Source organism: Amblyomma maculatum, chromosome 5, assembly GCF_055883805.1.
Source record: "Amblyomma maculatum isolate TAMU_Amacu chromosome 5, ASM5588380v1, whole genome shotgun sequence".
Lineage (NCBI taxonomy): Eukaryota > Metazoa > Arthropoda > Arachnida > Ixodida > Ixodidae > Amblyomma > Amblyomma maculatum.
The window spans coordinates 74,065,322-74,137,410 of NC_139348.1; the positions used below are offsets into that span (position 1 = coordinate 74,065,322).

The 72,089-nt window shown below is 45.9% G+C and overlaps 1 long non-coding RNA gene across 1 annotated transcript; it reads left to right on the forward strand.

Annotated features, from left to right (window-relative positions):
- Window positions 1-13,811: 13,811 nt before the first annotated feature.
- LOC146188513 (uncharacterized) lies at window positions 13,812-43,432 on the forward strand. Its single transcript, XR_014707217.1, has 5 exons — window positions 13,812-13,935; window positions 19,184-19,427; window positions 33,068-33,213; window positions 42,132-42,232; window positions 43,321-43,432. It is a non-coding gene; the product is annotated as an uncharacterized LOC146188513 (long non-coding RNA).
- Window positions 43,433-72,089: the final 28,657 nt, after the last annotated feature.

Genomic DNA, 72,089 nt, shown 5'->3' on the forward strand with positions numbered 1-72,089 from the left:
CAGGCGAAAGAAAATGTTTTATTACACCCGAAGGTGCCATGTCAAGTACAGCAGTACAAAACAGACCCGTCAACACCATGGCACGGGATTAATACAATTATGTGAAAACATGACAGGATGCTGGATGACAACAAGAGGACGACACCCTCCAAAAAAATGACAGTAAGCATGAATGTTGTTAACAAATGACAATCAAAAGAGCATATGATCACTTTGCATATACCCAAAAGTTACAACGGACAACAATAGAGACCTAACCATATAGGTTACACAGCTGGTAGTGTAGGTCCGAGCTGGCCGCTATTTTACATCACAGACCCTCAAACAATTAAAAACACTCTGCTTTTAGATACAAGAAAATATCGTGTTGACCATTGACGGAGGAACTCTTGTTCCCCCAAAACAAACAGTCGTTCCTCCAAATGAGCATGTAGGATTGTACGCAATGTGCGCAACCTAGGAAACTTTGCTCTGTTTCGTCTTCTCGACCTCTCGGACACATTACGGAAGTGCCACAGTACATACATCACTGTATAGTACACCAAGTATTCAAATGTATTTCGCTGTCTCGGGGCATGTGTAGGAAACACACCGAAAACTTTCCCAACAAGCTTTCACATAGTACACGCGACTACAATTCTTTTATAGGATGATTATTGGTCTCTACTTGAGCACAGTTTATGCATTTATTATTTGGCACCATGCCCCATCTATTCAGCCTGTCCCTGGTTGGCAAGATGCCCCACGAGTACTGCCAGTAGACATCTCTGACAGTCGATGGCAAGTCACGCGAAGAAACAGGCTTCCAATTGTGTGTCGGACTTGGCAAAGAGTTCAAAGGCGAGGCCGACATACACATGGTTTCACACAGCCTGGATACTAGTGCTGAGCGCCACAACACATTCGGAAGCGCTTCAAGTTGTGCATACATACGTGCTGCTGCAGCATACTGGGGCGCTGGCACAACAGCTGTTGGTGCTAAATTACCTAGACCTCGAGGCACTTAGAGTGCGCTTGTAATGACCTAACCAGTACAATAATAATACTCTTCCTTGGTAAGATTCGTCTTCTAGAAGATCACAAGTGCACTTTGTACAGAGAACTCTAATGAAAGTGACGACACAAGGTAGGCTCCTGCCTCCCTTTGCCTTAGGAAGACGGAGGGATGTTTGTGTTACGTACTGCGATTTCCCAAGTCAGAACCAAGAGAAGATAAGTGTTCACTGTGCGTACCGTTGATGACGGTGGTAGGAAAACAGGCAATGCAGCTGAAGATGCACATACAATTACCGAACGCATCCGATCTACGTAACTGCTCAGCACTCTCTTTCCAACCCTGCATTCTTGCATATCGTAACCAACCACACCGACATTTTAAACATTTCTTACTCTACCTCCTGAAATCCCCATAGGCAATACACGACCTCTTACAACACCGCTCGCACATTGCCTTTATTATACCGAGACCAAGCATTCCCTCACACAACGGGAAAATGCACGGTTGCTTTCCTATACGGTTACTCGTCCTAAGCCAACCATTTTCAGCGCAGGCGTCATGGAGACGGCCCTGCTCTTCAAAACATGTACGGGTATATCACCTGATGGGGCTGGTACGCGTGGGTCGCCGCAGCTTGCGGCGGGGGCTAGCCTGGCACCAAATTTTTATCTGTTGTAGGCCGTCATTGCACACGCCACCGCTGGTGGTGGACGACGGCTGTTGTTGCGGCGCGCGTCTTTCTCTCCCTTTTCTTTTTCTTTTTTTATACTCTCTTCTGTCTGAACGAGGCAGCGGAGATGGCTCAGCTACAGAGCCAGTAGCAGGCCCGTGAATTTTCTTTTCCTTCTTCCTACAGCCACAACAACAACAACAATAGCAGCTTCAAAACATCACCCACGGAAAGGCTTCGGTACCTTACTGTGATGACTGATTGCTAATCTTGGCCTTAATGCTTCTACAAGAACCGTATAAGTCGGCAAGGTCTCCCGTAAAACTGGAGATTACCGACTTTGGTTTAAGACAGTGACAGCTGTAGCTGAATGCAACAAGCCTTACAGCAATGCTGCATGTTTTGGCTCTCTCACTGGGACCCTCACGAGAAGCAGCCATTCTGCCTGCCACGTTGATATCAGTGCCTGGAAACTCATGCACCAATACGCTTCGCTCGCTATTGAGCCCGGCATTCCTTTCCGGCAAGGCACGTTGGCACGTGTCGCATGGCCTGATACCTTTTAATGTCAGCCAATAGAACTTGCTGGGCACATTAGCTGTAGTTCTATGAATCCTCTTATGGCCTAAAGGCGAACTCTCGTGTGCCAGCATGAGGATCCCTAGAATGTAAGCACTTTGGTACCACTACCTGTTTAACTATTCGGTCGGGACACATTTCGTACAAGATGAAAAAGAATCCCGTCCTAAAGATGAAAAGTATGGATGCTCTGGCTCTTGCAAAAACATGTTTTTCTAGATTTTTCTGACAGCCCTTTATGTCATCTTCTTTTCCAGCTGAAGACGTAACACCGAAAGTGGAGCATTGCGCATTGTGGGCGAAAAGGTGTTGCCCTCCGAAACGCGCGTCACTATAGAAGACGAGGATATATTCAGTATTACTACCATGGAGAGGGCAGGAGGCAGGAGGTGATGAAGGTTGGCAGTTCCTGGCCCTGCGGGGCTGGGACGGTAGGTCACCACTGCTTGCGGTAGGCTTATCTGTTGTAGGCCATCACTGCTCCCCCCACCGCTTAGGTGATTCAACGCACTAAAGATGGCGCAATGAACGCATCTGGCATGGTCAGAGAGAGAGAGAGAGAGAGAGAGAGAGAGAGAGTAAACTTTAATTGTTTAACGGAATAGCGTGGGTGGTTTCTTCAGTCCAGGATACCATTGGCCTGGGCTGTCTCCCGGGCCCTGGTGACCAGGCTGCGCTGCTCAGAGAGACCCGTGTGGGCCAGCTCTGCCTCCCACTCCGCATGGCTGAGCGCTCGAGCTTTACATTTCTCTAATTGCTCTTTGCAGTTCCATATCATGTGAAGCATGTCCGAGACTTCACCGCATGCAGTGCATGTGTTATTTTTGAAATTATCGGGCCAGATTTTGTGGTGCTTTGCTAGATTTGGGAACGTCTTAGCCTGTATGTTGCTACAGGTTGCTGCCTCCTTCTGCTGAGGTCTTTGTGCGGTTCTGCGTATCGTTTTCTTTCTAATTTGAAGTATTGTATTAGTTCCCCGTATGGTCAGAGGATTACTGCAAGCAATTTTAAACCAGCAAACTAATTTGTTGCGTATGCATTTTAGTTTATGCACTGCAGTGTATCTAAAAAAACATATAGCTTTATTGAGTTCCTTTTTGTTGTGTTTTATTTTTTAGTGACGCCACCCGGCACTTCCGTTGCTGCAGTTTTCAGGGAATGGCAATACGCACTTCCACTTGTCCTATGACTCAGGTGATCAAAGCTTGGTGTGGACGACTTCTGTAGGGGTTCTGAAGGACGTAGCAAGCACGCACGCTCGGCATCGTGCTAGCTGCGCTGGATCGACGCACCAGGAAATCCTGCGCCTCTGCCGAGTGAGGGCAACCTGAATCCTCACTTCTCGGCCGAGCGTCTCCCGCCGCTAATTCACCTGAAGGCGTGACCCAAGCGTCTGTGGACACCAGGCGTTCCTTGCACTCCGAGCCCACTCAACCGGGAGCGTCCACATGGACTTCATTCTTCTGGCGTCTGGTGAATTTTGCTAGTATTTGTTTGTCTTCGGCCTGTTTATTAAGAAAGTTATTTGTGATCTGTTATGGTGTCGAGTCCTAGGTTTATGTATAAAATATGTGTTCTTAGTTTGACAGGTCCTGTGTTTGGTTGATCGCACAAAATCAGCCCTTTGATTAGTGGGTTTTAAGCAACCTCCTCATATATATGCACTTCTCTTCTATTGCGACTCTAAACCTCGCGCTCGCAATGATCGAGCATGATCTTCATCTCTAGACAAAGCAGAAGTCTCACAAATGTGTTCATTCCTGTTGCGAAAATTCCTTTCAGGCGTTGCACTCTGTCGCTTCTCAGAACGAAGACGAAAGAATGCTTCAAGCGTAATCCTTACTGCACGTCATTTGCTGAACCCGTGACATTAAGGAATGTTGTTATTGTTGTGCCCTTGGATAACTGCACGTACACACGAGGGGTTTGCCACATACGAATACAGCAGAATGTGCGGCGTACGACGATGCCTTTCCTGTTCATCTTTTCTCTAAATTTAGATGTATACTTGTGCGGCTACACCAACATTTGTTCGTGGACACTGATACCGAAATGATAAAAGAATAATCAGGAAGGCTGCTACTTTGTGCAACGTATGGTGCGCACATTATACACACGGCCGATTGCTGAAGGAGCAAGGCACATGTCATTTGTGACTGTTCAAAAAACGCCCTGCAGGGCAAGGCGCGCAAGGTATTTCTCACTTATCGTACCAATTATTTCGTTGATTTCCTGATAGAGAACCTAAAAAGAATGTAGGAATGTGACTGCAAGTCTGCTTTTCTTTTGTCTATGCCTGAAATAAAAAATAGGTTGTGCTATATTCTCACATCGGTGATAATTGTATTTAAAGGATCACCACCATAAATTAGGGACGCGCGATCGTCGCTAAATATTATAGTGCCTTAGGGATGTGAACTTAAAATATTCATCACTCTTCAAAACCATTTTCTTCTCATTAAGAATTTAAGAATTCTGAAGATAAGTTCGCCTAAATGGCCTGCACATTCCTCATTCTATACCGCAAGTATAAACTACCAGAATTAGGGTCTACAGTAGGAATGCTATTACAATTTTTCTATGCCCTTCTGAAATTCACGGCCCGAGGACAAGCATGAAACAAATAAATTTCTACAGAAAGCAGATGGCAGTAGCTCCCTCAGCCTTGGGTGGAAGCCTGATCCGATGATCGAGAAAACCTCAAGGGAGCAAAATGAACGGATAGGGAATGTAATATGACATATCTCAGCTTTCATGGCTAATATACAGTATACGCAGCCGACTGCTCTTGCCTTCCGATCATTTACCATTTTCACACAGTGCACAGTTGCCTTTTGTGTTTTCTAAACATTGCGAAGGGTGGTGATTAGGATTTAGTGCATTTTTTCAGATTGGATATCTTAAAGCAGCAATCACGTATTCATGTCCGCCGATTAGAAACTAGTCGTTCCTAGACTATCTAGCCTATGAAGTGTAACTGTAGTTTTTCAGAATGCTTAAAATATGCGAATAGCAGTAACCCTCCATAAGATTCCAGCCTTGACTTCTGACTTGTCCAAACACAAATAATACAGCCGATACTACTGTATCAAAAGATAGCTTTCAAAGCTAATTGGGCTCTGGAGGCTACCACTGAAAGAGAATAAGAGCTAATATATACTTATTTTTCTCAAACACAAGTCCTTTCCATGTCCTCTCTGCCGTTTCTTTTTCTCCTGCGTGCACCGTAAGGGGACAAAAGTTCTGTTATGGCTCAATGACAAATAGTTGCTCGGAGACTTGCACGTTCGCACGCCTTATCACATGGGCCGGTACAAACGATGCAAGTTCATTCATAAGTCGTCTGTTTCTTCTCAGGACATCAGCGGTAATGCAGTAGCCAAATCAGGCAGGTTCGAACAGGACATGTGCTGAGTACCAACACCTCTCATGTTGGCCTGTCTCGAAGTGATCTTGCAAATCCATTTTCTCTAGCCGCGAAGCAGATGGGCTGCTTCACGCAACAACCGAATCACCGCAACCCATGGGGCATCATTGGCATGAAGAGGCCATTTGGTATCTAGGTTTTAACGGCGCTCACGAGTAGAGGAAAAACAAAACTTTCTCTTCGCTTAGTCAGTTTCAGTGTTGGAAGCTTAGATGGTAGTAGGCACTATGGTATCCGAGATAGTTTGACATGAATGCTGCTTACTGCCATGGTTCGCTGTTTCGCAAGTGCACACTGAGGCATGAATTCATTAGAAGTCCTTGCGCATGTGCACAGGACCCCTTTGATGAAATACGAAGTGAAGGGACGTTCTGTCACAATATACTCTCGAAAGGTGAAATGGACGTAGTCGTCTCTATTCGAGCACGAATGGTGAACAGGGTGCAGCTAGAGTGTGTCTTGTCACCCAGTGGTTGACGGACTGAAACTATGAATCCTCTCACTTGGTTTCAAGAGAACTGCGGCTTTTCCGTACGGTGAGATCCTTAATGGATATTCTGTCGCATGACTTCAATTGGTCGTCTAATGGTTTCTGGTTCGGACTGTAACGACAAATCCCATGGATCCATGCTTGATGTCGACCTGGGCGTGAATAACCACTCATGATGACTGCTCTTAAGCTGTATTGACATGGCTGACATGGGCGCCCTGTATATGCGTGATGCTGGATGTGCGACACGGGGCGTTTGTGAAGGTTGAAGCTTTTCACTTGTGGATGGGCAATACTGTAATTAGTTAAAGATTCCACCTTGCCTATAGGAGTAACGGTGCGGCAATTAATTGAAGGGGCCAAAATATGAGACCATTTTATGTCTCGGTCGTAGGGCAGACGGGTGCAGATGTGCTGTACATGGTCAAGGCAAAAATGTGGAGAAAAAAGCCAGGACACAGAAAATGAATGTAACCAGAGTCATACAGAGACAATTTCAACAATGAATACATCAAACTATATCTGCGAACAGTGCTGACCTGCTAACTGTTCGGACGGATTGAAGACAGAGCTGTCTGGCATAGTATAAGAAAATACAGGTATCGACAAACATAGCATGCTGTGAACTATATGTTTCGACGCACAAGGAAGTTGAATCGTCCATTGAAGCGCCGCTGCATAAGAGAAGGTCGAGATGGGACCAAGGGCCGATCTCATCTTCATGGTTCAAAATTCGCACCAATATTTATCAAATGCCAATGAAGATAGATGAGAAAACATGTCAAGGGCGTAATAGTATGAACTACGCATCGACAGTAAAGTTGTCTGTGAAGCGTAATGTGCTTTACATCAGGAGACATTTTATAAAATTGTAGCAGATGTGCTTGCTGTGCTTACGTAAGGGCACAGTCGACTATAAGCTGTCCTATACGGGGCAGAGTAAGAAAAAGGAGAAACTATTAATGATTAAGGACCAGGAATATTAGGAGTTTAAATGAGATATGCGTAAATTTGTGTACGAAAGAGAACGCCAAGGGAGACATTGCATCATATGCTGTTTCTGGCACAGTTCCTTAACTGCAGATTGAGGCCCTGCATTGAAACTGAGAAAAATATGTACAGCAACCTTGTACAGCAAATATGTACAGCAAATATGTACCTTGCAGTCAATGGGATCGCTGCTGCAGGGTATGCATATGCAGTGTGCGTCTGGACGGTCGGACGGACAGTACCGCTGATATGCTCAAATATTGAGTATCTACTCTCTCCATTTCTTACCTAGACTTTCCCCACAATGAACTGTGATATATAACCGAGGTTTAAATTATAAATCATCCTGTTCTGTTTCTCTACCCTTCTTCAGATTATATAGGGTTGTCCCCTTTATATATCTTCTTCACGCCTACCGTCGACACCCAAACTGCATGGTGGTGCATTTAAAAGCGCCTAACTGGCGTGGCACAGCAGACAAAGCCAATATAAAAGGATAAAAAGCCATTTTACTCTTACGACCTGAGGCTACGTATCCGTCGGCGGTTCTGTCTATTCCCTGTGGCCAGTGGTCCCTAGCAGTTTGTTTCCGAATACTTCGCTTTCTCTAAACGATATTGTTACTCAATGGCTTGACAAGAGATGGAACACGGCGACATAACAGAAACAGAACGACGTGATAACACTACGATCAAAGATGCTTTCGTGGCCAGCGCGCCTAGCACGAGTACTCCGCCCCGCAGCCACTGGCCGCTTCGCCGTCTTCGTAGCATGACCCAGGGCCACCGAACGATCGTCCTGATCGATTGATTGTAATCCCATGCATGATGTGACAAATGAACACGGAGAACTCGGAGATGAAATGTTTGCCACCACAAAGAAGGCGAGATGGGATGAATGCTTGCCTCGGAGAATCAGGTCCTATGTTCACCGCTTGCTGAAGGCTAAGGACCCTGGACACGCCGGAAGGCTTGGGCGGGGGCGCTGGCTTCGCTCGAGTGGTCGTGAGGTCGCTTCGTCGTGGGATCACTCGGGTCCGCTTTGGGCTGTGCCTGGTTATCGTGGGTTGCGGTCAGGGCTGGGGACGGGGCTAGGGAGAGCGGCTGGTCGGGTCTGAGCAGAAAGGGCTGGGGCGAAGCTGTGCGGCGATCTCCACGGGTGTTCGGCTGACGGTCCCGGTTTACAGATGGCGTCAATGCTCCAACGCGAGGTTGGGGATGACCCGCACCTAAACCCAAATGTTACGTGGTGGCACGACAATCGATGGAACACGGCGACGCAACAGAAACAGAACGACGTAATGACATGACGATCCCAAGTAGCACACATTATGTGGCCCACCTGGGGCCCGTATGGGCAAGTTGGGCTTGGGCAACCACGATAACACCCATAAGGGCCCCCTTTAGATATCAAGTAGGCAAGCCCAATTTGGGCTTGCCCCTGCTTTTTTCATCTGAGCATTACATAGGGGTGGAAAGGGCTAACTGATTACATATTCCCACATCTGGCCCTCAAGGGTCCCGCTCGGAGAAGTTAGGGCCGATGCAAAGAAAATTTGGGCTTTGTGTAGGAAAAGCCTGGGCTAATCTAATTGGGGCTGCCCACTCAAAAGCGCACTAGGTCCCACATGGGCCGCGGCGGGGCTAAATACGGGTATGACCCGCGCATTGCCTACATGGGACTCTTGAAGGGTTCTTGAGGGAAGGTCAAACGGAAATGTAGGCTTCATGCAGAAAAATCCTGGGCTGCCCCAAATGGGGCTGCCCACCAAAAACCTCGATCATTTCCGCATGGCCTGTAGCGGGGCAGGAAATGGCTCCTACCCGCTTCTGCCCGCATCGGTCTCTTGTGGGGCACTTTAGGGCACATCCGATGCAAATATGGGCCTAAAGCGAATTCTAGTAGACGGGCTAGCCAAATGGGGCTGCCCCCTCAAATACTGAATAGGTCCCTCGTGGTTTGCATCCGGCATGAAAAGCGGGCATGCCTCCACGCCACCCACATGGGTATTTCGTGGGTTAATTGCGGGCAAATGCAACTACATATATTCCTACTACATGCAGTAAAAATAAGATAAGCCCACTTGAGGCTGCCCATGAAAGGCAGCAGTGGGCCCCAAATTGGCCGTAGGCGGGCTTACAGTATTGGCAGAAAATATGCAGCAGTAACTGTTCAGCTTTACGAGTATGTACTAAACTACCTCAAAAGTTTTTCTGCGCCAATATTATTCTACATACACCACCAAAATAAATATTCAGACCAAATATTCAGACACCATCCTCTCCACTATGGAGCCTGCATAAACCACACGTGCTTCTTTCAATACCCGGGATCAGGAAGAAGGTCGAGCTATTGACGACAGAACTGAAACAAATCACTCTTGAATACTTCCATGATTACCATGCAAATCGTTTACACGTCTACACCGATGGTTCAGTGAATGCCTTGAGTTCTTCAGGCTCCATGGTCATACCCTCAATTAATACAGAAATTAGCGTTAGGTCAATTCACCACACTTCTTCAAGAGCCGCAGAGTTCATCGCTCTTCGTGTCGCAATTAGGCATATCAGTCAGCAGAGCCTCCAGTGGTGGTCTATTTTCACAGACTCAAAAGCAGCCCTGCAAGCATTAAAAGCAGCTCTTCACCGTGGGGCTGATGTACAACTCGCTGCGGAAATACGACAAATTCATCACTGTGCAATTAATGGAGGACATAATATCATCTTTTAGTGGCTTCCAGGACACAGCGGCATAGCGGGCAATCTTCAGGCGGACGAAGTCGCACGAACCGCCCACCAAGACGGCATTGTGTGTTGATTCCCTTTTCCAGGGCAGACGCAGCGGGCAGGCTTCGCGCACTTGCGCGAGAACACACACTCTCCTTGTGGAATTCTGGCCAGTTTGCGAACTGTCGCCTAATATCCCTGGACCCTGACCTGAAGCTTCGCCTTCCACCTGGCCTACTCTGACGCGAAAAAACGTTGCTGTGCCGCCTGTGGGTTGGTGGAGCATTCACAAACCCGTATTTTTTATGATAGACATGGCAAACAGCCCTACATGTACAAACTGTGGATGCGATGAGGCTATAGGCCACATTCTTTGTGAGTGCCCGATATACAGTGAGAAAGGCAGTGTATGTACCGTACGCTGAAAAATCTAGATGGACGCCCATTGACTGAAATTAGAATTTTAGGTCCCTGGCCAAGGCGATCGTCTGCGGTGAAGGCCTCCCAGGCACTGCTCCGCTTTATGAGAAGCACAGGCCTAATCAAAAGACTATACGTTTGCTATGACATGACTGTAATGTGATGTGATGTGGCGTGTCTGTTATGTGACTGTAATAACTTCAATTATCCCTTTCTCAAAACTTTTATATCCTCTCATCCCTTTCCCCCAGTGCAAGATATCAAACCGGTTGCTTTTACGGGCTAACCTCCCTGCCTTTTCTCCTCATCTTCCTCCTCCTCTTCCTCCGGACCAACATTTGGGGGGTGATGCGGGCCAGCCCACATAGTTGTAGTCAATTGGGAATAAAGTTCTCTGAAGCTACTGTGTGTCGAATACAAGATAAATAAATGGTGCTCAATGTTTCACACTTCATGATTAATAGATTTTGGCCAGCCCCGAAAATACCAGATTCAACCCATGAGGGCAGCACGTGGGCGAGCCCGCAACGGAATGGCATCCGCAAAGCCCGCGCCGGAACAGTTCAGGTATTGGAGGGATTAATCGACATACAAATTATAACCTTGATCAATAGGGCGGCACTGTCTTCATAAATGTATAGGACCCATTAATGATTCTTGTATGATGCCCATATTCAGCTATCTGGGCTAAATGCCGGCAGTCCTATGGACTGCCCACACGGATACAGATTGGGACCAATCGCGGCAAAATTGGGCAGCCCACGCGGGCCCCCTCTGGGTACGTATTGCAAATCCCGCATGGGGCCCGTATGGGCTGCCGCCACTGGCCCAACGCGGGCCCCCACGTCATAGTCCATTTTGTGCTACCTGGGGAGGAAATATGCTTCAATGGCCAGCGGGCCTAGAGCGAGCACTCCGCCCCGCGCCACTGCCCGCTTCGTCGTCTTCGTAGCAATTTGCTGAATTATGTAGCCAGACTCACTGCTCCATTCCCTGCCTTTCCTCCTCATCTTCCTCCTCCTCCTGATCCATTTTGCTGACCATCTCCTTATAGTGTTTGCAGCTTTATGATTCATACAAGACTGTTGCTTTTTTATAATTGTCCCCAGTACCGAACTGCTCGTGATAATAACGGTTCACGGGAAGAGACGTTTTTGTCTTGTGACACCTTTGATCGACTAGTTTCTGGTGGCCATACAAAACGTCCGTATCCTTTTTTTTCGGCGTGGTGCTCAGCAAAACGGGAGTAAGTGTATTAATCTCCCGTTCAGACCATCTTGAGAACGAAGAAGAGCGCTTGCCTTGCTAAAGTCAAGTATAAAACAATGCCATAGAAAATAAATCTGGAAGCCCCTTCTTGGCACATACCAACGGACCTACACAACATCTGAAAAAAATTTCAAACATGCTTGCAATATACAGGATCGGTCACTTCTAGCCATGTCACGAAGTCTGCTTTTATTTCAGGATTTCATGCGACCAGGGCATGCTGCAATCGTTAGTGGCAGGCCATACGAAGTACCACAACCTTGTGCTTCTGTGCGTGTACCGTTAGCTTCGATATGCGCCTGTGTCGGACGCAATGTTGCTTTGAAAACTGGGATCGTGTAATATCCAGAAGAGGATGACCCTGTGCGTTGACGCCAAAAAGACATGAGATTTTATCCTGCCATACGTGATACTCGCTATAATATTGCCATGCGGCCCAGTAACAAGCAAGGCGACTCTAGAAGATAACCACTGCGACTCCGTTGCAACTTGTGTATGGCAGTGAGCCGATGACCACACTAAGCGTAATTCTCGCTCACATCACAGCTGAGGACTACATCTATGTCGCGGCCTACCTCCAGCCCGCAAAGGAAGCCCGTCGTCTTTTCCGGCACGTGCATGAAATAGCAAGAACGCATCGGCTACAGGCGCTACAAGGTGCCGCGACGCGACGTATATTACAATCCGGGAGACCGGCTCTGGGTTTAGACGCCAATAAGACGTCGTACAATAAGTGCGTTACTACATTGAACTACCCATACCCTGGAAGCTTGGTCGCGTTAGAGAAATTTCATCGCAGCTATACAAAAAGCCAGCAATTGTTCCATTTTGGTCATTTAGGACCTGAATAAAGAAGCTTTGCTATGTGCCTCTAGGTGTTTCAGTGATCACATGACGACGACAATGAACTGTTTTCGTAACGTGCCCATGTTCTAGTACTAGCTACGCACTTGTGTGTGACAGACCATCTGCGATTCCGGAAGCAAGAGTCTTTATTTCTCACTGCTTCTTCCTCCGTACAGCATTCGCTGCGTTGGCGTGACGGAGATTTGAAATACTTTTTTATGATTTACGCAAAGCTAACAGCAGAGTCACTGCTCCAAACAGAAAAGATGAGAGCTCAGCAGCATTAGCGAGACATTCAGGGCAAGTTTTGGTACTGGGTCATTCCTGCTAACTTGTCAGACTTGCAGTCACTACTGCCACAAAATTAATATTCCCTCCACCTGGAGGTTTGGCCCATGCTAAATATTTTCATTGCTGCAGTGCGAAAACGAAGCCTATGTGCTATTTTATTCATTTAATCCCAGAATGAAGAAGCCTTTAGCTGCGCTTCCGTTATACTGAAATGGACGGGAGCGTGGAAAACTCCTCCCGTTTGTAACATCAACTCAGTTTTTGTGCTTTTCTAAGAAATATCCAGGGCAGGAGTTTCCTCGTGTCATAGCGCAAGCGCATGACAATTATGGCTACAACAAAAAAATATATGCGAAGTGAAGCAGAGGGAAGCAGAAACAGGTTTAAAATGCATTACCCGCTTTTAAAATTGCGGAAGAAACTGCACAGGAACACACTCAGTTGCAAGTTACAAAAAAGAAAGCGTATTTGTAGATATGTGCTCAGACACGTTCTTGTGAAGCTTTGTTATGCTTTTCTTTCTGCTCGTATGCAACTGGAGTTCCTCACCTCTGAGCACGCCCGCTTTGGCAATAATTCATTGTGTCATGAAAACCCTATACAGTTGAATGTTTCGCATACCTCATACCACTCTCTTCAACGTCTATTTTCTCATCGCTTTTTTTTTAAACCAGGCACCAACTCACCACGCATTATGTAAAACCTAAAGTTTAATTTTGGGATTTTAATAAAGGTCAAAACTTACATCATTTCATCCTCAAGAAAACATCTACAATACCCCGGGGTGCATTTCACGAAGAAATGGAAGCAATGCTTTTTATGAGAACATTCCTGGTACATTAGAGTTATGCGACCGGTAGAATTGCACTGCTCTCCATCTTACATAACTGAAGCTCTCAGAGATTAAAGAGCTTGGCTAGTCATGTTCACATGCATTTGTCAACTCTTCTCTACTCTGAATACTTTTCCGAATGCTTATTTCGGATTCTTCGCATGCATTACACGTGATAACAAGATACATCGGCAAACATTCCTAAGGGAGGTGAGAGAAGGGCAGCCGATAAAAACATACCGCGTCGAGTAAACCGCAACAGATGCCGCCGTTTCTGCCGTCCAAGGCCTCAGCCAAAGCAGCACATGATGCACAGTTGCTAACAAGGTGCACCTAGGTGATAAGGAAATGACAAAAATGACAATAACAAACTTGTTTATTTCTACGGATTGATGCAGGTAAGAGGCGATGCGATGATTTTGCAAGAACTTAATATTATATGGTCTGTTGATTATTTGCCATTGAAAATTTAGGTTGGTTCATTCGATATCTCAGCAGCATCGATGACTGAATCTAGATAGAGTTAACATATTGTGAGCGATGTATGGCGCCTAATCTTTCACACGGGTGCACGTGCTGCTTCATCTTTATCCTTCTATTTTGAAGAGATTCATTGTCATCACTCAGTGTGATTCGCCTCGGTGTGCGACCCAGTCTTCAGGTTTCTAATAAACCTGATCCATCCAGCTCGTGCTTACAAGTGGTGGATGTGCGTCTTAATTTCCCCGCTGCCTCGTCACCTGCATCTACGTAGAGCTTTGTTCCGGTCGCCGCTGGACTGCAACCACCATCGTCATAACCCAAAAGGAGACCGCCGATGTTTTGTGTTCTTCCCACTGCACCCCAGCGCCCTTTACTATTTCGACTGCGAACAGCCGTCAGCGCGACCCCAGACGTTTGCCGGTCTACGCGGCGGCGACGCTGATTACTGGCTTGACAACTACGACTACGTCAGGGCCTTCAACATGTGGGACGACTCCCTCAAACATATAAACGCGCCATTTTACTTGACCGATTGGCCACAACTTGGTTTTTGAACCACGAGTCGACAATTCTCGACAGGGTCACATTCAAGAAAGAGTTACGCGAGATGTTCTGCTCTCCTGCTATTCGAACGGAATCCGCTAAGAAGCTGGATGCTCGATTTCAGCGATCCGGTAAGACTTATACTTTATCCTCGCGCTTTGAAGGCGTGTAAATGACACCATGACAGAGGTCAAGTGGGTCCAGCACGTCATCAAGGGCAGTGACTTACTCGCCTTCGACGCCATGGCCGCGCGGAACTGTGCCACCGTCGAAGCAGTCATCTCGACCTGTCAACAACTGGATGAGCTTCAGTCCATCCGCCTCCAGCCTGATCAGTCTTCCTTCAATTATACCAAAGCCTTCGACCTCCTTGTGTTTATACACGGACGTATTCATGAAAATCTTCTAGCTCAACATGATTGGTGCCGCTCCGCACCTGAGCCACATCCTCCGAGTGCCGGCCTGCGCAGCATTATAAAATAAGAGTTTGCCTGCATTACGTCTTCCCCCCACCGCCGGCCGCCCATACGACTTGCTTGTGCCTACGTACGCCCGGATCGCATCCTTTCCGCCTGCATTTGAAGCGCCTAAACCACCGGTGCCTCCCAGTGCTCAATGTCGCCGCACAGGCCCACCTGCAACGGCGCCGTCATATTATCCCATCAGGCGCCAAGCCCATCCTTTTTGCTATTACTGCGGCTATACCGGGACCGTATTTCCTGTTTCTGTCATCGCAGACTCCAAACTGAACGTCCCGGCGGCGACTCGCTGGAAAAAATTATTCTAACCACTTATCAAACTATAACCACCGTTCATGCCCTGAGCATCACCGACGTTCATCACCCCCTCCAGAAAGTTCCGTAGCGTCTCATGGTTACCGGCCTTCCAGACGTCGTTCTTCATTGCCTTTTCGTGGCTGAACCTCGTCGTTTCGCCAGGCTTCTCTGATGCCCCCCTCCTATCGAAAAACTAACCACTGTTCTTTTACCGGGGAAAACTCAGTTCTTCGGCCATAAAAAAGCTCCTTCGGAACGTTCCTCCAATGATTTTAGTTTAGATTGAAGCTTTACATGTTGAGGCTTTGATCGACACTGGCGCCGCTGTTTCTTTGATATTTACTAAGTTGTGTTAACGCTTGAGAAAAGTGAAAACGCCTTACGATGGACTTGAACTTCGTGGAGCTAATGGTGAAATCATTCGGCCTTCTGCTAAGTGTTGGTGCGAATTTTTGTTGACTATTTCCGCCACCAAGAACAATTTGCCGTGATGTCTCCTTGCGCTCACTCTATTATTTTGACTGGGATTTTCTGTCTGCCGCATCAGCCAGCATTTCGTATCGTGGCAAGGTCCTCCATTTTCTGATGAGCCCGTGCCCCGACATTGCCTGCCTGTCGCTAGTGGATCAATTTTGCTTCCTGGATGCGAACAGCTTATCGCGCTTACTTATAACACTATTGATAACTGGAATGTGCTCATCGCACCTGTGCTCGCCCTCTCACCCGCGGAATCGCCTTACCACCAAGTCTTGTTCGGTTTGTAGACGCGTAGCGCTTGTCGCTGCTTTTAACAATTCCCCTGACACTGTAGTGCTGACCAAAGGGACCTGTTTTTCTTGTGCCTTGGACATTCAGCCGGTGCCCATCACCGCCCTTACCGCTCCCTCTTCTCACCAGCACCTTCTTCCGATGCTTCGTTGTCTGTTATCTTCAGCACCATCAATCCGGCCTTCCCTGCTTCTTAGCGCCATGCATTGAAGAGATTACTTCGCAAATACCAAGCGTCCTTTGACGTCACTTCTGAGGCCTTGGGCCGAGATTCTGCTGAAAAGCACCGCATCTTTACCCCAGGTAGTTCTATTATTGGCTGTCTTCCTTACCGTGTTTATGAGAGCGTAAAATCATCGAAGATAATGTGAATGATATGCTCTGACGAGACATTATTCTCGGCCTTCAGCCAGCCCCTGGCCATTACCGGTCGTCTTGGTTAAAAAGAAAAAGGACGGGTCAGTGCGTTTTTGTGTTGATTACCATGGGCTTAACAAATCACTCGCAAAGACGCTTATCCTATGCCACAGATTGAGACTCCCTCGACTGCCTTCAGGGCGTCGAATAGTTCTCCACCTTGGATCTGCATTGCGGTTGCTAGCAGATTCCAGTGCATGAAGCCGACAAGGAAAATCTGCATTCGCTACTCCCGATGCACTTTACGAATTTAATGCCGTGCCTTTTGGACATTCCAATGTCACCGCTACGTTTGAGCGTATCATTGACACTGTTCTTCAAGGGCTTAAGTGGAAAATCCACTTGTGCTACCTGCACAACATAACTGTCTTCTCTGAGACGTTTTCTGATCATTTATGCCGCCTTCATCAAGCATTACCGTGCTTGGCATCCGGCGGTCTCCAAGTGAGCAAAAACAAGTGTAATATCGCAAAAAAAAAAGAAGCCATAATTCTAGGCCGCCTCGTAGCAGCGACTGCATTCGTCGCGACCCTGACAAGCTTGCCGCAGTTTTGAGCTTTGCGCGCCCTCAGCGACTAAACAGCTTCGTAGTTTCCTCGGCCTATCCTCATCCTTTCGGCGTTTTATTCGCAATTTCGCTCTAATTGCTGCACCTAAACATCAGCTTCTTACAGACCGCATTGGTTTTATTTGGTTCGAATAATGCGAGGAAGCTTTGCAAACCCTCAAGAATGCTCTCACTTCAAACCCTGTCTTCGCTCACTTCGATGACAATGCTGCCTCCATTCTCCACACCGATGTCGGCGGCATTGGTATCGCCGGCGTCCTTCCGCAGCGTGATATCGCTTATCAGAAGAGAATTGTGTTTACCAGTTGCACTCTGACATCAGAGACACTCAACTGCAGCATCATTGAGCAGGAGTGTCTTGGCGTCGTTTGGGCAAGAAACTTCCGTACTGGCTATAAAACCGAGACAATGTAGCTCGTGAGCTAAAGAAGCCTTCGTCATAAAAAAGAAAGGTCTAGATTGCGTTAACGAACCGTCGAAAGTGTTGTATCAGAGTGAGTTCTCTTTTTTAGAAGGGCGCAGTTGAATTTTCGCGCAAAAAAGTTAGAATCCCAATAAGATGCGTATGCCTGATGAGTTGGATAACTAATATCTTCATTACTAGGGCGCTCGAAATATTTTCCTCTTAGTCGATTGTCTGAAATGTTTTTGTGATTTTAAATTTTTTGTTCATTTTTTTTGCGATTGTCTTCATGTTCCATCTGGCCCTACATACCACGTGTCATAGATCAGTTTGTTTTTTGAGAACCATCGTTTTTTAGCCTATCCATCCGATCATAACAGTTTTTATCACTTTTATGCCAGTTGTCTTTTATTGGGTTTATGGTCCTTTCACCTTTTGATGTTTGCTGCCTCTGATTAGTGCCGCCATCTTGTGCCTATATAATGAGTGTTTTCCTTCAACAAAAGTCTGTTGTCAGTGAGCGCTTGTCCATGTCTTCTTCCATGTGAATGTGTTGTTAGCGCTTGGACCATTTTTGAAAAATGCTGCACCAACTGGCCCAACAAAAAGTGCTTCTTGAATTCCCTGAATCGCACTCTGGGAACCATTACATTTTAATGACATCGACATTGTCGGTTTTGTTAGGAAGGAATAGGAACTCCTGAAGGGCGCTTTTAGCATTTAGCTGTATACGGTTGGAAGATGGTGCGAATGTCATGCAGCTGGCTCCAGATACACGCTCGGCATGTTATAACAAACTAGTGACTTTTTACTATTTTGATGGCCTGTGATGGTGGCTATTTTCGCTTGCTCATATATTGTAGCGACAACGTGGCAGTATGATGCGAATATAAATATTTTGTTTCTTGTGAGGCGAAAACCTTGAACGATAAGTCAAGTTGTCAATGAACACTTACTTTTACACAGATGATCCATTTTATATCAGTTTGTTCGTAAACCATGGGTATAGGTAATATGTCAATGTAAAAGTCACTGAAATAATTTTTTTTTTGAAATGGTATTCAGATTTTATCTCCCGTATGCCATAGAACATGCTCTAACAGTGCAGACATGTGGCAGCAACGCTATCTGAAATAATTATTAGGAACGCGAAACTAGATAACAAAAATTATCGCCTCTCCAAAATAGATAATAAAAATTATCGCCTCTGCAAAATATGACAATCATTTAGGGAATAATTAAAGCCAAATTCGCGTCACGTTCTCTTTAATGATGTGTGCTCGTTGATGTTTGCTACAAAATATCAGCATGATATTAGGTAGATCCAGATAAGCAATCATATTATAAATACAGTCTTTGTACTCAACAAGCAATATGACTTCGCTTGGTGCTGAAAGTATTTCAACTGACAGCGCGTAAGTTGTGCACTCTCTACATGCTTGATCCTAGAAAATGTGCGGAATGATACTGCTTCGTTAGCACGTCAGTATATGTAGACGCACGTAACATGAATCTGATTTCATGCTAACTGCAACAGAATTCCCGTTACATACACGAGCACTAACTAGAAAATACCTAGTCAGATATACTTGAAATTGCCTACAGCGGCGCTGCAGCGTGTCTTTAAATTTAAGATAAGACCAATAAAGATGTGCACAAAATAGTGATGAATTCTTTCTCTCTCACAGAGTCAAATTATCGAACCTTGGAAACCTCGTCACTACACCAGCAGCATGTCATACCTACGCCGGGTTGCCTAAAGTCTGCCTAAGTATTACGAACCAGAAGAACAGAATGAAGGCAGCAGTTCGAACGATTTTCTTGGCAGCGATCTACTTTATTGACGTTCAAGCTTACTACTCACAGTCAGTCCGTAAAGTCACAGATACATCAGATGCATTCATTGATATCCGATACCGAAATCTTTCAAAGGTAAATCTTCTATTATTACATGCGATGTCATTACGTTTTTTTCTGCAATGATTTATACAGTTTTTCTTTTATGATAGTTTTGATATAAACATGTAAAGTGAAAGAAAAAGGAGAGCAAATCTGTATGTCTTTTCATTGTGTCCCCGCAACGTATGCCTTACTTTGAAGAACGTTACACTCTTGTAAGGTGTGCTCCCACTTTTTATCGGCAGCTGTCACTTTAATCCTTTGCTTCTAAAGAAGCAGCAAATACTAACATACCAAATATATTTCGCACGTATACTCCAGGCCAGCAACCATTATGAACCAACCTATGACCGATACCACATTTTTGTTTATATTTGCATTATGGTAAAATGCCACGAACAGATTTATTTATAATTATGTGCGAGCCTAACAAGGTGGGGCCTGATAGGGATGTTAATTTGGTCACAAATCAGAAAGCAATATTTGATTGGATTCTTGCAGTTGGGATGTTTGTGCTTCTGGTCATGAAACAAAATTTAAGGAGGGCTACTCTACTCCATAATGCGCGAATTTTGAGCACGCTCATTGCAGCTTTTTTGCGGCAGATTGGGGTAAATAATTTGAGGGATGCTGGAGTTACAAAGAATTCTTGTTTGCTCACAAGCCAAAGATAATCGCTCAGGCGAGTCGGAAACAGAGCCACGAACAAGCGATGCAAGCAGCCATGCGCAAACTACGTGCTATGTCCGCCACGGGAGAAAATAACAAAGCTCTGCAAAACCTTCAAAACTGTACATTCTGTGAAAGACTTGCTCAACAACACTAGAAGGCAGGTACTCTTCCCTGGAATGTACATACGCAAGAGGCACCTTCATTCCCAGACCAGAGAAACCACTAGACGTAACCCACCTCCCACAAATCTTTCTAACATCAGGCATGGGCAAGCTTCTCGAGCATGCAATCCTTAACAAATTACAAAACCTCATGTATACGCACAATCTCTTCCCACTCACAATGCTGGGATTCCAAAGCCACTTATTCACACAGGACATCATGATTCAAACTTCCGAACACATTCTACATCCCTAATATCGAAACCACACGAGAGCCTTACTGGCTCTGGGTCACAGGAAATCATTTGACAATCTACAACATGACTCATTCCTTGACGCTCTCTCCAGCCTAGGAGCAGAGAACGAATCCACTCATATATCACAGCGTTTCTCCGCGACCTCACCGCAAAACTAAAAATCTCTCCTGTAGAATTCCCTACCTTTTCGCTAGGCAATCGCGGAACACCCCAGAGATAAGTCCTCTCCCCCTTGCTATTTACCCTATTTACCCTCATACTGGTGGCCCAAAAACTAACCCAAGTCCCCAATCTCTCCTGCACTCTCTATGTGGACGAAATTATCCATTGGGCAGCCACGGGAAATGTAGGAAACATAGAAGAAATTGACATAGAAGCTAACGTAGTGACAACGCCTGCAGCATACACTGGTCAGCGTGCTCCTCCACCAAATCCGAACTCCTGTTCTTCCACCCATACCCCCGTCTTATCAAACAAAAAAGGCCTCCATACACATCATCATAGATGAGCTCCCAGTACACGAGGTCAGCCAAGTTCGAGTTCAGTGAATGTTCCTATAACACAATGGGCTCAACAAAGGAACTATTCTCAAAACTGACTGTCACCAGACCTCAAACTATCAGCCTCATCAAACGAATAGTGAACAAGCACACAGGCATGCGACAGCACAGCCTCCGGCGCCTTGTGCAAGCGTTCGTCATCAGCCTAAAGGTCTAATTCCTTCTATATGTCTATTTTACAAAGGCCGGAACTTAAAATGTGGACGCAATCATTTTTAGGGCGTACAAAAGCAGCACTTCACCTCCCAAAACATGCTCCTATGATACGTCTCCTAAACATGGGAGTATAAAACACAATCCAAGAACTAGTGAAAGCTCGTCGTACCGCTCATATCAGCATACATTCCTCCACAGAGACGGGCAGGTACATCCTCGCCTCGATAATACTCCAAAAATTGAACCACCCTCCGAAATAGCCACCTAGCACCGCAACACATCCAGGACAACCTTACCATGCAACCACTACCTGAGAATATGCACCCTGCTCACCACAAGACACGACGAGAACTTCGAGCTAAGGCGTTACATAAAGCCTAGGTGAATGACACCGAAGCGTCCAATACAATCACCACACGGCATATGCCATCAGTGTACTTTCGCGTAACTTCCATCACACAGTTTCCTCCCCTGCTAAAGCAAAAACATCGGAAGAGGCTGAAGAGGCAGCCATAGCGCTAGTGATCTGCTCTTCCACTCCCATACTTATTTTCAGCAATTCTAAACAGGCGATTCAAAATTTAACTAGAGGCCAAATACACCCAGTCGCCCATGAAAACTTAATCTTTGTCTCCACAGCTCCCCGACCCATTCACATCATCTGGGTACCAGGCTATGCAGGTAACCTCAGTAACGAGGCAGCCCAGTCAACTGCTCGAGCGCACGTCAGCCGAGCGGGGCATACCGAAGACTGGCGAAGCACGTAGAATATACTGCCCACCTACCATGATATATAACCCTTCACTACAGAGAATATTGACTCTTCTATCCCTCATCTCACACCTCTCTCTCAATACTCCATTAAATAATCTGGCGACAGCTACAAGCCAACATCTTTCCCACACCAGCTTGGTTGGCCTTGGCATGCCAGGGACGATATGACCCCACATGCGCATTATATAGCGCATCTAGAGCCACATTCGATCGCATAATATTTATATGCAAATAATTCAAGCCTCAGCCACATTCGGGCCTCATGTACCGAGAAGGTTGGGAGATCACGATCTCCAGATCGGACCCAGCCACGCAGCAGATGCTGGTTCACTGGTCTGAAGCTGTCGCTGCCAGGGACGACCTGACGGACACCAGCCGGAATCAGGAACCAGCCCAATCCTTGTAAATACCCAGTGGCCCCCAATAAATGTTTTTAACACCACTTTCTCCTCATTTTTCTTTAAGCTTAGAAATTTTCTTTGCCTCGTGACTCTCTTGACCCTTGTGGCTCGTGGCTCCCCTTCCCTATATTACACCAGAAACAGCACCAACGCTGACGCTGCTCTAACACCGAACGGGCGTATGAGGGCTGCGCTCTGATATCTGATTAATTGTATAAAGCGCGGACTATTTATTTTCTGCTGTGCCGGACTACCCGCATTTGGTACCGATCACCGGCGGCTGCGTTTCGACGGAGGCGAAACGAGGAGGCGTACGTGTACTGTGTGATGTCAGCGCACATTAAAGATCCCCAGGTGGTCGAAATTACTCCGCAGCCCTCCACTGCAGCTCCTGTTTTTTTCTCTTTACACTTTCTCTCTCACCCTCCTCCCTTCCGTTACGACGCGGTTCCGGCATTCATCGAAACAAGTGTGACAGATGCCTCGCCTTTCTATTCCTGTAAACGAATCCTCTCTCACCCTCCTCCCTTCCGTTACGACGCGGTTCCGGCATTCATCGAAACAAGTGTGACAGATACCTCGCCTTTCTATTCCTGTAAACGAATTATTATTATCGTTTATTTTCCCTCTGAAACATACACAGCTTCTAAAATTGTCGCATTCCAATGTTTACCTCGAGGAAATGTCTGACCCCAGTTACCTTGTTAGGCGCGAAACTTTCCCGTGGAACTGTAACAGAGGCTTTAGTGGACGGGTCGCGTATCATTTCATTTTAAAATAAAGCGAGTGATTTCAGGTTTCGGTTTCTAGTTTGTATATCACATCAGCAGTTTCTACATTTAAAATGGAGAATGCTGTTAGATTGTTTGTGTTGAGTACGTTTTTTTGGTTTGTAAAAACCTTAAAGATAAGATAGTTCTTATTCATTTGGCTCTGTGCTACCTGCAGAGCAATAAAATGGATTCTAACACGTATTAATAAGAACAAAAGCAACCTCAACCTGCATGGCCTTGTGGGAACCTCAGCTGCAATAATTATTCCTGTGGAGAACTAACCTTGTGACCCGAAATATAATGAATGACGCAATTGCATAGTGATTTTCCACATTTGGAAACTCATAGACTGTTGATACGATAAGACAGGAATCTGATCATGATGGCGTTGAAGCAGAACGTCCTTGTCGAGTGGAAAAGAACCTTGGTTTACGGACCACTTCAGTGGTAAAACAAATATATTCCTGACACAGAACAATCGGCTTCAAGTGATGTTAGACCACCATGCGTTGTTCCATCAACGCCTCAATTATCAAAACAGGATTTCGAAATCTTGGAATGGTACTTCCTCCTCCTGTATGAAAGCACAGCTTACTCTTGGCCTCGCTTTCCTTCGCCATTGAAGAAAATGACCACACTAGTGTGGAGGGCTGTCACACATTGGATGGTGCATAGCATCTATAGAGAAACTCCACCATTTGAAAATTTATGTTGTATATTTTACTCTACTTACTCACTATGACTACTCAAGAAGTGCTACTATTCAAGTATGCACTAGTTACTAACTGCCATTCCCGGGACCCCCTGAAATTAGCAAAAAAATGTCGCGCGCTTTGTTAAACGGCGCTCACGCACCATGGAATCCTGGCTCGGCAGACATGTAATTTATAGAAATAAAGTTATATTAATGTACGAATATTTGTTTCACTAGTGAGGCTCGGAAATGACGTGAAAAACGTGTTGCCGATTTTTCTAATTTCGCCAAATGGGAAATAGATTTCTAAAGAATGTAATATTTTATTTTGTTCTGGGCTCTGAACTAGGAATTCAGGTCATGGGTTCAGGCACATACGTATTTGAAAAATCGGTAACTTGGCACCTCAGAGGTGGCGCACTTAAATGTTTTCAGACCGTATAATGTACAGGGTCATCCACGTCTGTCTCTAACACGCTCACTGCTTTCAAAGCAACATTACATCCAAGCCAAGTGCATATCGATGCAAAGCGATGCAAGCATAGAGAGACCCGGAAGTGCGGCTTCACATAGACTGCAGTTAGCTTTACTGTGCGGACAGGTCTGACGTAATGGCGCTTTGAAAGCAGTGACCATGCTATAGCTAGAAGTGGACGAGGCTGTACCTCAGAGGCCAATGCGATAGCCATGCGTTTAGATTCATTACGCACGGATTGAAAGCTGATGACGACGATGACAGGCAATGCAAGGGGCTAAAGAGTGGCAGAAAATATCGCGGATCAATCTGCTGCGGCCACACTCGGCAAATTCCATACGTCCGATCTCCGATAAAGATTACTGGATTCAAATGCGCGCCTGCAGGCCTTTTTTCTTGAGGTCAAAACTTATTGCTATGAATAATTCATGTTGAAGTGCGTTCGAACTACTAGTTATTGTTTGGGTTACACTATATATGTAGTGCACTGGCCCTAAAAGATAACAGTATAGTTGGGCTAGTGGCCAGATCCGACAGCACAATATGCCGCAAATATATTTTTGCCGTCGTAACGTACACAAAGACACACTGATAACGTCAGGGTTATTTTCTATCAGAAATGAGAAGTATTCGTTATAGATATAAAGAAACTATAAAGTTCACCAAAGCATTCCACTTGAAACACCTACACATTTTAAAAACTTCAGAATTGCAACAGTAGCCTATGGTAACGTGATTGAAAATGTAACAAGTTGAGGATTACGAACCCTAAGTTGTTACTAATCTCAGTGGCGTGTATTCAGCAAACAAGAAATAGCTAAAGTGCCCACACCTGCGGCAAAACGTTGACAAACACGTAGATAGAAACCCAAGACAGGCGCACGCTACCAACTCGCCCTTCAAGCTGTTATTTTAAGCAATAATCATGCAAGTCAATCATATGAGAGAAATTCTGCGACAGGGAATCAATTCTCAGTTCAAATTTTGAGAATAATGTTACGCCAATTACGCTGCGCCGCGTGGTGTGGTGCATGTGAAAAAAAAAAAAGAACGAGGTGGATGCTGGAGGAATGGTTCTGGGATAAACCTTACTGTGACTGTATCTAGTTGTCATGCATTCCTCGCATATTTTGCAAGCGTTACACTCATTCTTCGTAACAACTTGGTGGAGCGTCCGGAATAGTCCTGGAACGTGCCAAACATCCCCGAAGCAGACGGTTGGCCGGACTCCCCGGAGCCAAACCTAACTGCATATGGTAAGCCACGGCGGAGAAGGCCACCCTTCGCGCTCAACTGGAGCTGCTTCCAACTCAGGCCACGGGCATCAAATACCGGTCAGTTCCTGGTCGCATCAGCGTGAGCCCAGAACATTTTCTGGTTTGGCCTATGAGGACGTATAGGACTGATTTACACACTACAAACGTGTAAGCGAATACAACCGCTCGGACTCGGCCATGGAACTCGCGAATGTGGTCTTCTGCTCGGCACAGGTCTTCTCTGGTTCGAGAACCACGAAAACAACCTGTCTACATGGGAGAAGCTTTCGGAAGAGATAACAAACTGTTAATGAGACTACACATCAAAAAGACGAAAGGCCGATCAGACCCTTTCCCAACGAGCACAGTTACCTGGAGAGATCTATATACATCACAGATGCCCTGAAGCTTTACGGCATCGTGAACAGATGCGTGTACTATGGAGTTGTAAGGTTGGTCGTAGTGAATTGCATTTACTGGTATTGAAAATATAACAACAAGTATAGATAGGATATAGATGAGGCTAAATACAGCACAAACGATGACTTGCTGCAAGCATTTCAACCTGCAGTTCATAAATCAAATGTTTATCTGTTGTAGGCCGTCATTGCACCCGCTACAGCTTAGGTAGTAGACCACGGCTCTTTTAAAGGGGCTCGCCGAAAATGTTCATAATTTTCTTATCACAAAAACCCTAGCCAGTACCGCGGAGGTTATCCAGTACTGTCGTACATTTGAAGCTCTAAAAATGTGGTGTATTTTACCTCAAATTTGGACACTTCACCAACGTCTCAACAGTGGCCAGCGTTGACCACACTGTCCATGATGATCTCGCCTTTCTGATGAGTGAAGAGCTGGCCAAGCACATTCAAGGCTTCAACAGGCGACCTGTGCACACGGAATTCGCAGTTCAGCCGCAGCAGGCTGACCACTCAGCCTCGTGGGGGTGGCAGCCAGTACTTCCGCACTACCCCTACGGCAATGAGTGCTCCTTTGCACCTTTTAGCACTCGGGTTTAGCACATTGGCAGGGGCGTCGTGCAGCTCCCACCATATATCAATCACCGTCAAATTCATGCGGCTCCAACGCATACGCTTTTCGCGAGTCGCACGTTTGCTACAACTGCGGCCGCCACGGGCACATCGCGCGGTTTCATTAGCGCCGATGACAGCAGGCCTCACGTTCTTGGACCCGCCTTTGGGCAGTTTTCCGGGACAAAAAACATCAGTGAGTGTACTCAAGGTCGCCAGCAACCACCTCGCTCCGGTGCCATTCGCAGTGACTCCCCAGCTTCTGACGGCAGCTTTACACCACCACCCGCCCCAAACGTTTCGAGTTGAATTTTTAGTTTTAGCACGAGACACACAAGATGCCATTCTCAGCATTGATTTTCTGCACGATTGTGGAGCAACTGTCGAGTGCGCAGCACGCGAAATTTCTCTACGCCACAACATTCTGTCTGCTTTTGTAGAGTTCACACGCAAGCGCATTGACGGCGCATTTTATGCATCCAACGATATAGTGTTGACTTCTATGACTGCACTGTTTGTGCCGGTTCACAGCTCTGCCAAGCGAGCAGGCAGAGCTCTGTGGTTCTAGAAGCTGACATGAACAATGCCTCGAAGAAACATTTATGGTGCCCCGTGCCGTCGTGGAGGTCGTAGATGGTTGTGCTCACTTGTGGACTGAGAATAATAATAATAATAATAATAATAATAATAATAATAATAATAATAATAATAATAATAATAATAATAATAATAATAATAATAATAATAATAATAATAATAATAATAATAATAATAATATTGTTTACTTGCATGAAGTAGAATACACAAGATGCAGGAGGCCTGCAGAAAAAGCTGTCAAACACAGCTTGACGAGGCCACAGGCCCCCTTGTACACTGGTCATTTCACAGCGTCGCCAAAAACAGAAGGCCACAGAAGAAATCTAAAGTCATATTGATAAGCACTGAAGCATGAATAATATCAAGCATGAAGCATAATAAACATGAAGCATGAGAAAAAAAAAACTTATCAAAACAGTAATAAACTGCATAGCACATCAATCAATATACAAAATTAAAGCCACGCATCAACAATAACAAAAACACTACGCAAAACTACACAAGACCTGATACAAAAATGAAATCAACGAGTAAGAAAAAAAAAACGTTATACACTGCCATCACTTGGGCACGAAGCAAGTAGGAAACAGAAAACACTAAGAAAATAATTGTGAGATCCTAAAATGTGCATTTAAGTCTTTGAAAGAGATTTTTCGAGGGAGAATTGGTCATGTTGCAATTCATTCAGTATCCTAGGTAGCTTGTTATGAAGTGTCTGCATTCCATAGATTGATCTGTATGTATTTACTTTCCATTCTTCGTTATGGCGCAGGTTATGTGCTTTAACATTTTTTTTCCAGGTTTGTTAGAGATCCCATAAAGGAAGTTTCCCTTTTTAATTCTTGTTTAAAGGTTCTACACAACCTGTAGTCATAAATCCTTTGTACTGGCATTACATTGTATTTTTTAAACAGCTCATGAGTGTGGTAACGACTGTGCACATTCTCTGCGGCTCGGAGGAACTTTTTCTGTAAGACATGCAGGTTTTGTAAATTTTCTTTTGTCGTAGATCCCCATACCAAAAGGCAATAATTAGGTCGGGAGAGGAAAAAAAGCATTATAAACTAACATCATTATTTTGCAAGGTAGCACATTGCGATGCCGGTATATTAATCCTACAACAGAGGATAGCTTTGCTCTCAAGTAATTAATATGTGCATCCCAATAAAGATTCTCTTAAAAAATTACGCCAAGTGTCTTAAATGAGGGAACTATTTCAACCGGGGTAGAATGTAAGGTTAATTCACTATGTGCTTTGATGATTTTGCCCTTGTCTCGGGACAGGATGTACTTATCTTTGGGTACGTTGATGCTTAGAAAGGTATTTGTAGTCCATTCTTCGAGCGCAGCCATTATTACACTCGCTGTGTCAAATAGGTTTTCAGAATTTAGTCCATTCTTCGAGCGCAGCCATTATTACACTCGCTGTGTCAAATAGGTGTTCAGAGTTATTCCCTGTTTTATCATCCTGTTTTAACATATTATCATAACCTGTTTGTTTATCATCCGGCCTCAGATTGATTACATTTGACGGCTACGAGGTCCCTACTATTCGATTTGTGTCGCCTCAACCGCACCAGCTTGTGAATCCTAACTACAACGGGAACATATCCCAGGTGATAAACAAATTCCTTTTATGTGTTATGTCAAGTTCTGGAACCCTAAGCCTCTGTGTCTGACTTTGCTCAAGAAGCAGATTTTTCTGTTCCGCCACATTCACGCATGCCACATAAGATCAACACTGGTAATGCGGTCACGATCAGACAGAAACCCTACCGAGTATTGCCAGCCGAGTGCAGAGCAATTAACGAACAGGCCCATGGCATGTTGAAGAAAGGAGTTATACGGGCGCCCTCTAGTCTTTGGGCAGCCCCGGTCATCTTGGTGAAGGACAACTCTTGAAAATTGCATGTTGACTATCGTCAGTTAAACGCAGTTACAAATAAGGACGTGCACCCTCTTCCACTTATCACGATAGCTTAGATTGCCTTCAATATGCGCTTCCCATTTATCGTCAGCACATCTGTCGTCTGCTATTGGCAGATCTAGATGCCACCATCGGGTCGAGAAAAGACAGCCTTTGTGACATCTGACGGACTTTATGAATTTAACGTAATGCACTTTGGACTGTGCAAAGTACCAGCGACGTTCGAACGATTTATGGACACATTTCTGCGTGGTTTGAAGTGGGAGGTCCGCCTTTGCTACCTAGATGATATTATCATTTATGTAAGGACATTTCGGGAGTAGAATCCGCTGCTTAGAATTTCACTGGGCTGTATTCGAAACGCCGGACTAATTTTGAAATCCAAAAAGTGTCACGTGGGTGAACGGCAGACCTGTGCTTTTATTTGAGTGCATCAGGAAGGTATTCGATCCGTATTCGGTCCGACCTCCAAATGACTGCTGCTGTGCGAGACTTTGCAAACCTGAAAATGTGAAATATTAAGAATCTTCCCAGGGCTATGTTGATATTGTCGCCGTTTCTTCAGGGATTTGCCCAAATTGCTCATCCCCTCACTTCCCTCCTGCAAAAAGACCCTCCGTTTGTTTGGTCAACGGAATGGGACTCATCATTCCGACAGCTGAAGTTTCTGCTCACATCTGAGCCTGTTTTACGCCATTATGGCCAGCTGTGGCCATCGAGGTTCACACCGATGCGAGCGGCGTGGGCGTCGGCGCGGTTCTCGTACAGCTCCATAGCCACGCCCAACATGTTATCGTATACGCAAGCCACTCTTTAACGAAAGCAGAACGTAAGTACACATTGACAGAAATGAATTATCTTGCCGTAGTCTTCGCTGTTGCCAAGTTCTACCCCTATTTGCACGGCCGCAATTTCAACGTAATTACTGACCATCACTCCCTGTCTTCCCTTTTTGGCCTGCGTGACCCCTCCGGCCTACTAGCTCGCTGGTCATTGCGTCCACAGGAATAGGACTTTTCTGTGTCCTATGAGTGTACTCGCCGCCAAGCCGACGCTGACTGTTTGTCCCGATTTCCTGTTTCATGCGCGGTAGTCGGTTAAGATGATCTAGACGTCTGTTTAGCGGCTGTGACTAAAACATTACCAGACCACGTAGAGTTCCGACACGAGCATGTCCAGACCACGCACTTACTCCTGTTGTTTGATAAAGGCTCGCAAGTGTACATCTACATCTAGTCATTTGAGATGGTCTACTTTTCAAAAAGAACTACTCAACTGATGGCGCCCGCCTGCTCCTTGTCGTTCCCGCTTCTCTTCGCAGTACCGTCCTACATGCGACGCATAACGACATGACTTCAGGTCATTTTGATTTTACCCGCGCTCGGTCGAGAATGGTTTTATTGGTCAAGGTTGTACATGACAAAAAAGCGTTATGTAGCAAGTTGTGTCCCTTGCCAACGCCTGAATCGAACCACCACGTCACCTGCTCGCCTTCTTCAACCTGTTAAGCCCCCTAGATCGCCATTCGAGACAACTGGGAATAATCTCAATTATCCTTTCCCCTAATTGTCTTTGCCCATACACACACACACACACATGCCCCGCCGGGGTGGCGCAGTGGTTACGGCGCTCGACTACTGTTCCCAAGGACGCGGGATCGAATCCCGGCCTCGGCGGCCGCTTTTCGATGGAGGCGAAAAGCAAGGCGCCAGTGTGCTGTGCGATGTCAGTGCACTTAAAGAACGCCAGGTGATTGACATTTCCGGAGTCCTCCACTATAGCGTCTCGTAGCCTGAGTCGCTTTGGAACGTTAAATCCCCCCCTCCCCCAAACACACACACACATAAACAATGACGATGCTGCTCTGACAACTGATTAATTGAACACCAACATTTTCTTCCTTCTCCATTCCTAAGCACAGACACCACCTCATCTTTGACAGTCCTCCCAGATATCTAAAACGTCTTTATCTTCGATAGCGGAACAGAAGGAATGCTGATGTCATCAGCTAAAGATATCTCGCTAATCTGTCCTTGTTCTTCCTCAAAACTGCTACACTATAAAGACTGCAACTTATGTGAAAAATAAATGTCTACAGCAAAACCTAATAAAGTAGCAGTTTTGAGAAAGAACAAGGACAAATTAACGAGAGAGATTTTGGAAGCCTGGGAGATATCTTTAGCTGGTTTTGATTGCGTCAGCATGCCTTGTGTTCTCCAGCGAAGAAAGAGAAAGACTTAAATCACTGGCAGGACCGTCAAAGATGAGGGGGTGCGTGCGCTTAGAAGTGGAGAAGTAAGAAGATGTTGGAGTGCAATTATTCAGTTGTCTGTGCAGCATCGTCCTTGTTTATGTGTGTGTGTGTGTGCGTGTGTGTGGTTGTGGTTGTATGCCTTTCTTATGTGCCGAATGACATTCACGCTATGAGTGTTACCGAAAGATGGAGAAAACAAAAATTCCTTTGCAGAGCCTTGATGCACAGGAATAAAAATGTGCGACAAGTAATACGTTTCGTAGTAATTCGAAGATTGCAGTTGAAAGGTTCAGAAAAGGCATAAAAATTCCATATGAATAGCCGCCATACTTCTTAACAGGAAGGAAAATCCTGGTTAAATATGGCGGCATAAAACGAGAATGAATTTTCTAAAACAGTAGGCCACGTGTTTAATGCAGGTGTTCAGAGGGTTTGATTGCAAAGTGTTGTGAAAAGATTTCGGGGAAAAGAAAATATGAATCACTCCCTTGCAAATGACATTCCCTTAACGTTAAAAAGGGGAAGAATATTCATAATCAACGGTATGCCTAGTATACGTATGAAATACGTAAACCATACGGAATACTGAACACGGAAAAGCAGTACTTTACACAATCTCAGGCGAGAACAGCACTCTGGTCTAGGCATTGTTAGTAGACAATTGGTAACGCAATAGCTATAATAAGAATAGGCGTTGCATCTAGATCAGGTCGATAGAGTTCATTAACTACAAAATTACGGCAATGATTCTAAATTGGATCGAATTCAGATGTAATAATAAGGTTACAGCATTGTTTTAGCAGTATTCATTTACACGGCACAAAAGTGAAAAATATACGAAATGGTTCATTTGACACTGCGGAAAATGCAAGACTGTTTAGAAAGGAAACATATTGAAGGAAACATTAGGCAAGAGCCAATGAGCACACTTCGGCAAGAGCAGAAGCAATTTTGGACCACTAAATACAGGTTAAGGGTGAAAAATAGTTTTGGCGGTTATGTTTAAAATATTCGCTAAGTAACCTTACCAATTACACTACAACACACATGCAGCATAAGGCATAAGGGGCTGACAGGGTGATGCAATAGGAAGTATGCGGGGCGGAGGTACAGGGCATATTTGACAGGAGGCCTTGGTGAAATGTTTTGGCAATGGCTGATGCATGTGCCAGACTGATGATGATCATAAACTTTGTCTCTGGTTCTTGCGTTAGCACCTCTGCCACTCGGAAGACTTTATTATTTATCTGAATATTTTCGTAAAAACTACATAGAGTATAGTTTGTAATTTTATGAAAAGTAATTCATTTCTAGCTAAAGTGCATTCGTAAATTCTCCGCGTTGGGCACCGATGCCGTACATGGAATGTCAGGTTAAATTTTATTGCTTCAGTCTTTTACGCACCCGACGGTTATTTATATTTCGCCTCAGACGAAGTGGGGTGTTGTTGTTGGAACGGATTCACCCAACAGCACTGTACAGGCGAGCGCCCTGTACATGAAGCCACATTATTGTCTGCTTCGCGCAGGATTTAAATTTGCATACGTGTAGGACATCCGTCCTCTCATGTCCACTGACGCAGAAGTAAGAGCACAGGGTCATTTCATTCAGCAGGTGAAGCAGTTAAATAATGCCTAAAATGACGGAAGTCTGCACATCATTAAAAGGCGTGATTTTCATTTCAGGCTTGTAAATCATTGAAATCACTAATGCTTTACGGAGTGAACTACAAATACAGTGAGAACGAGTTTGAAAGTGGAGCTATCTATGAAACCCAATATGTATCTCGGACTGTAGTAGCTTACGCCAAGTACCATGAGAAAAAAAGAAAGTGAGTAAAGCAGAAAGCCTTTTCTATTTTTGCGAACAGTTGGTGGCTTCTCTCTAAGCTCTAAAACAGGTATAGGTTCCGGAATGAAGAGCAATAGGCCGATTATTTATTTGCGCCTGGAGCGACAGTATATAACAGCTCGTAATGTCTTGAAAACGAGAATTGTAAATATAGCATTGCTTACTGAGAAATACATAAACACAAATATATCAAGATCAACACTATTGGTTAAAGATGGGAGTAGTAATTACTTCAGCCAATAAGAAAATGAGTTTCATACTTGAGATTTCTCTACAGTTGCTTTTGTCTTCGACTAATTTTGACCAGGAACAAGTCTTAAGCAGTATTTATTCGCATAGCTTTAAAAACGGCGTTCTGCAGGAAATTCAGTATTGATGTTCTCTGTGTCGCGCCTTTGTTTTGGTGAAAATCCACTGTTTCATCCAAAGGTCCAGCGATAGATAGTGAGTCTGCCGGATATCTTCGACCCTAAGCCCGACATGTGAGATAAGCTATTGGTCTTGCATGCCACCTTTAGAATAAATTAGCAGCTGGTCTCGTGGAACGCTGAAAACAGGAGCATACACTTACCTAACAACCTAAAACTCCAAGCGTTGAAAGCTATTGCTGTGCTTTGCTGGTTCATCACGATAAGCGAACGAAAACGATGTAACTGACACGAAGGTTGAATTTTGCATATTGGAGATCTAATGCTGTAAAAAACATGCAGGGCAGTGTCAAGTGGCAGTTGGCACTCGTCGTTGTGGTTACCAGTCAGCCATAATCTCACGTGAAATCGTGAAATGGCCAGTAGGCAAGAGCAGTCAACTCGTGGTTCTCTTCAGATAAAAAAGTGCTGATTATCACCTTCCCTTCCCCCAAGCAACCTTAAGTAAACGGCGGAGTTTTATAGGGTGCGCGATTACAAGGCGCCAAAAGTATGCGAAGTCACAAAAACAAAAGACAAATATTTATAATTTATGCAACCAAAATTATATCGTAACTCGTTTCATAGGCTAAATACAATAAGCTGAACGCCAAGCATAAAAGTAAACTAGACGCCGCTCTTGTTTTCCGACCCATGTACTCCGAATATTGTTCTCATTTTGTAACCAAATTATCTACTTCAGCGGCTCTTCAATATTTTAGCTGCTTGGTTGTTCACCAGCGCCGCAGAAGCATATACTAGCGGAGGTGGAATCTCCTGGGTTGCGGCCACTGACACGTAAAACGAAATCAAAACGGAAGGCGACTGCAATGCGTGAAAGCTTTCAACTCTAAAGATTCACGACTACCAACCCCGAGACCCCCTCAAGCTATTATGCACAAAATAAATATATATGAAAAACTACAGGTACATTAGGGCAACAACTGAAAGAATTAGTGAAAAAACAGCGCAACAGCGAGACACACGAGAGACAAGCGCTGACTTACAACTGAGTTGATTGCGAAGAAACATGCCTTCTTATACATGTGCAACAGCCACGTGCGTCACAACCATATTGCTCAAGCATTGGAAAAAGTAACAGAATTTGTAATCATGCAGGCGCGTCAATTTACAACATGTCCAGTTCACTTTTTGTTAATGCAATAGACGATGTGCTGACACACTTATCATTCAGCTTCGCTATAGCAGCTGCTTCGATAATCTCGCGGACTAGCTATTCTTTGTGCTTGGCAAGCACTTTGCACCTGCTGAGTTCCGGAGCACAAGTTTTTGAGGGGCAGTCTCTGCAGCGAACCACTAAATGTTGGCAAGCCTGCTCAAAATTCCATTTATGGGTTCCTGGAATTCCTTTCAGTGTACCTAAGGTCCCCTTACGTCCTCTGGGAGGATAAAATGTATCTACAAAAACGCGGGGTGTGTATTGGGTCATGTATCGCGCCATTTCTTAGTGATTTTTACCTGGCCCAAAAAGACAGGGTCTTAAACAATTTTCTCGATAGCACAAATGTCAAAAAAGTGTTGAGGTATGTCGACGACTACCTTGTGCTGTGTGAAGGCCAAGGCTCGAACAACCAGGAAGCAGTATTGGAGGCTGTTGGTCAATTTTCTCAAGCGTTAAAGCCACTTGCTGCTACTCATGAGCTTCCATCTCAAGGGTCTTTGAGATATTTAGATCTCAATCTTCGATGCGGCATTGCTGGTCGACAGTTTAACAGCGGCATTTCTAAGCGTGCACCGAATGAATGTTGTGCATATAATTAAACGGTCCTATTATCGGCCAGACCTTTCGGTATACAGTGGAAGATACGAGCGGGAGCCGCCAGCTAATGGGCGTGAGTCGTTATGCTCGCGAGTGCATGTTAAGAGCACAATAGCCGGCTATTCTTGTAGTCAATTCTGTAGTGAAGTACTATATCTGTGGAAACTATTTCCATATTAATCGCAGCAATGATGTTCTGAAAACTATTCATTCGTGAGGAATCGCTGATGCGGATATCTATAAATATGTGTCATTATATTAAGTCTACTGCCGAAGTACACAAAATAAGCTTGCAACTTGTATCTTTTTAGGAGTATGCAGTATTTGCGATTCAGCGTGTTCACGTGCTTCTGTAGAAGTTTGATTATGTTGGGAAGAGCCAGTATTGTGTACATTACCTGCATCCTTGTAGTCCTTTAAGGGATAAGGTTTACAGCTTGCACAGTTGAAAATGTATCATCATCACTGTACGACAGAAGTGAAAAAAGTTGTTAGAAAGCATGCGCGTTGCAATAAATTATATTGGCGTCTACTCAGTTGCGAGCTGAGGATCTATGCATGAAAGGTGGGCATTGGACGAATGGTCGTAGTTAAAAGCGTGTAAGGATATCACCTAGTAGACGGGACGTTTTAGATTAACAATTTTAGAGCAACAATAATTGAACAAAAATAATGCTATGCATAAGAAGAATAAAAATATCGAGCATTAAAAGGGGGTGTTAAAGGTACTATTAAACGTCATATTATAGCGAAGCTTAGGCATACGTTCTTGTACTAGAAGTCCAAAAAATATCAGTGGACTATGTTTTATGCAGGCGAAGGTAAAGTGCATTTTTGGATGCTGATAATGTCTACAAAAAAGAATTTTAGGAACCTTTTCCAGGTGATGCGGTTCAGGGCTTTCGACTGCTCTCATCGCAGTGGCTGTTGGCATCAAATTGAATTCCTTGCCACTGCTACAGTGACTGAGGACTCAGCCAGAGAGCCATAAATCTAATTTGCATTTACACATAAACATTGTATAAAATATCATTTGTGTATTATAAATAGCATGAAAGTAAGCAGCGGATTCTTGTCTGTAGAAATCTTAACACCCACTAAATAGAGTTGCGCTTCTTATGGAAAATATGCAGTAAAATAAAAATTACAAGGTTCAACGCTGCTGAACCAAATATTGAGCAAAACCATTAGTTGTGGGTGACCAAGCGTTCTTGTCTGTTTCTTCTTCCTCACCCCACATATAAATGCTCGATCCCCCTCTGTGGGCATGTGCCATAAGTTATTTGGACAACAACAACAACAACAGCATAAATGCTCGCTTTAACCAGGCCGCATGAACGTGCCTTAGTGGCCTACAGGGGTGACGTGAATGCCAGTGTCCTAGCAGGTTGATTCTGGCATAACCATCCGATGTGAATTGAGAGACTCAAGTTGGCAGCTCCTGCCGGCGCAAATATAACGTCCCGCTTTAAACAAGCCGTATGAGCGTGCCCAGCTCTCACTCTAGTGTCATGGGGGGTGTGATGTCACAGCGTTATGTGAGTGCTGTGTCAGTCTGAGCGAGCGGCCGCTGACACTGAATGCGCTCACTTCTTGTGATGCGTGGGTCGGGGTGCTGTGTCCGGAGGTGGTCGTCGATTAATGCACGTACGTCTTCCAAAGCGAGTTGCTCGTCGGTAGAAGGGAGTTAGTGTGCTGCGGTCGCGAGTTCGTCGGCACGTTCGTTGCCTTCGATGCCGCAGTGCCCGGGGATCCACTGTACCCGTATAGCACAGCCGCGTTCCGCCAAGCGCTTGAGACGCGTGCGAATCTGACACAGCAGTGGAGTTCCCCGGCCGGTGGTTCGAAGGCTGCTGAGGGCGGCGCGATAGTCACATAGCACGGCACACCTCAGTGGCGGCGGACTCAGTGCAAGCAGCAGATCCAGGCCAAGGCGCAGGCCCAGCTGCTCCGCCGTGGTGGAACAACCCAGGAATGACAGGTGCAGCTGTTTGTGCAGTTGCAGGACGGGGTTGGTAGCCACCGCTGCTAGCGAGCAACTACCTCTGTCCACAGAGCCGTCGGTGTAAACGAGGCGGTGAAGTTGGAGTTCCTCGTAGATGACGGCTTCGGTCAGCTGCTGCACTGCACAGGGAGGTGTGGTCCGTTTCCCCGCGATGCCGACAATCTCTAGCTGAACCTCCGTATCAGCGGGCCAGGACAATAAGAGGTCGTAGGGGGGCGTTGCGTTGGTGAGCTGTTCGTACTCGAGCAGCGCCGCTCCCATGCGCGAGTGGCAATGTTGCCGCAAGCAATGTAATAGCGGGCCGCTGTCCGCTGCGCTTTGTAGACGATCGATGTGTTGGAGCGCCAGCCGCGTGGCCTGAAGTTGTAATGGCCCCGTGCCTGCCTTGGCTAAAGTAACTGCGCATTGAGAGTTCTGAGGAAGGCCGAGGCAAATGAGGAGCGCCTTGCAATGCTCACCCTCCAGCTTCTGTCAGCATGGTTTGCGCAATTTGACGAGAGGTAGCGCGTAGTGTATTGCCCCCCCCCCCCTCCCCCCTCCGGCCGCAGAGTCGTAGCACAGCCGTAACGCAGGTTGCTGGGAGATGCCCTGAGCCTGTGTACGGCGGTGATGGTTCTCTTCATCTGCAGGCAGGCTTTGGTCGCCACGTGTTGGAAGTTATTGTTATTGTGGCTGTAGGAAGAAGGAAAAGAAAATGCACGGGACTGCTACTGGCTCTGTAGCTGAGCTACCTCGGCTGCCTCGTGCAGATAGAAGAGAATATAGAGAAGAAAGGAAAGGAAGAGGAAGAGAGGAAAGACGCGCGCCGCAACAACAGCCGTCGTCCACCACCAGCGGTGGTGTGTGCAATGACGGCTTAGAACCGATAAAAATTCGGTGCCAGGCTGGCCCCCTGCCGCAAGCGGCGGTGCTCCACCTGTACCAGCCCCATCATGGGAGAGCTGTCGTGGAAGGAAAGGCGGTGGCCTATGTCCACCCCAGGTACCGCACCGAGCGTCGCCCCGGCAGGAGGGTCCTGTCCAATGTGAGAGGCGGTGTTCGCTTGGGCGAGCTCGGAGCATCTGCTCATCCAGCGGGTGGCGTGCATGGTATTGTTTGGCGACACCAGACACTGGTGTAAAGAGTTGCATGACAGGGCGTGAACTCTGAAGCGCACGTGACCTCTGTGCGAGGATGCCCGATCACATATGCCCGTCACTAGGACGGGCGATGTTCGTCCATTCTGTGCAACGCATTAGACCCATCTCGTGTTGCGAGAGCGTTTTGTGGTACTTTTAACTGTGCGGTGTCATATAAATCTTGTTTTGTCTCGATTGTTGCGGCTCTTGTTGTGTGAGTCTGGAATGAGCATACTCGAAACTCATCATCTTCTTAGGGGGGATGTGTAAGGCCGCGATAAACGGCAGCTGCCTTTTTTATTGGCACTTACACGTGTACCCCCGCGCCCTGTCGAGAGGGCCGCCGGACTCCGCTCCTCGAAGTCAGGATTGAAGCGTTCTTTTTTCGCGCCTTTTCTGAGGTGCCGGCCGCTCCCCGAGCCCGTTTGGAATTAGGAAAGTTTCATTTTTGTCACCTTCCAGGCGTTGGAACAATTTCGGGACGTGACAACAGCTGCCTTTCCCTCTGCCTGGGAGGCCTGGTTTCCTGAGACACGCTGCAGCACAGGTTTCTCGGCGGTTTCCCACGTGGCTCCGATAACGAAGGAACGCAGCTGTTAATGGAGTTGTTCGACACACGGCGTCTCGAAGGCACCCCAGCTGTCGGGTTGCACGGGACAAAGCTATTAATAGAACAGTTTCGAGCTTCCTTCTAAGCGGAACGGAATCCAACCTTCCCTCCAGAAATGAGTTTGTGCATCTCCGCCCCTCTCCACGATGCGCCACACAAATCTCTCTCTCGCTTGCGAGTAGTCCCATTCATAATCACAAAAGATTAGAGCACTCAGTCTCTTCATCCATCCCCAAAGACGCCCTGACACAACACTAGCCAAGCTCCGCCAGGTGGGGGACAAGTTGGGCAATACAGTCCACCGGGTGTATAACAAACGCGGGGGGTTGCGAATTTAAGGATGCCCTGCTGCTAGCAAACGCTTTCGTAACCAGTCGAATCCCGTATTCGACTCCTTACCTCCACTTGCGGAAGCACGAGGAGGATTGCCTCGAGGTGATCCTCCGAAAAATCATGAAACGTGTCCTCGACCTCCAAATCTCCATCTCTAACAGTCGGTTCATGGGCCTAGGGGTGGTGAACACTTTCAGGGAGCTTCGGGAAGCACATAGCAGAGACAGTGCCAGGTCGCCGCCTTCTTGCCCGGTAAATATTCAACATTAACAGCTCACAGAGGAGAGGCTCCGCATCCCAGAACTCTGGAGACGTGCCCTCAGAGTGCGGCCTCTCCCTGCCAACATGTCACGAGAAGACCATAATGGGCAGCGCCTGGCGCGGGCGGAAGCCTTGGCCAGCCATCATGGCAACAAATCAGGTGTGTTCTACGTGGATGCCTCGGGCCCGCATCCGGGGGGCTGGTATACGGCCGCCGTCGTTCACAACGGGAACAAAGGCGATGGCCTTACATTCAAGGCCAAATCTATAACACACTCTGAAGAGGTAGCCATTGCAACCGCCGCCTCAGACCACAGTTTTACATATACCATTACCGACTCACGAGGGGCATGTCGGAAGGCCGCGTAAGGATGGACCACTCCCTTAGCCTGTAGAATATATCAAAATTGCAGTCGGGACACGGACCCCGCCACCCCGCCACCTAGCCACCAGGGTCTTGCAGGGAACGAGGCAGCTGACGCAGCCGCCCGCGTGCTTTCTCTCCGGGCCCCTTCCTTTGGTACTCAAATCGGCCGAGTACATTGATTATAATCCGGCCTACACATTCAAAGATATTGTAATGTTTTATCAAAGCTCGCATCGCAAATATCCTAGCCCCTGCAAAGGGTTAGAAAAAGCGAACGGGAGGCTGCTCTCGCGTCTCGTCACCAACACTATTCTGTGCTCGGCAGTACTTCAACATTTTGACTCCCAATTCACTGGCCAGTGCCAGTACTGTGCCTGACACCTACCACATAGTATGGGCCTGCCAACGAAACCCATCCCTTCCCCCCATCCCTAACCCTTCCCGGGAGGACTGGAAGGCCACCCTGCTCGGCTGCTGTGACCTACAGGCCCAAAGGGCCTTAGCGCGGCGTGCGCGGGCAGCGGCAACCGCCAATGGGGTGCCTGACTATGGTCTCCACCCAGTGTTGTAAGGCCGATGCCCTTAAAGGTGCACTGTCCACCCTCCTGTCCAAAATAGTTTGTTCTCCGGTGACTGTGAGACTTCGACCCCGGAACTCAAGGTCGCAAAATGTTTTTTTGAAAAGAGTAACTAATAACGCAGTTACTGTCACCGCAATCACCCGATTCTGTGTAAAATTTTTCTCTCTCGTGCCCGCTCGTCTAGCCTCCGCTAGACAAAGTCCCATTCCTTCTCCGCGTTTGGCGGAAGGTGTGGCGTGGCACTCCACATGCGCGAAAAAAGTACGGGCGAGGGAGCGCGCGCCGCTGGATTCAGTCCGGCCGTGGCGAGGGAAAAGCGCGCAGCGAGCGGTAGATACCCATCCGTCACCCTCAGACAACGAGACGGACCAACGGACGTCGTTTTCGACTAAGACGTCATAGCTGCGGCTCGACGGACTAGCGCAGGGAATGGGAAGCTAACTTCCCGAACGAGAACATGAGAGAGCCTTGCTTTCCGTTGCTTTGCGGCGCGCGTGACACTGTAGCATTTTACACAGACTATCTCCGGTAGCTGATCGAAACACTGGGCTCCTTTGCTTAAAAGATCTTCCTTGGACAGCGGCCTTTAAATGCTCCGCGTCAAATTAACCTCCAAAATATACAATAAACGCTTTCACCCCCCCCCCTCCCCCAGTGGTGCCTCTCCCGGTTCGTGTAACAGCGATGATGACGAGCCCTTCCCGCTAAAGGCCACTGACTGAATTGTCACCCTGGCCCCCTGTGGTTAACTGAATAGCGTCCTCGTCTCAAACCCGCCGCGGTGTTTCTAGAAATACAGCAGCGGCATGGCTGGTTTCCCATGTGTACCGTGAGATAGGGAAAGGAGGACGAGAGCTGGTGGGAAGAGGTTGAAAGCTTCGAGTGTAGAGAGCAGGCAGCGTGTATTCTGCACTTTTATTTTAAAGAATTAAAAGCCTGAGTCCGAGATTATTGCCAACCCACCAAGTTAGGGTTTTCTTAAATCAAAGGGTTTGATAGGCTGCGTAAGTTTGAGGCGGATCATGTAAAGGGACAGCCCTGATGTCAATTGTTTGTCGCTGTCATGAAAACGCGGCCATCAGACCTTGTTGATCAGTTCTGTACAGCCGAGCACAACTGGCGACTCCGTGCTCTGCACGTAAGCTTTCCTCTGTGTGAGTTAAGCGGTTCTCTGTGTGAAATGTTTTGGGCTTGTGCAAGGGTGGTGGCAGCTCTGTGTGAGGCCTCCTCTGTAACCTCAATTATGCAGTGTATATACTCAGTGTAAATACAATCTCATTACCTCTTCCTACTCATCAAGTTGTGTGCCGGCAATACTTCCTCAACGTGTCGAAAACATTCCTGACCATCACTGGAAAGCTTTATATTTTAGATTTGAATGCAATTTTTGTGCATTTATTTCAATCTAAAGAACATTGTACACTTATTACATGCAGCGCAACGTGGTTTATTGGAACTTTCTTTGCAACGCCCGAAATGAGGAAGCATAAAAAGAGCGAAGGAGCTATCTACGATGGAGTTACCGTTCTAAAGAAAGGTGATATATCTAATCTGTTCTTTATGCAACTTTGCAATTTGTTTCCTAATAGTTTTGATTCAGAAAAGCAGAGTACCATGCTGCTTTTTTATTATTGTTATAATTGATTCAAAAATCTGTCAGTCTTGTTCGAGAAATTTTGGAAAAAGGTAAGCATTGATAAGCGGTTTCATAACAGACATGCCTTCATTCAAAAGCGACTGTTCACACGACCAAGATCAGCTGGAAAAGTCTACTTTGCGGGCCGCCTAAATGAATAGTGCGCAATGTCTGCAATCGTGCGGATACGTTCACGTTGCACATGGTGTTCTAAAAACCAGTCAACGTTTTCGGAGGGGGACTATAAAGTGTGTTTTTATCATCAGAACAAGCCGGTTGACATTTCTGCGGAGAGGGGTTGCGTCTTTCAATTTTAATCAGGTTCAGAAAAACACGCAAGAAAAATAATTTTGAAAAATCAGGAAAAAAAAAGGATTATAATGTTAATACTAATATACCCCATTCAAATGAAGCCTTCAATGTAAGCGAGTGATGAAACAGGGGAAATTTGAGATCAGTGTATTAAACATTGATTTAAAATCTGCTTGCGTTTAAAAGCTTCTAGGGTTATTGCAAATTATTGTGGGTACATTTATTGCATTACCTATGCCCTCGTTCATTTCGCATATTTTGCAATCAAGACATATTTAGTTATTCAAAATTCATTGCCTTATATTCAGTGTAGAAAATAAAATGTGAACTACAAGGGAACTACAAGGAGGACCGTCGAGCAGCAGACTCATTACCTGCAACTTTTGTGGATGTATTTTATTTTTTTTAAAGGCCGAAGGTTGTTTATAGATGCATTCGTGTACCTCATTTAAGGTAGAAGGTGCACAATGAAGATCAAAATTAATTTTGAGATTCTTCTGCAAAGCATATTTGATGCTCAGCTCGAGCTGTGTTCCATACATTCATCATATTGCTTAGTACAAAAGGCATTGACCGCCGCAGGTTAAAGGTGCACATAACAAAACTATTTCGGAAGTGTGTGATTTGGGTATGAGTATATTTATTATAACCACCAATCCGTTTTTTTTTTAAATTAGGTATTGCAGTGAATGGGCGTGGGAAACACAATACGCGTGGAAAGAACTACACACTATTATTCAGTGACTACAGTACCTGTTCAATTCTTGGGGTGCCAAATAAACATTCAGGTATGTATTATTGCTGGCTCTGAAATACCACGTTGTTAATAACTAGATATAACTTCTAAAGAAAATCACTTCGCTAAAGACACTTGTCCCCTTCATGGATCACTGCCTTGTCGTGGCGGAGGGGCTTGCGAAACTCGATGAAGTCGTGAGCTCTGCTGTGTAGGGCCACCCAAGATAGACAGGTCACGGCAGAGAGTTCTGACAAAATGTGATTCACTGGAGAAGGTAATGGCAACCCACTCCAGTATTTTCTGCCAAGAAAACCCTATGGCCAGTCACAATACCATTATCGATATGGCGCCGGAAGATGAGCCCCCCAGGTTGGAAGGCGTCCCACATGTTACTGGGGATGAACAAAGGGCGATTCCTAGTAGCTCCAGGACGAATGAAGCGGCTGGGCTAAAGCCAAAAGGACGCTCAGTTGTGGATGTGTCGGGAAGCGACCGGAAAGTCCGATGTTGCAAAGAGATATATCACATAGCAACATGGAATGTAAGATCTATGACGCAAGGTAAACTGGATATCGTCAAGCGAGAAATGGACAGATTGAACATTGATATCTTGGGTATCAGCGAACTCAAGTGGACCGGAATGGGAGAATTTAACTCCGGCGACCATTATGTCTTTTATTGTGGGCACGAATCCAAGAGAAGGAATGGGGTCGCTCTCATAGTAAACAGAAGAATGGGCAAAGCAGTGCTAGGGTACAACCCCAAAAACGACCGAATGATTTCACTTCGGATCCAAGGTCACCCTTTCAACATAACAGTTATCCAAGTCTATGCACCGACCACTGCTGCTGAAGAAGCTGACGTTGAGAGATTTTATGCGGACCTACAATGCCTTTTAGACCGCACCCCATCATCAGACGTCGTTTTTCTCATAGGAGACTGGAATGCTAAGGTCGGGAGTGAAGAAATATCCGGAATTACAGGCAAGTTCGGTCTTGGTGAGCCAAATGAAGCTGGGCAGAGGCTAGTAGAGTTCTGTCAAGAAAACAACCTGACCATAGCGAATACTCATTTTCAACAGCACAAGAGGCGCCTGTACACATGGATTTCACCGGACGGTCTGTACAGGAATCAGATCGATTATATTATTTGCCGGCAGAGATGGAGAAGCGCTATACAAGCAGTAAAAACAAGGCCTGGGGCCGATTGTGGCACCGATCATCAGCTTCTTGCTGCCAAAATTAAGCTTCGATTGAGGAAAACGCAGAAAACTAGAAGGCCTTTCAGGTATGATCTGGATCAGATTCCATTAGAATATGCTGTGGAAGTGAGGAATCGATTTCAAGAATTAGATCTAGAAGACAAAGAGCCCGAAGAGATGTGGACTGATGTTCGTGATATAATACAAGAAGTTGCTACTAAGGTAGTTCCAAAGCAAAAGAAATGCAAAAAAGCAAACTGGTTATCTGAAGAGGCTTTGCAAATAGCTAAGGAAAGGAGGATGGCAAAAGGTATGGGGGAAAGAGAAAGATACAAGGTTCTCAATGCGGATTTTCAGAAAATAGCAAGGAGAGATAAGAATTCCTTCCTGAACATACAGTGTCAAGCAGTTGAGGACAACAGCCAATTAAGGAACACAAGAGCTCTGTATAAGACAATCAAAGATATCAAAGGAAGCTTCTGTGCTAAGCTGGGCGTGATAAAAGACAAACGAGGCAAGGACCTCATTGAAGCCTCAGAGATAAAGAAGAGGTGGCAGGAATACACAGAAGAACTGTACAAGAAGGACCCGGATGTGCAAACCCAACATAAGCCGGTTGTGATTACTGATCTCGAGCCGGGCATCCTGAAGAGTGAAGTTGAATGGGCCTTAGCCAGCCTTGCTAAGAACAAAGCTAGCGGAATTGATGGTATTCCAGCTGAGTTGCTTCAAAACCTCGACCACGACGCTGTTAACACACTGCATACATTATGACAAAAGATTTGGACAACCCTGCAGTGGCCACAGGATTGGAGGAGGTCAGTTTACATCCCCATTCCAAAGAAAGGCAGTGCCAAAGATTGTTCCAACTACCGCACGATCGCGCTTATTTCGCATGCTAGCAAGGTGATGTTAAAAATCCTGCAAGGTAGGCTGCAGCAGTATGTGGATCGGGAGCTTCCGGACGTGCAAGCTGGGTTTCGCAAGGGCAGAGGAACTAGAGACCAAATTGCCAACCTTCGCTGGATCATGGAAAAAGCAAGAGAGTTCCAGAAACCCATTTACTTCTGCTTTATTGATTATGCGAAAGCGTTTGACTGCGTAGATCACAGCAGATTGTGGCAAGCTCTCCAAGAGATGGGAGTTCCAATTCACCTCATCTGTCTCCTCAGGAACCTTTATGAAGGGCTAGAGGCCACAGTCAGAACTGGGCATGGTCTTACTGATTGGTTTCAGATTGAGAAAGGGGTGAGGCAAGGCTGCATACTGTCGCCCTGCCTATTTAACCTATATGCAGAGTGCATCATGAGAAAGGCCGGTCTGGACGAGTCTTCAGCTGGAGTGAAGATTGCTGGAAAACGTATCAACAACCTTAGATATGCGGATGATACCACTTTAATGGCAGAAAGTGAAGTGGAACTCAAGAGACTTCTGATGCGCGTACAAGAAGAGAGTGTGAAGTTTGGGCTTAAACTGAACATTAAAAAGACGAAGATCATGGCGTCTTGCCCTATCAAGTCCTGGAGCATCAATGGACAAGAAGTGGAAGCTGTGACAGATTTTCTGTTCTTGGGCGCCAAGATTACCTCGGAAGGAGACTGCAGCCATGAAATTAGGAGACGCCTGCTTCTGGGAAAGAGAGCAATGGTTAGCCTTGACCGCCTAGTAAAGAGCAGAGACATTAGTCTGCCAACCAAGATCCGTATAACCCGTGCTATGGTCTTTCCAGTTGTGATGTATGGATGCGAGAGTTGGACTGTGAAAAAGGCTGACCGCCGAAGAATTGACGCGTTTGAATTGTGGTGCTGGCGAAGACTCTTGAGAGTTCCTTGGACTGCCAGAAGATCAAATCAGTCGATATTGTCGACCATAAACCCTGACTGCTCATTGGAAGGTCAAATTCTAAAGTTAAAGCTCAGCTACTTTGGTCATCTGATGAGAAGAGAGGAGTCGCTGGAGAAAGATTTGATGTTGGGAAAGGTTGAGGGTCGCCGGAGAAGGGGTAGGCAGCGAACGCGATGGTTAGATGGCATTCTCGAGGCATTGCATATGAAGCTATGTGATGTTAAGAAGATAGTGAGAGACCGGAAAGCGTGGCGTGACATGGTCCATAGGGTCACGAAGAGTCGGACACGACTGAACGCCTGAACTGAACTGAACTGAACTGAAAGACACTTGTGTCTAAAGTCGTTTTCTAGCTTAAGAAATCCTAGTTTACAGCCAAAGCGTCAAAATATCCGCGATTGCTTTTTTTTCACTGCAATCGATCGGCGGATCACGACATTAATAATTTTTCCAGATGTTCAAAGCCACTCGTACGTCACTTAACTATTGCGTGACGAGGTGCACAAGTTTTATTGCGTAAACAATACTGCACCAGGTTTCGAGGCATCGTGTATCCCCGGCGGACGCCACGCTTGACCTTGAGAAGCAGCTGCGTCGACACCTGAACCGCGCCGTAAGGGAAGGCCTTGTTTCGCACATGCACGTTCACACACAGTTTTCAAGGCTCTCCGTGCTGACGAGCCGCTCACTCGCGTCCTCACGCACTCCTGGCGTTCCCCGCATCACACTTTCTCACCTCATGCGATTCGAGCAAGGTCCGTTGTTTCATACGCGCGTCGAAATCCAGGCATGTGCGCCATAGCGTTGGTCGGGACGTACAACTTAGGGTCCAAGGGACGGATGGCCGCCGCCCAGGGTAAGGAATTGCGCAGTAATAAAAAGACGATCCCTAACAGGAGTCAAAGTGGTAAGCCAGAAATAGGAGTTCGCATCGGGGTAAATCCGTTGCTATGCATTCTTACAAGGAGAAGCATCGGCGATGCGTCGAAGCAAGAAAACGGCAACGGGATCGAGACTACTGAAGAACGTGAACAACATACATTCCCCCTCAGGCAAGCGTAGAAACTGCTCTGGGTATCGTGGCCAGCGGTATTCGCAACCTGGCAGAACCGGAGTTGTTTTTGTGCATCGGCGACTATAATAAGGACCCGACGAGAGACAGCTCTTTCATCCAGGCTGTAAACACAAACTGTCTCCTACAGATGAGTTATTTATAACCTAAGAATACAAGGCACTGGGGAAGCAGTTTGGAGCTTGTGATGTACAGGGCTGCAGCCGAAGATGGATAGGTGGTCAGTCGCGCCGAGACCAAGTCTCACTACTTTACTGACCACCGATGTGCTTTCATCGGTGTAAATAAAGCCAAAGAACACTAGTCATTCAATGTGTATCGCGTCTTTAATCGTGGTTAAACACGTCAAGCTAACCCCGCAGCTACACTACATGCCGAACCTTAAGCGCAACCGTTGCAGTATGGCTTGCGAAACTTACCGGGTTTAACCAGAGCTAAACTACTGCCAATTTTTTCTTCGTTTCGTTTGTCACCTTGGATCAATGTTTAATTGTCGGCTTTACACCTAGAGTGAGGGAGAGCAGGGGAGTCGAGGTCAGATTCTTTGTGTTCTTGAATTCTTGAAATTCTTCTGCACCTTTTCGAAGTGCTCGTCGATTTGGCGGGCGCCGTATAGTTGACGCACACACACGAGACGAAGGACGACAAACTTGCAGTAACAAGATGAAAATTAACTTTATATCACAAAAACACGAAGTGCAGAAAACGTCTTTACAAAAGACACCATAGGCGACTACACTTCACAGAAGAGACTGCGGGAAACCTAAGCGCAGCTCCACGAGCTGGGATGCTAACCGTAACCCGAGCTCATAACTCTGATTACGACGTATTCCAAGCCAGGGCCTGCCGCTGCCGCTATCGTAGCTTCGCGGAGCCAGAACCGCCAATGGCCGCGCGGCGCGCTCTTAAATAACAGGCGCCGAATCTTCGAAACGCGGAGGAGGCACGGAAACAGCATATATTGCTACCAAAGCTATTCTCCCTTCCCTCGGCTCGCTAGAAAGACCTGGAATCTACTAGAAGCCATCGTCGGCACACGCGGCCTTCGCAATGACGCGAAGAGAGGAGCAGGGCCAGGTCCGTTTGGAGGGATGCAGGACTGAGTCAGCGTGCCTTTTCGCTCATTTCGACGAGGGCGAGCAGGCGCAGAGCGGTAGCCGAGATTGTGCAATCGGCCGCGCCTCGGTCGAGATTCCGCTAGCTCTTTCCATCGTCGCCATTTCCTCAGGCGTACGCGCTGAAACGTTAGAAAACGGGACTTGCGGCCTTACAAGGCGGGTGCATTCATCTGCACGAAGTACGCCAAGCGCGCTTGTTGCTGTAGTCACGGGCTTGATTTTTAGCTCGTGTTTGTCTCAAGTGATCCTAAACATATTTCTCCCTAAAAGCCTTTGCTCGTATTGTGGGAGCCCCCTCCCAGGCCCGTAAAATCTTGTTGAAACGCTAGGTGTACTGGCAAAAGGTATTTCAATAGCTTGAAAAGCCGCCTAGAGAGAGCACCAAGCTCACCATAGCAGTTTACTCCTGGCGCCTGACGTAGCATTGGGAGTACGAACTTTTATCAAACTGCCCTTTACAGTACTAAAACTGCAAATAAGAGTCTGCCTGTTGTTTTATTATTTATCCAACAGTCTCGATTTCATATATATATTTCAGCGGTTCCCTTGCTTAAGCCTGAAAAGTAGCTACACTAATTCGACAATGAAGCTAACATCGCTAAGTTTGAGGGCAGCACTAAACTGCAATGAGTCAATGTTGCTCTAGCTGGACGTGCAAAAAGCAGGAATACGCAAAACATTCGTCTTGCGCAGTGGTCTATGGCACATTGGCGTGACAGTTTCTACAGCCAGTTATGAATGTTATAATGTAATAGATTGCTGAGCTACTGTTGGAAACAGCTTTGTTAAAGAAAACATTAGTCCCCTTAAATGTACATTGATGAAAATAAACCAATTTTCTGCGCGCTAGAATGTAGAGAAAATACAAATTAAGGCCCCAAATCCAATGCTATTCAAGTGGCATCATTTCGTGCCTTTCATGACAGAAAAGACAACTAGTAGAGAGGTGCTTATATACTGTAGTAATGTTTTCTCGATGTCTTTAATTTTTCTCTAAGCCAAATTATTCACCGATGTCCTATAAATAGCAAGGACGTAAATTTATCTTTTAAAGATAATAACATATCTGCTTGGTGATCTAAATGCCTCGTAAAGCACGTTTCTTGGTCAATGTAGCATAGCTAGAGTTGCTTAGTGACATGGCGTGATTTCGTCTTATATTGTAGAACGCCGAAGTTGAATATTCTTGGAGCTCATAAGTTCAACTGTTTATTTTCAGGGAGAAGATGTCACGTGCTTCTGCCTCCGGAGAAAATACATAATGGTATGTCAAAACATTGTTGGGAAATGTATGAAAGGTCTTGCGGGGATTTATCAGAATTCTGGCCAGTGCTCAAGCTCCCCTTCAATTAGGGCTGCGATTGATATTGATATTAGCGAACTAATATTGGATCACATCCGCGCCAAGCACACTGTTATTAAGAATAAAGAGGAGAAAAATATTTGTCTTCATTTCTTACACCTCCGTTGCGAAGAAATGCGGACGATGTTTCCACATAGGTCAGAACGTAATGAACTGAGGCACCCGTGTGCTGTGCAACGTCAGTGCACGTTGAAGAACCCCAGGTGGTCGAAATTTCCGGAGTCCTCGACTACGGCGTCTCTCATATCCTGAGCCGCTTTGGGACGTTAAACCCCACAAACAAAACCAAACCAAGCCACTTTACTGACAGCAGTCAAGTTGTGAATGACTTCATTGTATTACGATGTTGCTACGTCAATAACATACAATAATCAAACAGCTGCGACATGCTTTTGCCGATTTCAATACGACATTTAAGAAAACTTCAATGCAGAAATGGCGCGTGCCCGCAGTCAGTTGTTTGCCACGTTGGCGACCATATATTCAAACATAATGCATAAGTCTAACGGATATGTCGATCAAACTAACAATCTTAAAAACATTAATGCAAAAATACCAGCGCACAAGAGGAATAATTGAAATTTTCCTTAAATATGTCGGAAACACTACATGTAATGCCGGCAGAAAAAATGTGCTGAAAACGCAACTTAATCCTCAAAGTAAAGGCGAAACTATATTCTATCAGTTTCTGTTCGTTATGTCGGCATGTTTCTACGGGAAACAAGGCGAAATTTGTGGAACTAACATATCAAAATAATTTGGCCACAGAACCGTCTTGACCATATTGAACAAAACGACAAGCAGCTTGAAATGAACGGGAGTGCCATGAAAATGCATCTAGTTTCATAAAATTCATTCGGTACCGCTAAAGTAATTTTGAGTCACTGGGAAAACTTTCATTGATATATTCCGACGTCGCCTTCTTTTTCTAAAGCACAATAAAAACATCGCAAAAACCTACGGCATTGCTTTGCCGTATTTCGGTCCTTAACGAGTGTTGCTAGTGATAAACTGTTTTTCGCAAGAACCAAGGAACCACTCTTTTAATTAAAAATAAAAAGGCAGCATGCGGTAGGGATGTAATAATACTGATCACGAAGAATCAATTGTCCAAATTTGTTAAGCAAAGAGATGCCGTAGGAGCTACTAGCGTCCCAGCAAATCTTGCTTCCGTCTCTTTTAGTGTAGTGGTTTATGGCCCGGCCATTAATGGCCGCTTCATGACTGGTGTAAAATAAAAAGCTGTTCTATGCGCGCACAATTGAAGGTTGCAACACACTGTTTACCGCACTGTTTTCGGTGCGAGATATTGATTTTGCATTGAACTATGTACACGCGATAAGGAAAATAATCTTAACCCACACTTCTATGGAGGTCATACAATGTCAATTCTCTCTTATTGACAATGCTATACATTCGAGTGCGACACCAGCATGAAAGTACTAGCACCACTGGAATAGCTCCGCTCCCGTGAAGGACCCTTTCGTTTTCCGTTCGACATATGCCACCATTGCAGCCACCCCATCCACATTTTGTGCTGACTCTCTACTAATCCCAAGGATGCGGGATCGATCCCGGCCTCGGCGGCCGTTTTTCGATGGAGGCGAAAAGCAAGGCGCCCGTGTGCTGTGCGATGTCAGTGCACGTTAAAAGAACCCCAGGTGGTCGAAATTTCCGCAGTCCTCCAGTACGGCGTCTCTCATAGCCTGAGTTGCTTTGGGACGTTAAACCCCACAAACCAACCAACCAACCTCCTTCAAACTGCGATGATGCCAGTGAAGATAGTTTTTACATTATTTCGACAGGTATCGATGAGGAGCGCATTGCTTTGGGATGAGAGGATGGGCTTGTTGTCGTCCTCAACTTCTCCGCGGGCATCATGCTTGCCACCTAGACTGAAGTCGTTAACGACGATTGAGTGCTATATGCGGCAGTCATTACTGAATACGAGGCTCTCTTGACCTGCTCGCTGCTGTTTTACAGAGTTGCTGCTAGCCGTTATAACGACTTGTTCCTGAATTTCATGTTCCTAGGGAAGCTGTGAACTAAAGGTAGAACATCCGTCTCGCATGCAAGAGGACCATGGCTCGAATCCCGGGGCCGCGAAAATTTCCACCGAGTAGACAAAATCTACTTGTCGATGTAATTGCATGAAACATGTTTGGGGGGCGACCTAATCGCGCTGGACACCTCCGGAAACGCGCTCCTTCACCAGAACAGGAGTTGGCCACTCTGGTGCAGTAATTGGCCAATACCTCCCATGATTAGTCCTACAAAACCCCGGTCCTCAGTCCCCAGCGGCTGCGGAGCAATTGAACACGGCGGTGGTCATACCTGTGATGCAGCTGGGGGTACTAAGAATCTCTGCTACGCTGGACAGGCCGCCATTTGAAACTGACCCTGGAAATGTTTAACGCTGGAACCCTAGCTAGTAAAGCTAGATTAGCAGTGCTGCTTAGAGAAACAAAAGGGTATGAAATGGGATGTCATAGGGCTTAGGGAGGTTATGAGACCGAATGAGGCATATGCTGTACTGAAGGACGGCATGTGCTTTGTTATCAAAGTTTACCGAAGAGGCGAGAACTGGGAGTAGGTTTCCTTACCAATAAGTAATATAGAAGAATTCTACAGCATTAGCGAGACTTGGCAGGCATCAGAATTAGGCCTAATACGCGGTATAAACTGAAGTTTGTACAGGCCTACGCCGCTATATGCAGTCATGACGACCAGGCAATTGAAACCTTCTACGAAGATGTAGAATAGGCAATGCGGAAATGAAAGACGCAGCATGCTGTACTAATGGGCGACTTCAATGCCAAGATGGAAAAAGGCAGGCAGGAGACCAGGCAGTGAGTGCCTACGGTATTAGTTCCAAGAATAACAGGGAGGAGTTGCTAGTTCAGTTTGCAGAGCGCAATAACTTGCGAAGCATGTATACATTCTTCAGCAAACGCGAGAACCGAAAATGGACATGAAAATGTCCTAACGGGGAGTCTAAAATGATGTTCACTTCCACACTGTGTTCCAACCCCGTCATTATGCAGGATGTAGATGGAATAGGGAAAGTGTGAGGCAGTGAACAGATTATGGTAAGGTCTCCAATTAGTTTAAATCTGAACAGGGAAGAAAACAGATTAGTAAGGAAGAAGACCATCAACGAATGAGCGGTGAGGGGGATGGCACAAGAATTTAGGATCTCGCTATAGAATAGATACTCAGCTCTAACCGAGGATGGCAACTTTAGCCTAGAAGCAATGAACGATAATTTGAGAGACATCATCACTGAGTGCGCTGTAGAAGTAGGCGGTAGGATGGTTAGAGAGGATACCGGTAAGCTGTCTAAGACCAAAAATGTGATTAAGAAACGCCAAAGCATGAAAGCTTCCAATCCAACCGACCAGACAGAATTAGCGGCGATATGAAAAGGAATCAATACGCGCAAAGTGGCCGATATAAGAAACTGTAACATGGAGGAAATTGAGCTGGCGGTAAAAATGGGGGAAACCTTATAGCGGTGTATAAGGAATTGAGCAAATGCAAAAGACAGAAGTTTGCGCTAATGGATATGGCGGGCAACATCATCACGAATATGGATAAGATATTCAAAGTAGCTGAGGAATTCTATACTAATCTGTAAAGTAGCCAAAGTAGTAAGGACAATAATGAGATTGACAGTATGGAACAGCAGACACGTTCCACCAGTGAAAAAGGACGAGGTTAAGAAAGCATTAGAAACAATGAAAAAGGGGTAAATCAGCTGGAGAGGATCAGGTAACTGTGTATTTGTTAAAGGATGGGAGGGGTATTGCGCTAGGAAAACTTGCCCTCCGCTATACGTAGTGCCTGGTGTAATCGACGTTAACGGAACCATGGAAGAACACGAACATTATCTTAATTCATACGCTAAGGCCCTGATATATTACTGATGAATAAGCTTAGTGTCCGTTACGTATAAGGTATTTACCAAGGTGATCGCTAATAGAATCAGAACAACCTTAGACGGCAATGAAGCAAAATATAAAGTAGGTTTTCGGAAAAGGTACTCTACTATCGATCATATTCAAACCATCAACCAGGTCTTATAAACTTTCTCGGAAGATAACCACACCTTATACATAGAATTTATTGATTACGAAAAGTCATTTCACTCAGATGATACCTCGGCGGTCATGCAGGCATTGCGAAATCAAGGTGTAGACGTGCCGTACATGCAAATACTGGAAGATATATTTAATGGCTGCACAGGAACCATAGTTGTGCATACATAAAGTAACTTATTTTTTATAAAGCAAGGTGTTAGGCAACGAGGCGCGATCTCTCCAGTACTATTCACAGCTTGCTTAGAGGAAGTATTTAGAGAATTGGAAAGGGAGCAGTTAGGGATAATGGTAGACTGAAAATACCTCAGTAATCTGCAATTTGCTGGTGCCATTGCCGTGCTAAGTAACGCAGAAATGAACTGCAAATAATGATATTGGACATAGACAGGAAGAGTAGCAAGGTAGGCTTGAAAAGTGATATGCAGAAGAATAAGGTAATGTTCAACAGCATCTGGAAGGAAAAGCAGTTTAACTTAGGTAGTGAAGCACTGCTAGTAGTAGGCGAATATGGCTACTTAGGACAGGTAGTAACAACAGAGCCGGACCATGAAAGGGAAATAACAAGGAGACTAAGATTAGGATGGAGCGCATTTGGTAGGCACTCGCAGATTATGACTAGCAGCTTACCGGTATCACTAAAGAGGAAAGCATACAACAGTTAGATATTTACCTGTGCTCACCTATGAGGCTGAAACGGGAAGGCTAACGAACAGTGTTCTACTTAAAGACAACACAGGGTTTTGTGGAATGAAAAATGGTAGGGGTAACGTTAAAAAATGGTTATCGTGCAGAGGTGGTCAGAGGAATAACTCGAGTTTCTGATATTCTAGTGGAAACCAAGAAGAAGAAATGGGCCTGGGCAGGACATGAAGTGCGATGAGAGAATAACCGATAGTCGCTTAGGGTAACAAAGTGGATTCCAAGGGAAGGAAAGCGTAGCAGGAGGCGGCACAATGTTAGGCGGGTGGATGAGGTTAAGTTCGCAGGGGTCGCGTGGATACAGCTAGTACAAGACTGGGTTAATTGAAGGAATATGGGAGAGGCCTTTGTCCTTCAGGGGGTGATGGTGATGTTGTCATAATCCTAACACAGGGCAGACTATTGGTTACAAGGGCGCGCCTTGCTCGCCTTCTGTTGTAACGGAGGTCTGGAATGGTGATCATCCTGAAATTTCTATCGCGGCAGTGTTATTGTGAAGAGCAGCGCTGTACGACTTGCTGGTGCAAGTGCCAGCAGGTGTCTAACTGCGCTCCAGCAACATGATTATGACGTCCCTGGGCAAGGACGACTTTCACAAAAATGACATTGGCCACTCAGTAGCCTTTCTTTGCACTGATGACTTGGAACTGAAGCACCTACCCTCGTCGGATGCTACCAAGTTTCCTTGGTCTACAGTACTTTATCGTAGTTTTAGAGCGCAGCTCTTTGGCGCCCGTTCCTGGGTTTAGCGGCGGCGTCGGCGTTGTCCCTCGTAACCACCTCCACTTTCACTCCCACCTTCCTTCCTTCCCTTACGGCGCGGTTGCTGTGTCCACAGAAAACGAGTGAGACAGATACTGCGCCTTTCCATTCATGTAAACCAATTATGAAAGGCACGCTTCACAGCTCAAGTGGACTTTCACTCTCACCTTCCTTCTTCCCCTTACAGCGCGATTCAGGTCTCCACAGAAACAAGTGTGACAGATACTGCGCCTTTCCATTCATGTGAACCAACTTTGAAAGGCACGCTTCAGAGCTCAAGTGGACATTCACTCTCACCTTCCTTCCTCCCCTTCCGGCGCGATTCAGGTGTCCACAGAAACAAGTGACCAACACTTCGCCTTTACATTTGTGTGAAACAATTATGAAAGGCACGCTTCACAGCTCAAGTGGAAGACGCGACCACAAATGGTGCACACTGCAAAGATAATTCATGAATAATGCGAGCGCCCACACCGAACTGCAGGGTAACATGTGCAGTAACCGAGCATTCACACACTCACAGAGAAAAGCATCATGTTTTGATGTAGCTTGCTTATATACACATAGTTAACCACGGTAAAAAAAAACCTTCGCTTTTCAAAATATGTCTCGAATGGCATCGTTCCAGCATTAAGCTCTTTGGCGCCTGTTCCTGGGTTTCGCGTCGCCATTGTCCCTCGTAACCAGTTGTCTGTAATTGTACATATATGTCTTGCTCGAATTAGTTGCCTAAATCTATAGAAAAGCTGAAGCAGCTGACGAGCTGCGCTCAAATTTCGCATTACAAAGTACCGTAATCGTCGTCATTTTTTTGGATCAAAATCTGGGCAGTGTCACAGCCCGGCTGAGCAAGCCGTAGATATCAGCGCCGTTAACTGACTGCATCATGTCTCGCACTAATTCTCTTACAATCGGAAAGGTCGCTCGATTTTGCATTTCCCTTTATCGATACTGCATGCGTTGCACACTGAGCAGACGACAAGGAACAAAAGAGCGGATTGTACAGATAACAGACCTCATGCACAAGGGTGGACAGGAGTGTGAAAGCATTGCCGGGGTGTGACTTACGTCTGGTCAGAATAGCGCGTATTCGGCAGGGTAAAGATTCGTCAGCAGTACAGTGATTAGCGGCACCCTCGGAAGGCGACGTATTGCAAATTTTGAAAAGATCCCGGCCAGCCAAGAGACCACATTCTCTTGGAGCGTTTCTGTGTCTTGTTGCCATGTGGAGGGGAGGGAAGAGGAAGAAAGCAGCTATGTGGCAAGCTATCCAGGTGGACAAAGTTTTATCTGCAGATTAGAAAACTCCATCTATAAGAAACTCACATATGAATGTATAAATGTAGAATGGAGAATGTAACTTAGCAATTAAATGCGTTAAGCAGCATAGGATGTTCTACAAATAATCTTTGTTCGCATTGGCGAAATGCAGCGACGGCGTGGTAAGGGCGAACGACGAGGGAGGAAGACTGAATCATTAAAGGGCACTAATGGCACACCCGGTAAAACTGGGAACTTGGAAGGGGGGGGGGCAAATAAGGTGGCGCAACCCGTGCAGCAAAGGCCATAGATAAACGGCGTCGGCAGTAGCGTGCAGTGTGCCATGGGATGCCGCAGGCAAAGTAAATAGGCCTGTTGTTTTAAGTACGCCATACAGATCAGGCCTGAGGCAAAGAGGGAGAAAATGCTGTTAATACCTAACGACAAGAGGTGACAAGGTTGACGACTGGGCACGTAGGTATGGGTTCATACTTAACCAGCCAAAAGACGAGACACAGCAAAGAGGAGGACAGGACAAGGCTTGTCCTGTCCTCCTCTTTGCTATGTCTCGTCTTTTGGCTGGTTAAGTATCAGACCAGAGGCGAATCATTGGCATATGCAGCGCAGGAAGGGGACTTGAAGCGACTTCGGCATATATGTGGCGCAGCGTAACTCAGCAGCGCAACCACAGAAGATGGAATTGTAGGCGCAGTGAACGGCCGTGTGGTAGAAGACTGGAGCTGGTTGACCAGCAGAATTAGGGACGACTTCTAAAACTTATCGATGGATTGCATGGTGAAGCTCCGGAGCAAAGCGAGTTCGTGACTCCGTCAAAGAGGCTAGCAGACAGTTCTCGCACGACCACCTCATGCACAAAAGTCTCAATTTTTGCGTAGAAGCCAGATAGCTCCTACTTCGTGGCCAATCCAGCGAGCGAAGCGTCAGGCTTGCAGCGAATCAAATAACACTCCTTGCTCAGCTCGTCATAGCTATGGCAGAGGTCTTAACTTCCTTGACCATAGTAGGACCCTTGGCGATGAGCACATTGAAGGTGCGTCATAGATGTCAGCCAGGCCATGGCTAATATTGTAGTTCTCTGTCATGGTCGGCTTAACGCGGCGACACAAATCAACAATGTCCCCCATGTAACCCATGAACGTTTCACGGGCGTGCTGCGCTTGCGAACGAAGACGCTGTTCCGTGCGGAGTTTTGGAATGGTAGGGCGCCCGAAGACCTCAGGAAATGGGGCCTTGAAGTTGGGCCAGGTGGTAATGTCCTACTCGTGGTTTCTATACCATGGATTGGCTAGGTCACTCAAGTAATAGATTGACGTTGTTGTAATTTAGATTGTTGTCTCAGTTATTGTGACGGCTGACCCATTCGTAGGTAGACATCCAATCGATAACGCCTTCATTGCTGCTACTACTGAAGGTAGCGGGGTCCCGCTGACGTATACGGTACTCGTGCAGGTGACGGGCGGAGCTGTGTGCCAGGTTGTAGACTTGGTCGTTGGGGCAGTTAGCTTTTGGCCGCAAAATTCTAGAACTAGAAGGGTACTGGGAACCTCTGATTTACCTCACCAAGTGAAAAAAAAAAGAATTTAATGCCTTGGTCGGACGGCTAATACCGCCATTACTTCGGACACAGCAGGGTAGAGTGACCAGTCACAGGGCACGCCTTCAGGACAGGCGATCAGCGCAGGAGACAAGCGATGGCGATAGCGATGCCGTGGTGCTCTGTGATCTTTGTCTTCGTTATAATATATATAGTACAATGTACTAGGCGACGACGAAGTGAACAGTGCAGGAGCGAAGGGGGAGAAGACGACGAAGACAGAATAAAGCTGGGCGTTAGAAAGAACGGCCGCGTCTCTGCTTGTTCTCCGTCACAATGGCGCAGTCGACGAACGTCGGGCCCGACCCCGATCTCCACGACCCGCCGCTCCTTCTTCGAAGCGACCGGGCAGTCACACGACCGGCTCACTCGGCGCCTGGGACCCCTATTCCGCCCGAGAACAGCGTCCATGCCTCCTCGGCGGATTCGGCCTTAGCCCTTATCCCCGAAGTCCTCTCCACCCTCCGGAAGTTATCTGCTTCTTTTACTGCAGCGCTTGGCCGTGCTTCGCTGTCCTCTGGATACCCAGTACCGCCGGTACAACTTCCGGAGTTCCGTGGATTTTCTGACGACGCCGAAGCGTGGATTCAAGTGGTCGACGCTGCTGCCCGGCGTTTCGCTTGGTCTCCAGCCACCACGCTCGCCGTCGCGGAGGACCATCTCCTTGGTGCATCCTGCACCTGGCACCAGTACGAAGGCCGCCGCTACACCACTTTGATGGCCTGGACCTCCGCCCTTCTTGCCGCGTTTACACCCCTGGCCAGTGCGCACGACGCTAAACTCACGACGATGAGAGCGCGGCGCCAGGCTCCAGGTCAAGATGTCGCACTTTACATTTATGATAAGGTCCGCCTTCTTCAGGCCTGCAACATCGAGTGGCCCGCCTCCGCAGCCAAACAGTACATCGTCGACGGGCTTCACGATGCCACCCACGCATCGATTATGTCCACACTGGACACTGACAGCCTCTCCATCTTTGTGTACCGAGCGGCCTCCTTGCACGACACCGCCAGTCGTCACGGGATCCTTGCTGCCGCCGCGACATCGGCCGCAGCACCACAGCAACGCCGCGGTTGCTTTTCGTGCGGACAGCATGGTCACATGTACAAGGATTGTACTCATGCTACCCGCCCGCGGATAGAATACCAGAATCACCCTCTTCCCTTACTGCCGGTGCATGTCGACGGCATCGGGAAGTTGACCGCACTGGTTGACACCGGCGCTCAGCGAACGGCATTGTTCAACTCCATACACCGGGCCCGCTGAGTCCATGGACCTCGTCTCCATTGCAAGGCTTGGGGGGAAGCGCCGTTCCCGTTTGTGCAGTCGATATCTGCATCCGGACTGAGGCTGGAAGCAAGGTCCTGGTGGGCGTCCCGGTGTTTGCGGACTTGCCTGCTGACCTCATCTTGGGCGCAGACTACCTCGTGTCCGGGGACGTGGCTCTGTCCATCGAAAACGCTAATGTGCAGCTCCCCTCGTGCCGTACCGCCTCTAGCCCGCCCGTGGACGAGCATCCTAAAAGTGAGGTTAACCGCGTGCAACACCAACAAGAAGCGGTGCATTACCCAAAGGAAGCCTCTGTTTCCTGAGAGCGGATCAGTGAACTGTGAAATCGTTTAACGTGGTAGGCGGCTATGGCTTCATCAACTGAACTGACACTGGCGAGGACAGTTTTGTCCACCGCGCCGCGTTACAACATTCCCGTAAACTTCGCCACATCCGGAAAGGGCCGTAAGTTGAATGTGAAGTAATTCCAGGGGAAAAAGGCCTCACTGCGGCCAATGTCAGTGTGCTAGATGGGAATTCCGCGCAGAAACTTTGCGAGTTCGTCGGGAATGTAGGAACCCACCCGTACCGACGTACTCAGGGATGCTGTGCATGGCACGGTGCTTCCGGTGGAAACGATGGCAGCAGCAAGAAGTATTGTGGTCACGCTTCTTCAATTTTTATCACCCCTGCGGATGCCTCACGATGGCAGTTCCAGATCAGGGAAAAGCATCGAATACCGCACAAGGAGAGCACGTCAACAGCATATAACGCATTGGGGAAAGTTTCAGGACCATGACTATCATCAAGGCCTCGGCAGAACTCCCAAGCGGCAACTGCCCAAAGGGTCCTGCATAGAGAGCAACGCGCCAATCGGTAAAACAGACAATAAGCAAAGATTATTGGTGCGAATATCATCATGGCTACACAGGAGGACAGCCCCCAGAAAAACGCCATGTGCAGCAGATGCGATGTCTGCGATGTGGTGGTGCTCCATTGAGGACGAACGCAGTCGTGGCCGAGTGTAATGTACTAGGCGACGATGAAGTGAACAGTGCCGGAGCGAAGGGGGAGAAGACGATGAAGACAGAATAAAGCTGGGCGTTCGAAAGAACGGCCGCTGTGGGCCAGTGTTGAGGTTTCGTTCCTTGACCATCGTAGGGCACCGCTACGAGCAGAAGTCGTGAATCGGCTAAGTATTGGGCGGCTAGTCCTCTTTTTCTGTTTTCCCCTGCGCATTTGCGCTTTTCACCGTGTTGATAACGCTCGCAGAGAGATTGTAACTGTAAAGTGATGTCTACGCAGTCTCCCGGCCAGGGGCGCTCCCCCTGGGCGGCTTTCATTACTCCTCACGATCTACCTCTGGAAACGTTCCAACGATCTGGCGTACCAAACATTCCTGTGGCGCTGGTGCCCAAGGATGGTGGATTTATTAAAATGAATAACCCTGGGACTGTTCGAGCTGCTCTCCAGGCAGCCTCTACCCTGTATGACTCGATCACAGAAGTGAGGTTTGGGCGTGGCGGGATACTGTGCCGATCTCCAGACCTCAATTGCGGGAAGGATCTGCTTAAATGCAATTCATTTGGATCGCTTCAGGTGAGCAGCTTTATCCCAACTCATCTTGCATGCACAAAAGGATTAGTCCGAGGAGTAGACTCTTCTTTAACTTCAGCTGAGACCCTCGACCTTCTTTCGGCGGCTGGTGCGGTAGCGATGTATCGTTGCAGCCGGGAGGTTAATAATACGCGGGTACCAACAGAGTCGGTGATTGCCACATTTGCGGGAACTTCATGTCCGTCAGAGATAAAAGCATGGCCATTGATCTTCCGTGTGGATCTTCTTGAATCTAAGCCACTGCAGTGCACTAATTGCTGGCGATATGGTCACAGTGCACGTGGTTGTAAGTCCTCCGTGTGGTGTTCCAAATGTGGCGATGGTCATCATTCGTCATCCTGTTCACAACACGACAAATGCTGCCTTTGCGGTGGAGCCCACGCTGCAAACTCCTTGGAGTGTCCATCTCGAAAACAGGAGCTGCAAATTCTAGAGGTAATAGATAGAAAACGCTGTTCGCGTCGTGACGCTGTAACAGAAGTTAAGGAACGATTAAACGGTTATGCAAGTGTGTCAGCCCGATCAGGTGTGCCTCTGGATGCATCAATCTCAAAGGCGATAATGACTGCAGTGGAAGCATCAATGACTAAAATGGTCGACCGAATAGTTGCTACTGTCACAGAGTGTTTTTCTAACGTTCTGGCAGTTCAGCTAACGCAAGCCCTACAATCAGGAACAGCCCCTTTCATAGCAAATATGCCCTCTGAAAGCTCTCAACTGCTTGAAAGCACTACTGCTGCTTCGCCTAACAGGGCTGCTCCCCCAGATGACGATGAAAACATTATTGACGCAGAGATGGTAGAATCAGATGTAAGAATTCTAAAACGGTGTGGGTCTCCCATGTCCAATCATTCTTCTCCGCGGTCCCAACCAAAATCAAAGAAACATCAGCACACATTAAAGCCAAAGGATAATATTTTGGGGCAGGCAGTTGCGGCTGCCAAGATTTCACAATCATAGGGGCACTAAGAGTTATCCAGTGGAACTGTCGTTCAATTCTAACAGCTTCAACAGATTTAGTTTACATTTCTTCTCAATATAATTCACACATAATTATTTTGCAAGAAACTTGGCTAACAGCCGAAAAGCATTTCTATTTACAAAATTATCATTCATTCCGACAAGATCGCCAATCAAAAGGAGGAGGTTTAATTATATTTGTACAAAATTCTGTCACAGGGCTAAGATTTCTTTCCAGTTATCTTCTATAGATTGTGAGTTATTGGCCCTAGACTTTGAAATTCCAAGGCACTGTCCGTTTTCCTTAGTGAATGCTTATTTCCCTAGCGGTGTACAAGATACAAAACCTCTAGATCTGCTATTAGTTAATTGTCGAAACTCAGTTCTTCTAGCTGGTGATTTTAATTCGCATCATGTGTCATGGGGCTCCAAGACAGATAGTTGTGGCAAGCGTCTTTGGGATTGGATAACAAATAATAACTTTTCCTGTAGAAATTCGGGTTCGGCCACTTTTATAAGAAAACACAGTCAATCTGTGTTAGATTTAACTTTTACCTCTCCAAGTCTCTTCGTTAATAATTGGTCGACACTTGATTGTGGCACCTCTAGTGACCACATACCGATTGCGTTTGAGGTTAATCACCCTGTAACTCCAGCGACTTCTCAGTTGAAGTCATTTATCAACTATAATAACTTTCAGTCAACGTTACGCTCTAATCTTGAGTCATTGACTAACACGGATGAAGAACAAAAATCAAAACACTTATGCTCGGTGATTGAGGATTGCCATAAGAAGTCTGAGATCTTGGTACGGAGCTCAAAGGGGAATACTTCAGCTGTTTGGTGGAATGCTGATTGTTCCCGAGATTACAGACGTAGAAAGGCGGCATGAAAAAAGCTTCTCCACAACCAGTGCCCGAAAAACTGGCAGGATTACAAGTTCATTGCAGCTACTTTCAAACTTACCCAGGCAGCACATTTCATCGGCCCAATAATGGGGATTGATTGGGGATTACTGGCCCACAAGTGGCCCAATGGTGCCATTGAGCTACCAATAATGTGCAGCCACGCTATACCATAATCATTATTGGCCCAGTGAACTTCACCCATATCCGTTATTGGCATTCAACCGGCTAAGAGCGGTCAATAATGCCCATTCATATTGAACAGTTTGCCATTATTGTATACACAATGAGGCAGCCTGGTCATTATTGGCCAACCAGCTGCAATTGTTTGCCAATATCTTCCGCACCATGGTATAACCTGGTAAATATTGTCCGGTCAATAACAACGGCTTCTAAATATTGAATATATCTAGGCATACAGTGGTCAATAATGTCCAACCAACTTTGCCGGCTTCCTAACATTGTAATATCTTGGTTTCTAGTGGTCGATATTGTCTAAATAGCCTTGATGGCTGACCAGCATTGCACATATCATGGCATAGCTTGGCTAATATTGTCCGGCCATTATGGTTGCCTCGTCAACATTGAATACATCTTGGCATACATAGGTCAATATTGCCCCACCAGCTTTGGTGGCATCCTAACATTGTATATATCTTGGATTATAGCGCTCAATATTGCCTAATGAGGTCTGATGGCTGGCCAGCATTGCACATATAATGGCATAAATAGGTTAATATTGTCCGGCCATTATGGTTGTCTTGTCAGCAATAAATATATCATGGCATATATTGGTCAATAGTGACCCACCTGTCATGGCGGCCTGCCAACAATGTATACATATGCATTATATTGTTCAATATTGTTCGATGGACTGTGATGGCTAGCCAGCATTGCACCTTAATGGCATAGGTTGGGCAATATTGTTCTGCCAATATGGATGGCTTGTCAACATTGCATATATCTTGACATAGATTGGTCAATATTGTCCCATCAGCTTTGATGGCATCCCAACATTGTATATATCATGGTTTCTAGAGGCCGATATTGTCTAACGAGCTTTGATGGCTGGCCACCTTTGCACATTTCAGGCTGCGGCGGCGCTAAAAAAAATAGTAGAAGCAGCTCTGACCGACAGAGACATTTCTAATGCTTGCATCTCAATATGACAGTGTGTTGGGGCTAATTTCGTCGCAGCTAAATTTTTCGCTGGCCCGGACGTCAGTTTACGTTCAACTGTAGAAGATATTCATACGCCATACGTAATTTGGGCCACCATATATATAATGTTTATTGGGAATAATGTATAGATTGTCCTAAAATTGTTTGACTGAGCTGACCAGACAAAATGAACAGAAGTGCCCATCACGCAAAATGTAGAATATATTTTTCTGAATACATTTTTCGTGATTCGCTAATTGTTGTGGATGACCTGCGATTATACTTGACAATTTCGGTAAAGAACTTTTTTATTTACGACTTTAGGCACGATTAATTGTTATTTAAAATTCTCCATATAATATCTTCGAGACAATTCCTGCAGACTAGAGGCCCGGATGTCGATCACGCGTGGACGTAGCTAACACAGATAGTGTTCCAAACTTTAGCCAAGTGTTGAAAAAATTCTGACAGCACGTGGAATCTACACTGCAGAAATTAGCGAAGGCGAGATTGATGCTACTGCATACGGTGCATTACGTATCATTATCTTTATCGACTAAACGCAGCGTCATTACCATTGATTCTGTCATCATTGTCATTATCACTAATTGCAGCGTCATTCTCGTCGCTATCCTCACGGTAGACAATGAGAATTACGTATGGTGCTTGTTTCGCGATCCAGGGTTTAGCGCAGTTGGTTAAAGCGTTAACTAGGCTAGGGATTTGATTCCCGGTGGAGACGATTTGTTTTTCTGATCTCGTCAAATCAGGATGATTGAACGTGATTGACACATCAATGCACAGATCCGATGCACAGATATATCCATGCACAGATCTCAAACAAATCTCGCGCACGGGATTTCGTTCCATGGGCCTATTTATACGCATACGAGTACAAGCATACGCGCACGCTCGAGCACTCATCTGATCTGACAAGCAAATGTTTAATAGATGCATGTCCGCGAAAAAAATCCTGCGCAGTCAAGAAACGGAAGGTACTCAAATGCGAAGAACGCAGCAGAATGTGTGTGTGTCGCTTGAACAAACACCAGGGGTCACATTTGGATAGGAAACGCAGAAACGATCGCATATATCCGGTGAATCCACATCCTGTAAACGTTTGTCCATGATTGGAAACACGCACGCGTAGCATCATTATTTCCGTCTTTTTTTACGTGATGGAAAGAAACCCAACATGTTCAAGCTAAGCAGAGGTGGGAGAGATCGATGGTGCTAGCCAATCAAACACGCACTGCATGATTCGCCATTACCCTAGCTGTTTCCGGCATTCAGCATAAGCACCGACTATACCACGCCTCAGTACTAGCTGTTCTTATAGACAGATATGTTGGGCTGCTTTCAGGGCCTTCGAGTTCTAATATCTACTAAACACAAATTTGCACTGTACTCTTTTGCGCTCTGCTGTGGGCTTCAGCAACAGACAAAGACTGAACGACTTTGGCCATCCGTGCAGCAGCGCATAAAATATTTCAGCTAAAAGAAAAAATACAAGCAACATATATTCTACGTTATGTCTAGCTAAATCACTTGACTAGAAAACAAATCTGAACTGTCCTGGAATGGTTCATATTCTAATGCGACGTAAATCGCACACTGCCAAAAAGTAGTGTACATGTAAAAGATAATAAAAAAAATCAGCAGCACTGCATGGGGCAAGGCAAACGAAAAAAAATTTAAAACAATTACCTACAGTGCAATGAATGCGCGCACATGTGTCGCCAGCATATATGGTAACAAAATTGAAATTGCATAATAACGATGTTCTTTACGGAAGTTATTTTTGTTCGAAAGCTGTAATGTATGGCTCATAATGATGCATTTGACCACAGCGTTTGACAGCGCTCTCTTAAGCATTCTTCAGAAACTATTCTTCAAACATTCATTGCCTTATTATCCAACCATATAATCACCGCACCGAAGGCGTTTCCCTTCAGAGAACTAAATAATTCTATCCCATCATGTCAACCAGGCAGCTAATTGCAATTCATATATATTAAAAGTAATGCGAGTGCGTTACTTTAGCAGTTTTGAGGCATTTTTAGAGAACACCACTCTCGAAGAATTTAACACATGATTGAGAATTAGGGTTCCTTTGTGAAATATTCTGCCGCTTTCACAAGCGCTGCTTCCGCGGGCTGAAAGATGATTATACCGCGCTTCTTTCTGAGGACAACCTTGTCCCAAGTTCGTAGATATAGTTTCAATGTTGACCCTTGCTTTCTTTCTAGTTTTTCTTTACTGCAAATTTAGTTCTTCAGATCTTAGCTCGTCGAGTATTTTGTATTTCTTGATATGCCCACGCTTAGTTCTACGCGGATTTTTTATTGCTCTAAATGTCCACCTGAATAAAAATAAAAATGAATAACATGGGAATTTTTAACCTTGAAGTACTCGTAGTTATGGTCGTTTTCGCTTTTCTTTTCCTTAATAGGAATACAGCAAGTATACGGGCTGTTGCATCGCTCATGTTGCGCGTGATGACGTTTCAGGAGCACTCCGTCATGAACACCGACCTGTGTGCCATCTTTAATAAAAAAAAATATGTCCATTTGTTTGAACCGAGGACGATTCCGTGAAAACTGAAGATTGTTTTACGTATGTGATTATTATTTGAAACTATGAGGAAAAACGTATTTTGCATTAACAAAAAAAAAATATAGCGAAATTATCATTCCACTGAAAATGTTACCGAGCCGACAGTCGAGGCGACCAAAGAGCTCCGAACGCACTCCTCGTTGTTTTAGCGAAGCCAAGGGCAAAACTCTGCGCCTTCCTCCTCAAAAGCTTGGCGCAAAGAACATATGGTTTCCATTCTCTCGTCCTTTTGTCGCCTTTCCGCCCGAGGGCCTTGACTAAAGCAATTCTCCAAACCGCTTTCAACTTCCTGTCTTGTAGCCTTTTCTCCGCGTAAAGCAGTCATCGCGGAAGGGCAGCGACCTTCACTGCCCTCTCTTTCCTCCCGCTAGGCATGCGTTGCTCACAATGCCCCCCACTCTACTCCCCCTCACTCTTCCCTTCCTTCCCGCCAACTTTCCTGGCCGGCAGCTTTCTGGGCTCACGTGGTCCTGCGGGACCTCTTTCATTTCTCTCACCCCCTTTCGAGCTTTATGCCTACTCTTTCGACAGATCTCAAGCAAAAAAAAAGAGGGAGAGGAAACACAACCATCCTTCTGCCCCCTTCCAACCGTGCCTCAAAACTCGACACAAGCCGCTGATTCAGAGGCGTCTGGTCGGCCACACAATCTCCACCCGCTCGAGCTGCTCGAGCTCCCGCAGCTTTGGACAGCAGAACCGAAAAACCAAGCCTTGTGAAAGTTCCGATTCGTTTTAATGGCCATGCCTAAAAGATGATATTTGTGAGTACCACCAGCTTTTTAAGTTGTTTGTTCATAACTTAGCTCTCTGAGATTATTTCTTGCTTTGTCTCCGTGTAAGATCGCTACTTTTTCTTACCAGGTGTATAAAGCATCAAATCCCTGGGATGTACTTTGCGTGGCAGCATTCATTTTGGATTGTTGCAACTGAGGTCTGCAAATCTGCGCTAGCCGTATGGTAAGATACTTTTTTTTTGCATTATTTGGTGCAGCATGTTGTCAGCCTTGATCATCATGTCAATAACCAATATGCTTGCGAGAACGGAAAGTCATTTATTTCGACCGCACCACGCCAGTCAGTTCTGAACTGTATTTTCAGCGCACTATTTTGTATGCATAAACTCTGGTCATAATGACAAAATTTACGGCGCAGAGGTGGCCAATTTGTTTTGCAAAAGAAAAACGTGGTCCTGTAAAACATGACGCGTGTTTTGTGTGATTTTCAGGTTACAACTTCATCGCGCGTGTGTTGTGTGTCTGAAGTGGCCAGTAAACTCAGAGTTAAGTCTAGCTTTCTGGGACATGATTTTTAGTTGCAAGCGAATATTTAATATTGTAATTTGCCGTTATGAATGCGCTATTGGAATGGTCTAAACGACGCGTAGCTTATTCACTTGTTTGATCTTTCTCTTGGGCTAATTCCGAGTAGCAGAAGTGTCATAAAATAGCCGCTTAAAATAGGTTAATTACAGTTGCTACCATAGTTCTTATACTTTACCACACGTACAAACTTGTTCCCACAACAAACGTGATGCTAAGTTACGGATTTCTTTATTTTTTCAGTTCGAGTGTATCATACAAACCTCAAAGCATCTGTGTCGTACGTTGTTTTGGCTGCAGCTTTGACAACTTTTAAAACGTTCTGTTTGCAGTAATGATGCGGTGCACACTAAATTTAGCAGCCGCGGTCGGAGTGCGACTGCCATTTTTTGTGTCTGTTTTTTCCTTTGTAGTTTCTTTTTATTTCTAGCGGCAATCTATTCAAAGGAAAGCTATTGATTTGAAGCTTCCAGTTATGACGACGTCTTTCTTCTACAGGTGTTCGATCACAAAGGCACTACAAGTATAAGGGGGCAAGCACTGACTACCGTTTACCGAATAGATAACGGCAAGTATCATTTTGTTTTATGTTTCCAGCGTCAACAACACATCCACATGGGAAGCCGTGCACTGCCAGATGTCGCAACCAATGTAACCAAGTTAATATGGCCGGCCTCACTGAGCATGCAGCTTATTTCAACCTGAGTAAATCAGACAAGAAAGTTGCCTGAGGGCCAACAGGTAGTGCTTTATTTTGCATTTTTACTCCACGGTCTAGCTGCACTTCCACTTTCCAAAATTTTTCTTTCTTAATGGATTTATGAATGTTGCTTTTATTTCCAGGTGCCATCTGCGAAAGGAAATACATTGTTATGCACGCTGCTCAAGTCCATATCTTTAAAGGCTGCATGGAGCTGCTGCCCCTACAACCGACCACAAAAGAAGCTGCGATGAACGCAGTGCCTTCCTCCAACCTGGGACCTGAGAACACCTTGCCAAGGGACGCAAAGACAGGAGGAGCACTGAAGTCTAAGAGTTCTGCCTAAATGTTTCCATGCCCTGTAACACGTGCACACCTAATAAATCACCATGCAGTCAACCTTTCAGCTGTATTATTTTCTGTGCATGGATATCCTCAGCATGCTTTATTTAAATAAAAAGCTGCATGAAAAATATCTGCACTGTATAAGTAGGGGATGGCTTTGCAGGTGCCTATTAGTCATAGCACAAAAAAGCAACTAGCCGGATTGCTCTGGCTGGATGCCAATAATGCAAAACCACTGGGCAAGATTGGATTGAAATGATTGGGTAGCCGATAAATCTGGCTGGATGCCAGTTGTGAATATCCAGTGAATAGGCATGGATACAAGATATTGGATGGCCAGTGAGCTTGGCGGGATGGCCGTGATATAACAACCAGTGAGTGAGCTTGGGTGGAAGATATTGAGTAGCCATTGAGTGCCGTTGAATGCCAGTAAACAAGGTAGTATGCCAATACTGGTTTTGATAGGAGAGCCGATCAAATTGGTTGGCATATATCTTGGCTCTTTGTGCGCCCCAATCAGACGCAAATATTGACCAATATTGGGACCAATATATCCCAATATTGGACCATTGGCGGTCCATTGACGGCGTGCTGCTTGGGTACAGTTGCAAAAGCGAAGGACGAGTATGATGCTAAGCATTTTAATTTCCTCTCTAAATCTGGCAATCGAACTGCTCTTTTTGGTTTTTTACGCTCGCGGAAAAAGATTCCGCAAGCACAAAATCTACATTCCTTTATTTTGACTTCACTTGAAGCAATAGACACAATTAAAACAATTGCCAAAGGACTGGAGAAGCGTTTCTCGTCTGCACTTCCTTCGGGCTCGATATCTGTAATGCCAATGGAACCAGTTAATTATCATCCTCAAATTTCCGTTTCTGAGCTTTCTCCTATAGTTATGAGATTACCAGCCGCTGCTCCCGGCCCTGATAAAGTAACTTCAAAAATGTTAAAAATTCTTTTTGACGAGTCACCTCAGACGTTATTAGAGCTAGTAAATTATTCCATCAAACATGCTTGGATACACCCAGAATGGAAACTTGCCAAAATAATTCCTTTACTTAAGAATAAAGGCGGTGCCTTGTCCATTGATAATATTAGACCAATTGCATTAACATCAAATATTGTAAAATTAATTGAAAGAGTCATACTTATACGTGTTTCGGAATTCATGAATAAAGAAAATATCCTCAGCCCTTGCCAAATTGGTTTCCGTCACAAGTGTTCAATCTGGAATGCGCATGCTGATCTCGAGAGTCGAGTTCTTTTAGCGCGGCGCCAAAAAATGCACGCTGCCTTGATAACGCTAGATATAGCCAAGGCCTATGATAGCGTTGAGCATAGCATTCTATTGCAAAAATTAAAATCTCTTCAGTTTCCACATTATTTAGTAGCCTAGATATCTGAATTCCTCCAAAACCGAGAGTTTTACTGTGCATTAAATGGCGTCCATTCTGGCAGATATAAGCAAGCCAGGGGAGTGCCGCAAGGAGCAGTCCTTTCACCAGTCCTTTTAAACATACTACTCAGCTCAATACCAGTTAATCATGACGCTCGCACTTACGTATATGCGGATGATATTGCGTTTTTTGCAACTGCATCGGATATTCAATCACTTTATCTCCACTTGCAAACGTACCTAAACTCTATTGAGAATTGGTTGTGTGGCTTGCTTCTCACATTATATGTCAACAAAAGCGCTGTCCTCGTATTTAATATAAAATATTCTGTAAGTCTGTCTGTAATGTATCAGCAGCAAATAATACCACAGGTTAAATCATTACAGTATTTAGGGGTCACTTATGATGATAATCTTTCATGGCAGCCCCACATTAACCATATTGCTACGAAAGGGGCTCGGGCCGTGGGCATGTTGCGCCGAATTTGTCGTCCCAGGTCTGGAATGCGGAGAGATGTCCTTTTAATGATTTATGTTATGTATGTGCTTCCAATTTTAGAGTTCGGTTCAGTCTTGTTTTCTTGACCAGCAACTTATAAAATTCGACCGCTTGTTCTGTTGGAGCGAGAAGCACTTCGATTGTGTCTGGGACTTCCAAAATTTGTTGCCAACAATGTGCTCTACCTCGAAGCCCGGATTCCACCCTTGATATATAGATTACAAATTGTAACCGTTCAGACGTACTTAAGGATATATGAATCAGAGTTTCACCGATCTATGTCTATTTTTTGCTGTCAACCGACCTCCTTTTTCGGTGTCCATTGGTATAAATTTCACACCCCGCAGGTTGTTATGGTCAACAATTTGCTGGACCCTTTAAATGTTTCCCTTCCTAGTATTCTACCCATACAAACCATCGGTTCATCTATTAAAATTGTATTTAATGACATATTCCAGAATAATGCTAAAAACTTATCATCCGTTATTCTAAACGGATTATTCGAAGATCATTTAAGAAGTCTTTCTGATAGTTTAGTTGTAGCTACTGACGCATCTCAAAGTAATGAAAAGGCAGGTGTGGGTATATATTGTCCACATTTAGAGTGGTCTTTTTCTGTACGGCTTCCGGACTTCACCCCAATTTTTGAGGCGGAGTTTCTGGCGGTGGTACTCGCTTTACGGAAATTAGACTCCTCTTTTTCTAAAGTGGCAGTAATTTCCGACTCTCTATCCTTGTGTTCATCTCTCTCTTCGTCGATGGATTCTGCAATAGTAAAAACCTTTGTCTCCCTGATCCCTAGACATTTGAAAATTGTACATATGGTATGGGTCCCAGGCCACAGTAATGTGACTTTAAATGAATATGCTGACAATTTGGCAA